This window comes from Diceros bicornis, chromosome 9 (assembly GCF_020826845.1).
Source record: "Diceros bicornis minor isolate mBicDic1 chromosome 9, mDicBic1.mat.cur, whole genome shotgun sequence".
NCBI classification, from domain to species: domain Eukaryota; kingdom Metazoa; phylum Chordata; class Mammalia; order Perissodactyla; family Rhinocerotidae; genus Diceros; species Diceros bicornis.
Window position 1 is genome coordinate 24,881,928 of NC_080748.1, and position 72,089 is coordinate 24,954,016.

The 72,089-nt window shown below is 41.0% G+C and overlaps 1 protein-coding gene across 2 annotated transcripts; it reads right to left on the bottom strand.

Moving 5' to 3' along the window:
• Positions 1-23,220: 23,220 nt before the first annotated feature.
• Positions 23,221-55,616, bottom strand: MRPS31 (mitochondrial ribosomal protein S31). 2 transcript variants are annotated; one of them, XR_009221173.1, is made up of 8 exons: positions 55,412-55,616; positions 51,655-51,939; positions 43,874-44,032; positions 42,447-42,587; positions 39,702-39,781; positions 34,993-35,136; positions 34,685-34,811; positions 23,497-23,514 (listed from the first exon to the last, which is right to left on the bottom strand). XR_009221173.1 is itself a non-coding variant. In XM_058548090.1 (7 exons), the coding sequence occupies exons 1-7, from the start codon at positions 55,534-55,536 to the stop codon at positions 23,285-23,287; spliced, it is 1,164 nt and encodes a 387-aa protein (XP_058404073.1). In that variant the 5' UTR covers positions 55,537-55,600; the 3' UTR covers positions 23,221-23,284. The 2 variants fall into 2 exon arrangements, 1 of the variants encoding a protein (XP_058404073.1); XM_058548090.1 differs by lacking the exon at positions 34,685-34,811 and having other exon boundaries at positions 23,221-23,514; positions 55,412-55,600.
• Between the last annotated feature and the right edge of the window lie 16,473 nt (positions 55,617-72,089).

A 72,089-nucleotide genomic window follows, 5' to 3' on the forward strand; every position in this document is an offset into this window, starting at 1 on the left:
TTTCTCTTTTTTTTTTTTTTTTGTGAGGAGATCAGCCCTGTGCTAACATCTGCCAATCCTCCTCTTTTTTTTGCTGAGGAAGACGGCCCTGGGCTAACATCTGTGCCCATCTTCCTCCACTTTATATGGGACGCCGCCACAGCATGGCTTGCCAAGCAGTGCGTCGGTGCCTGCCCGGGATCCGAACCAGCGAACCCCGGGCCGCCGCAGCGGAGCGCGCGCACTTAACCGCTTGCGCCACTGGGCCAGCCCCTTGGCTCTTTTAATTATACACATATAAGCAAAGCAAATTCATCCTCATTGTTCTTTGGGAAGACAGACGTCTGATGCTTCAAAAGGAGATGCAAAGTCTTCTGCTCTTACCTTCTTGTAGGACTAAGCTCCAGGAAGTTATGTTTCCATTCAGGGAGCCCCTCCTCCCCAAATCCAGATTTAGCCTGCTCTATGCTTACAGGTTGGAGGATGATCTTGCAGACTCCAGTGTGCTGAGCAGGTGTTTGCGAGAATGGTGAGGACTGAGAGAGAGATCTGGGGGTTTGACCCTTTTTCCACCTGTGCTAGATGAGAGACTGGGAAAGGGGGCTGAGCTGTCAGTGTCCCCCAAGTGGGGGAATCAAGAAAACTGACCTGAAATGAGAGAGCTCTTTCAGGACAAGAAAGTAGGCAGAGGTTTTTATATATTGTGATAGTTTAAGTAAACCATATCATTCTGTTATAGTTTCATCCAACATTTATTGAATTTCAGCTCTGCCAGATAGCATGCTAGCTATTGAAAATGAACAAGACATTTCGGGAACTTTGGGAACTTTGCTGAAAAAAAAAGCAAGCTCTTAGCTCTACTCTTCATGCCATTGATTTGGTAGCTATGGCCAAGAAGCATCCCAAACATTGCTTATTGGAAACCACTACCATAGGTGATGCATGGGAACCCCAAAGAATTTAAGAGAAAAAAAAAAAAGGATGATGAGAAAGAGGTACCATGACTCAGTTTCTGTCTTAAAAAAATGTATCCTGGGGGCTGGCCTGGTGGTTAAGTCCAGCATGCTCTGCTTCAACGGCGTGGGTTCAGTTCCCAGGCACAGACCTACACCACTTGTCAGCAGCCATGCTGTAGTGGCAACCCACATACAAAATAGAGGAAGATTGGCACCGATGTTAGCTCAGGGCGAATCTTCCTCAAGCACAAAGGGGAAGACTGGCGACAGATGTTAGCTCAGGGTGAATCCTCCTCAGAAAAAAAAGGTATCCTGGACGTGTCCGTCAGGTAGACACGGTGCTTTCCACACCCAACTTCCCCTAGGGTGAAACTGACCTGCCCCAGCCCCCTGCTGAAGCTGCCCTGCCCTGGTTGGGGCAAGATTGACTTTGAATGGACAAGAGGGATCAGATGATCTGATCCAAGGGCAGCTCTTCCACAGACAGGCCCATGAGGTGGCCTAAAAGGATGGTCCTGGCCAACAGGCACTATGGTCATCACTAAGCCAGCCAGACTGGCTCCTTCCAAGTTTAAGTGTACAAGGTTGAGACAAAGTTGGCTAGTTGGAGGGGAGAGGAGGCCTGGCACTTTTTCTTCTCTTGGCACTCCAGAATGGCTGACTTTGTGTTGCTTAAGCTTTGAATCTAATGGGTCTTCTATAAATGTTAAATTTAGAAAGTATGGTGTGCTTAAAGACAAAACTCTGCTCCTCATAAGCTTTTGACCAACAGGAAATTCAGATTTAATAAACAGAGTAGAACTCTTGCCTGGAGAATTAAGATGATAAAATGTATAGAAAACACTTAGCGTTGTGCCTGAATGTTAGTTGTAGTTCTTTATTGAGTGTCTGCCATGTACCAGGCTCAATGCTCTGCTCACTCCCTTTATCTCATTTACTACTCACAGCAAACTTGTGCAACAAGTATGATCATACCCATTTTACAGATGAGGGAACTGAAACCCAACATTGAGTGTCTTGCCTAAAGCCTCTCGGATAGGATGTGGGGAAGTTAGGGCTGTGAATTGAATATATCCGGTGACTTTTCTGTCACACCTCACTTCTAATTTAAACTGTTCCATCCACAGCTTTCAAAGGGGCAGCCTAGCATGCTAATAAACCTTTCCTCCACCCACGCCCCACTATAGCTAATTAGACCCGGAGAGGGCACTTAACCCACAGGGACCAATCCACAGTGTGACCAGGGGCTCATGATGTGGATGAAGATAAAGACTCTGCCCAAACTGAGACAAGACGGGTCAATCAGATTTTGTCCTTCTCAAGAACGTAAAGGAAGAGACAAGGATATTATTGTGAGCCATTGGTGGACCTTGGAGCTTAGAGGTTGTGAGGAACAATTGAGAAGCCGTAGTAAATGCAACATGAGCAGAGAGAAGCAATGATGAATGCACTTAGGCTTTCCCAGTCTGGTCTCTTTGAGCCAAGGTGGATTTAATTTCCTGGCTCTGAAGTCCAGAAGAAGAATGTTTGTTGTATCTTTAAACACACACACACTCATATTATCCTCCCTGTATCTATATAGTGCGTAGATACAGAGACAGTCACGCACCGCGTAATGATGCTTTGGTCAACGACAGACCGCATATACGATGGTGGCCCCATAAGATTAGTAACATATAGCCTAGGTGTGTAGTAGGCTGTACCATCTATGTTTGTCTAAGTACACTCTATGATGTTCACACAACCATGAAATCGCCTAACGATGCACTTCTCAGAATGTATCCCCATCGTTTAGTGACACGTGACTATACAGATATCTATCACTGTGTGTAGTAGATGTGAATAGATAGATAAGTAGAAAGATACATATAGATAGATAAATGTAGATAGATAGTGAGAGCAATGTAAGAAGAGAGTAGAACAGACCAGAAACAGCTTTTTAGACAAGTCCAAGACTCTCTGACATTATGCTGCCTTGAAGCAAAGTGCATCCACTTTTACAGCAGGACCTCTACGATGCTGGAATTGTGCACAACTTCCTGTTGTGCACAATTAATTTTCAAATCTTACTCGTTTGAAAAAAGAGGAAACATTCCCTCTCCCTCGCCCCCTTTCTTGAATTGTTAGATGCTGTCGCAGTCCATTTGGGCTGCTGTAACACAATTGCTCTAGACTAGGTGGCTTAAAAGCAACAGAAATTTATTTCTCACGGTTCAGGAGGCTGGAAGTCCAAGATCAGCGGGCCTCTTCCTGGTCGTGGACTGCCACCTTCTGGCTGTGTCCTCACGTGGTGGAGGGCAGAGACGAAGCAAGCTCTCCGGTGACTCTTTTAGGTGCACTAATCCCATTCACAGCGCTCTGCCCTCAAGACCTCACCTAATCCTAATCACTTCCCAGAGGCCCCACCTCCTAATACCATCCCATGAGGGGGAGGAGGGTTTCAACACATGAATCTGGGGGACACCAACAGTCAGTCTGTAACAGATGCTGTATTGTAGACGACACATGGTACAGGACAACAGACTTGCTACTAGTTGGGTGGGAGTTAGAAACCCAGGTACACAGTCATCTAGGAGACCCAAAGGAGCATTGATGAGAGGGTATTTACATTCTAAGTTAAAATAAAGGGAGACGAGGTCAACCTTTCACCCTACACTTGCCCCCGAGCAGCCTCCAATGGGTCTTTTCTCTAATTCCCAGATGATCTGTAAGACACTTATAATACACTTATTTTACTAAGAAGTGAAGCTCAAGACAGGCTTTTTGCATGTCTCTCTGCATTTACACCTCTCCTGTGACCTCAGTATAATCGACACTATTGACTAAGTGAGTAATGAGCGTGAAGCTCATTCCACAACTCAGGTGTGAATAATGTCCCACTTCTTTCTTTTCTTTAGAGGAAACTCTGAGGCTCTGACTTTGATCCTGCATCACACAGGTGAGACAGGAAGGTCCAGCTTTGATTAGGACTCCCTTCCCACATGCTACAACCAGGCTCACCCCGCCAGAGCTGTGCAGAGCACCCGTGAGGTCGCTGTTCCATTCTGCCTACTGCTGAGAGGCCCTGGTGCAAGCCCCTCAGGGCACTTGAAGTCTGCAGGTTCTGCGTCTTGCCTGGGCCTGGAATCCTTGCCCGCCTCCCCACGCCAAAAAGCAGTCCCTTTCCCAGTCTTGGGGGAAGCTTCCTCTTTCTCCCTCTTTTCCTGCCCTTGAAGCACACCCCCCTCCCTCCAACCCACCATCTGCCTCCGGACACCTAGCATGACAGCCTCATCAAGTGGTTTAGACTTAACCTAAGGCCAGAAGAGATGCTGCTGTTAGGAAGCTTCCACTTTCAGTCCTGCAAACTGTCCACTGAGGCTGCGAGTCCCAAAGGGCCCAGTCACCCTCTTGGGACTGAACGGGAGGGCAGTGAGGGGAGAAAAATACACAGAGAACAAAATGTTAAGTAGTATCTCCATAAATGTTCCCACTACAAGTGCTTACTGTGTCCTGGTTACTCTGATAAATGCTTAAAAGAACTTACCTCATTTTCCTCAAAAAAAAGCTACTACCCATCTCATTTTGCAAATGATACAGTCAGCAAGGGATGAAACCAGAATTCCAGCTCAGAAATGTCTCACTCCCAGGATTTACTCCTCTTTTCTCACAACTGCTACTCCAGGACTATGAGTGAGCAAAGAAAGAAAGAAAGAGAGGGCAGTACGTGGTTAGGAAGTCAGCCGCACAACAGGACCGTGAGGCCAACCCCTGATGGCCCAGCCCTAGAGGCCTATGATTAGACCAAGTGGAGCCTTCAAGGATGCTGGAGCAGCCCACACTAATTTCCATCTCCAAGGCAGGTCCCGGGGGCTATTCCGGGCATCAGGCCCTGACAGATCCTCAAATCAGTGAACATCAGTTCCACATTTGGTCCTGGAACCAGATCAGCCTCTTGGTCTCCTTTGCTCAAATCAGGTTAGATTCCCAGGGCTGCTCCGAATAGCTGGACAAGTAGTAGGTTGAGCCACGTAAAATTGTCACCATTCGACCATTTTTTACCTACATAAACAGCAATTCCATATGGTACAACCCGATACTTGCAGACAGAAATATACTATCAGGGTTTCTCAGCAGGGGCAATATTAGCATTTGGGGCAGGACATTTCTTCATCATGCAGGACTGTCCTGTGTATTACAAGATGTTTGGTATTCCTGGCCCCCAGTCACCAAATATCAGTAACACTACCCTCCCCTAAGAGTCATGGTGACAATCAAAAATCAAACACTATCCTCCCAACACATACATTTTTAAATATCCTCTGAGTGGGGCAGTAACATTCCATAATGAGTTTAGATTGAATTTTAAGTAAATGTCCTGAGATTTCCATATATCGCCAGCAGTAAAAATAGAAAGAGAGAGAGATTGATTGATGACAGATGATTAAGTGATTTTCCAAAAGCACAGAACACAATATCAGAACCAGAAATAATGGGCCGGCCCTGTGGCTTAGCGGTTAAGTGCGCACGCTCCGCTGCTGGCGGCCCGGGTTCAGATCCCGGGCGCGCACCGACGCACTGCTTCTCCGGCCATGCTGAGGCCGCGTTCCACATACAGCAACTAGAAGGATGTGCACCTATGACGTACAACTATCTACTGGGGCTTTGGGGGAAAAATAAATAAACAAAAAATTAAAAAAAAAAAAAAAAGAACCAGAAATCATGATTCAGATTGCTTTGCCATTAAACCACCAAAGAATCAGCCCATGTCCCCAAAATTCATATATGGAGTTGGAGGAGTGTCAAGTGTTCAAGCTACACAGTACCTAGCAGGATTGGAAGGATACTGTTGGAGGTCATCCAGAGCACATGACCACCAGTTGACCCTCAGGCTGGACCTGGGCAATTGTCCTTGGAATGTCCATTCTGCCCACTGTTCCGGTACTAGGAGCCACTTCAAGGATGCAGCCTTGAGAGAGTAATGTGTCATTGAGACCATCTGGAATTTATATACGACTGAATCCCATTAAGGCCTCTATATAAACTCTTAAGATCCTGGTGGGTGGGTGCAGAGATCTACTCATCTTGTGGCCACCCAAGACAAGTCTCGTACATAAGTTCCCTTGCTTATTAAACCTGCCACCTACCAATCTGGAGTGGTCTGCCTCTTTCTTCGATCTCTCCTTGTCCTCCGTGTCCAGGGGCCAGTTTCAGATTTTACCAGGGGAACTCCCGAGGTTTCGAACCAACAGATATCCTAATCTGATTGGGTTCAAAAATACTGACCTCTGATTAGCATTGTCTTACAGCTAATTGTTTGTATACCTGTCTTTCACTCCAGACTGATGCTACTATGACTAGGGATCATGACTTATTCACCTTTCCCTCCCACAGTGGATTTGTAAACAGCAGGGAGTCTCCTGAATATAGTAAAGGACACAATCAGTGGAAAGTGATGCAAGATATAAGTAGTTGAATTAACTGGTAGTACTGTCTGCTAAAGCATTGGTCCCTGGCTCCTGGTTGTAGTTCAAAATCACCTTGGGAGAGAGGACTGTTAAAACTTCCAGATTCCCAGGGCCGGCACAGTGGTGCAAGTGGTTAAGCGCTTGCACTCTGCTTCGGTGGCCTGGGGTTCGTAGGTTTGGATCCCGGGTGCGCACTGAGGTACTGCTTGTCAAGCCATGCTGTGGAAGCATCCCATATAAAGTAGAGGAAGATGGGCACGGATGTTAGCCCAGGGCCAATCTTCCTCAGCAAAAAGAGGACGATTGGCAACAGCTGTTAGCTCAGGGCTGATCTTCCTCACACACACATAAAAAAACAAAAACAAACTTCAGATTCACAAGACTCACCTCAGACTGTCTGAAATCAGAATCTCTAGGACTGAATCAGCAGCATTTGTATTTTTACCAAACTCCCCAAGTGGTTCCAATATGCCTGCCTGGGGCAGATTTTGAAGACGTGGGTTTACAGAACCAAAGATGACAGAATTTGTTAAACAAATTTCCCTGTTCCTGCCTTGGAGACTCTAATCAGAAAGTCTGGGGTGGGTCCCAGGAATCTGTGTTTTTAACAAATACCTAGGTGATTCTTATAACCAGTCAGGATTACTAGTCTAAAGGAAGGTCAGCTGAATCTAGTCCCCATACTGAAGGGTAGATGCCCACGTAAGGTTTTGTGGTTGCTTATTATGCAGCATATTACAGCAAGAGCTAACCAATCCTCCCTTTCTCAGAGAGCTGTTGGAGGATGTTCTTCACCAGTAGATGAAGTAAACTAAGAAGGAGGAATCCACGAGATACAAGAAGAGATATAACCAACATAGGAGAGAGGTCTCCTTAGGAAGATGTAGAGAGAGCTCCCAGGATGACAGCTGTTCGCCATGTGCGGAAGGCGGCCAGTCCAGAGCAGGTGCAAAGCTCCCAGGTGAGCCTTCTCCAGGAAGCTGAAATTGATAGCGCCAGATGCATCTCAATATTTTGAGAGGAGAGATTTAGACACTTAGGGAGTTGTCATTTAACCCCTCTGTTGGCAGCACAGTGCCTCTTACCAGTGCCTGGCATTGTCCAGTCCAAAGCTTCTGTTTTACCTTCTCTGGAACAAATCTCCAGTCTTTTGCCAGAGCAAGGTAAGTGATATAGGCACCTAGCTGCTTCTTAAGCAGGTTTTCAACCAATCTTCCTCATCTTACCTGTCCCCTTGTACACTCACTTCCAGAGAAATCTGCTATAATCAACTACTGACAGTGGTGGTGGTGGGGGATTCTGTAGTGTAAAACAGATCGGTCCTGTTTTCTTGGTCAGCTAATCCCTTATCACTCACGCATTATCTATCCACCTCCAAATTTTTCATCTTTTCTCTCATTCTCTTCAATTTTATATGTATGCTTATGCCTTTTTTTTTTTTTTTTAAATCCCTTTACTCTCATTTTAGCGAGGTTTCAGGAAGGAAGGTGGATGGCATGTTTTTAATCTGTTATCTTTAGACAGAAACTCTGGTGTAGATTGAAATTATAACATATTTCAAATCTTTATAATATGCAAAGTTTCAAATAAATACAAAATACAGAGAATGTAATGACCCTCCCCTCGCCCCCGCCCCGCATGTTACCCATCACCCAGCTTCAACAATTACCAACTCCTGGTCAGTCTTGTTTCATCCATATCCTACCTATTTGCCCTTCCTCCTGGATCATCTTGAAGCAAATCCTGGGCATCACATCTTCTCATTCGTAAATCAATAATGGGTCTGAAGTGCTTGTGTCTGAACTACCTCTAGAGAATGAATTTCTGAGTAGAGCACTTCAAATGCTAGCTAATCCCCCCCTAGTGTGGGGGTTCTTAATTAAGGTACTTCAAATGTGAAAAGCCTCTAGGGTGTAGATTAAAGTTAATTTATACCCACATACATCACATGTTAATACTAAAGTATTTTAAAGTATGTCACCATGCAGACAGTCTAACACTGTGAAACTCAAAAGTCTAGGAGAATGAATGAGTTTTATTGTCTGACTAGCAGAAGCTAAGAGAGCACTCAAAGCTGATAGTTTCGTTTTTGCTCCTGGGAGAAGAGGAGAAGAGAGTTATTAGGAAAAAGAGGTAATTTGTGGAGAAAGATGGAGAACTTGAGATAATCTTGGACACACAAGAAACACACAGATGATTGTTAATACATGATTAGGGCTCAGAGAGAGGTCAGGCTGGGTATTCATATTTAATAGTCGTTCTTATGGAAATAAGAACTGAAAGCATGAGCCTAAGGGGTCTGTCCAGCTGAGAAAAGTGGAAAGAGACCAGAATGGCCCAAGTTACAGGATGGGGAGAGGGAAAGGTGACACCGTTTTGACAGAAAGGGAGTTGGGTTGTGACATTTGTAATTTCCATTACAATCATTCATCATAGAGAGTGTAGTATAAATGGTTGTATTTGCTAACACTCTGGGGGCAGGTTCTTAACCACTTGTGCCATGGGCTCAGTTGGCAGTCTGGAGAAAGCTGTGGACTCCTTCTCAGAATAATGTTTTTAAATGCATAAAATAAAATGTATAGGATTGTAAAGGAAGCCAATTATGTTGACATACAGTTATCAAAATATTTTTAAAATGTGATATAATAATAACAGTTATTCTTTTATTGACACGTGAAATAACACGATCTAGTGGCAGGTCTAATAATTACTGTAATTTTGAGGTAGTAATGAGCATAAATTTTATTTTGAGATATCTGCAACAACTCTAATGTGATATGAAAATAGCTGTGACTTCTATGGGTGACAAAGTCATAGTACTGCTAATACTACTGTGTTTTGTTGTGCACCTTCACAAGTAAAGGGAATGCTAATTTTCAGTTAGAGGTGAGTGGAAATAAATTTTATTTATTTATTTTTTCCCCAAAGCCCCAGCAGATAGTTGTATGTCATAGTTGTACATCGTGCACACGTGGGACGTGGCCTCAGCATGGCCGGAGAAGCGGTGCGTCGGTGCACGCCCGGGATCCGAACCAGCGCCGCCAGCAGCGGAGCGCCTGCACTCAACCGCTAAGCCATGGGGCCGGCCCTGTGAGCCGAAATAAAGAAGTAATTTTTTTCCTATCTAAGTTCACAGACACTCCCCCACCCAGAACTCTATCCATAGACACACTTCCTCCAGAGTCAACTGAATTACTTCATTAATTCTACAGCTTTTATTGAACATCGTCTTTGCTGGACATGCAGATACAAGGATAAATAAGCTGCAAGGAGCTTACAGTAAAGATGTGCACACATCTTGGTTTCTAAGTGTTATTCTTCAGAAAGAGAAACCAGGGCTCCTTGGAGAAGTGATTGATTCCAGGGCTGGGGCAGGGACAAGATGAGCCTGGAGCATCTGGCGGTACCAGACAACAAGGAAGTGCTCTAAAAAGATGGAGACGTGTCAGGACACAAGAGCCAACCTGAAAAAGCTCCCAAAGGCTAAAGCTGGCACAACTGGAGCAATAAAATAAATAATGAAAGTATTAGATTAGAGCCCATAGAACAAGATACATATCCGTAAGTCCCTACTGATATAAATAAATAATTGAATAAATAAATGTGGGGGAGAAGGAGCAACTCTTGCTTACAGAAGAATTCTAAGCAATAAATGTAGGAGAAATGAGGAAAACACAAAATCTCCACTAGAATACCACAGTAATAATTGCTCAGGCAGGATCCACTGATGGATGCTACAATCAGTGGGCAAAAGTTGGAGGACAAAAAAGATGTTAGCATAGTCTCAAAGTATTTCTCCAAAATATTTATCATTACAAAGGGAAAACCGCTTTTTCAGTTCTTTACATTTGAGAAACCCGGCAGATACCACCTTCACCAAGTGATCAAGGTACACATCGCCAGGAATAAGTTCCAGTGACACTGTGTACCCCTGATATGAAATAAAGAGAAGAGCACTTCCCCTCTGTGGTGTTCTTTCCCCACACCCGTAGCCTCAGTCTCATCATGAGAAAAACACTGGGCAAACCCCAGACGGAGGGATATTCTACAAAACAGCTGACCAGTAGTCCTCGAAAGAGTACGTGCAAGACGCGGAGAGACTGCGGAGCTGGCGCAGGTTGGAGAAGACTCAGGAGACACAGAAACTCAGTGCAATGTGGGATCTTGAGTTATATCCTGGAACACAAAGAGTACGGGGTTCGGGGGGGGGGGGATGGTGAAACGCAAATAAGGTCTGTAGTTTTTTGTTTTTTTTTTTTAAAGATTTTATTTATTCATTTTTTTCCCCCCAAAGCCCCAGTAGATAGTTGTATGTCATAGCTGCACATCCTTCTAGTTGCAGTACGTGGGACTTGGCCTCGGGTTGGACGGAGAAGTGGTGCCTTGGGGCGTGCCCGGGATCCGAACCCGGGCCGCCAGCAGCGGAGCGCACACACTTAACCGCTAAGCCACAGGGCCGGCCCTGGATTTTTAATTTTTAATATCACAGAAAGTTAAATGAAGATCTCAATCTCATTTAAATCTCTTGATTTTCCACAGTAATGAACAGCAGTGCGCTATTCTCACACAGTGAAAGTCAATCCATCCAAATCAGAATTTCATTTTAGGACATTTCAAACTTCTTTCCCACATAAGCATTTTTCAGCAGCCAGAAGTATGGCACAGCCGACTCCTTTCCTTCCTTTTCTTTTCCTGATCTCTCTTGGTGACGGTATAGGGAACAGAGATAAAGTCAGACATTAGTGGCCTACGTCACCAATCCCTGCATTATTACGAGCTGACCTAGAGTCTAAAAGAACAACTGTCCTCATGTCCATAACGATGCTAGAAAAACGCCTTCTCATCTCAGTTGCTGTTTCTCACTTACCATCTCATTTTAAAATCCTTTTTTTGCTGTGGCCACTGTGAGGTTAGTTCCACTGAGCTTTCTGGCTTTAATTTTTTCCCCTCAGCCAGTCCCAGATAGCTGGAGGGAATTAGCCCCCAGAAACTCTTTGATTGCATTGTTATTCCACTCTTTAAATTCTAATGATTTTTCATCTAAACATTAACTACCGCTCCAAAGTTCCTATGTTTGTGGTCGTCCCAAAGTTCCTATGTAAGTGGTCGTCCCGTCAGTACACCTCAATGAACCGGAATGAAGAATTTCCTATTCCCTTTACTCCGGATTATCCGTATAATTGTCCCTAAAATCTATCCTTGAGGGATACGGGAAAAAATACTTGGTTTTTGGAGTTGCTGATCTAGGGTTTAAATCCCGGCTGCACCACTTATTTGCAACCTTGGAAAATTTGTTAAATTCCCATAAATGGGAATAATACCTATCTTAGAGGATGTTGCAAAAATTCAATGAGATAATATACGTGAAGCACACAACACCAGACCAGTCAGCCGGGAAAGACTCTGTAGGTGGCAGCTATGATGAAGTCAACATGATGATGATGATGGTACTTACTCGTAGACTAGCATGCACGGAGCGATCACCTCTGCTGACCTCAGCCACCAAACCACACCCCTTCCGGCTTTCCTGCACCCTTGGCTAACATGTGCTCTTTCCTGGGATGGTATGTGGTCCTTTGTTTGGCTTGAGAACAGGACATTCATCCTTCAAATGGTTGGAGTAGCTTTGTTACACACATTGTCTGCACTTTATCATATTTAAAAATTTTTTTATTGTAGTAAAATATAATAAGCATAAGATTTACCATTTAATCATTTCAAGTGTCCAGTTCAGTGGCATTAAGAACATTCACAGGGCCGGCCCCGTGGCTTGGCGGTTAAGTGCGCGCCATCCGCTACTGGCGGCCTGGGTTCGGATCCCGGGCATGCACCGATGCACCGCTTCTCTGGCCATGCTGAGGCCCTGTCCCACATACAGCAACTAGAAGGATGTGCAGCTATGACATACAACTATCTACTGGTGCTTTGGGGGAAAAAAAAATTAAAAAAAAAAATTAAAAAAAAAAGAACATTCACATTGTTGTACAACTATCACCACTATCCATCCCAGAACTTTTTCATCTTCCCAAAGAGAAACTCTGTACCCATTAAAGAATAACTCCCAATTCCTTCCTCCCCCCAGCTCCTGGCAACCACCATTCTACTTTCTGTATCTATGAATTTCACTATTCCAGGTACATCATATAAGTGGAATCATACAATATGTGTCCTTTTGTGTGGCTTACTTCACTTAGCATAATATCCTCAAGGTTCATCCATGTTGTAGCATGTGTCAGAATTTCATTCCTTCTCAAGACTGAATAATATTCCATTGTACATATATACCACATTTTGTTTATCCATTCACCCATTGATGGACATTTTGGTTGTTTCCACCTTTTGGCGGGACTTTGTTGTGACTTTATCGTATTTTACATTTTGTACCAATTTATATCTTTATTTTCAGACCTATTAAGTTTCATCATACTAATATATTGAATCTTAGGAAGAGAATTATGAAAGAATTTTTATTTTATTTTTGGCCATTTACTGTTTTTTTTTTTGAAACTACGAAGACTGGGATTTCTAATTCTGGGCTGTGATAAGTAGACAATGTAAGCCATTTACCTTTTTTTTTTTCCTTTTCCAAAAGAGAAAAATAGTATTTTCCTAAAATATGATCATGTCAGCTTGATCTATATTTTAAGTGATAAGGAGAGCAAACAAAAGGATAACATAAGAATTGGATACTTAGCTTAAAAAGCATGGGAGGGGCCAATGAATAGTGTGCCTCTTCCCTCCCCAAGTTCTGAACCATTTAAGAGATAGACAATAGGGCCGGCCCGGTGGCTTAGCGGTTAAGTGCATGCGCTCCGCTGCTGGTGGCCCGGGGTTCAGATCCTGGGCGCGCACCGACGCACCGCTTCTCCGGCCATGCTGAGGCGGCGTCCCACATACAGCAACCAGAGGATGTGCAGCTATGACATACAACTATCTACTGGGGCTTTGGGGGAAAAAATAAATAAATAAAATTAAGAGATAGACAATAAAGAGTGTGGCATATGGAGACCAGAATATTACTTTTACTACTAACAAAGCTGATTTTGGAGAATGCAGTTTACCTCTATGTGCAGGCAGATGGCCCTCCTAGTTCTGCACCCCAGAATTAGGCAGATCTACCTGGCCATTCACAGATAGTGCTGACCCGAGACAGGCCTCCTCCTGCAGGAAGGTAAAAATGTCACCTGGCATGTAGTCTGATTAAATGCTTGTGTTTTATACCCCTAACCCACTTCTCTGCCTTGATCCTCATCACACTGTATAGCAATGGGATCTTGAACTTTCTCTTTCCCATGAACGTGTTTCATTCGTCCATTCTTTCACTCACTCAACCGGTTTCATTGAGCACCTATTTGGGCCTGGATAAAACATAGGACCTAACAGAGGTGACAGAAGCTGATACAACCTCTACCCTTAAGGAGATCAGGATAGGAAACATTGTAGAGGAGACAGAATTCTGTGTTAGACAATAAGAAGGGAGGAACTACTTAACAAACAAAGAGAAGGCTTTTCTGGGGAAGTGACATTTAATTTGACACCTCAAGGCCAGGGAGTTCCCCACCAGTGCATTTATGCTCTGCTGTCTACTAGAGGCGGGGCACATGGCAGAGCTCAGCAAATGCTTAACAAGTTAATGAATGAGTGATAGATGGAAGAACACTTCACATGCTATAAAAGTAGCACACGAGTGTTGGTCATTATCATTTTGTTGATATGGGAAGATCTTCTTTTATTCTGCTTCTTTGGGACACTCAGAGATATTAAGGCAGACCACACAGAAAAACATTCATTACGGGCACCTGCTCATTTGGACAGAGCTGGGCCCTTTCTCCACAGGAGTGAGCTTGAAGCAGAGCCATCAGAGGGTAAACTCTCCTAACCTAACATCTGCCCGTCCCCATTTCCACCTGTGAGAGCAAGAGTCCACTAAATAGTGATGAAAATGGTGATGAAATGACTGTTTATGGATATTGGAGAAGGAGGAAAATACATCATAAAAACTAAGTATTCTGTTTCACCAATGAAAAGTAATGATAACTAGATCTGAAACTGTAAAAGGAGCAAGCTGCCATTCCTGAATAAATGTTGGATAGTGAAAAAAATGACTCATTGTGTGTCCTTCCTGACATTGGGGTCCTGGGAAGGAGTACAGAGAAAGAAAACTGGTACTATTTCCGAAGCACATAGTATATGCCAGTCACTGTAATTCTAACACCTGCAAATCCCAGGAGATGGGACGTATAATCATCTTTTACAAAGGAGAAAACAGAGGCTGAGAGATTAAGCCCTGTTCTCACAATCACAGCTCATATTGCCATGGCAGGGATTTGAACTGAAATTTCTGACTCCAAAGCAAAGAAAACAGAAGAAAAGAGAGAAAAATACAGGAAGAGCACTGTAGAACTGTCAACAGTTCAGGAGCTGGCAGGCAAAAAAAAAAACAGAGCATTTCTTTTTGCTTCCTAGCCCTATTGTTCAATAAATAGTAGAGAAGGTAAAGCTAACTATTTCAGACCAACTGTTGATCTCCATTTTATTTTATTATTATTATTATTTTTTAAATAATTTTATTTATTTATTTTTCCCCCAAAGCCCCAGTAGATAGTTGTATGTCATAGCTGCACATCCTTCTAGTTGCTGTATGTGGGACGCAGCCTCAGCATGGCTGGAGAAGCAGTGCGTTGCTGCACGCCCGGGATCCGAACCCGGGCCCCCAGCAGTGGAGCACGCGCACTTAAACACTAAGCCACTGGGCCGGCCCTTTTATTATTATTATCATTATTTTTGGCGAGGAAGATTGGCTCTGAGCTAACATCTGTGCCAATCTTCCTTTACTTTGTATATGGGACACCACCACAGCATGGCCTGATGAGTGGTGTGTAGGTCTGCACCTGGGACCTGAACCCCGGGAATCCTGCTGAAGTGGAGCACACAAACTTAACCACTACACCACCAGGCCGGCTCCTGATCTCCATTTTAAAAGCAAGACAGAAATGTTACATTTGTCACAATTAAAACTGGTAAAGATAAACCACTATCAGATACACAAAATGCTCCCTCTTAGGGGTACTATGCCAGATACCATGTCTAAGTGTCGTCTAACTTGCAGTACTGCATTCAAAAGGAGCAACCATATTTCAATCTTCATAAAGATGCTACTGAAATCTTGGAAAACATTAGTCCTTCCTTTCTTTTGCAGCTAACAGGATTTTTTTAAGAGCCTCTAAGTCACAAGCATATCCAGCAGCTGTTTGCTTTTCCTCGCATGAGCTACTTCCTCCCTCCACCACCATCAATATTCCAGTTCAAGGAGATATTAAGAGGCACACTAAATCATTCTGTTTTCAGAAATTGCTGAGTCCTTGAATTAATATATTTTAGAAAGCAGGTTTGCTTTGGCCCCTTAAGACTTGGTTACTTAGAATGAAATCTTTCTAATTTAATAGTCAATTTGCATACATGTATAAATGCATGGATTTTAAAAGCAACTTTAGGATTAACAGGGTTTTGCTGTCTTTATTTGCATAATGTAAAGCTGATTACTCAAGAAGTTTTATTTTATTTTTTTCTAGCTTCTTTTTTTTTTTTTTTGTGAGGAAGATCAGCCCTCAACTAACATCCACGCGAATCCTCCTCTTTTTGCCAAGGAAGACAGTCCCTGAGCTAACATCTGTGCCCACCTTCCTCCACTTTATGTGGGATGCTGCCACAGCATGGCCTGACAGCGGTGCATCGCTGCACACCCGGGATCCGAACCCGGGCCCCCAGCAGCAGAGCGCGTGCACTTACCACTACGCAACGGGGTGGCCCCCAAGCAAGTTTTAGAGCAATTTTAAGAATAGCAACAAGGCAAGAATCTAAGGATAATACATTCTTTAGAACCAAGAATCTAAGGATCATACATGAGTAAATGACCAAATAAAAGATGTTTTTAACATTATGGTTTTAACTGTGGTGGTATCATCGTCTTTCAAAACTATGGCTAAGCTCTGCATATCTTCCAGTTAGATACCCACTCCTTAAAATATTATGAAATGTTGTTACATACAAAGGAATGTCTGTAAGATAATTTTCAAAGCATGATAATAAAATGACCACCTGTGAACCTACCATCCAACTTGAGAAACTGAACGTCAGTACTGTTGAAGCTCCACGTGTCCCTCCTCAGCCACGCAGCCTGTCTCCCCCGCCTTCCTGAAATACAGGCCTGTCTTTATGGTTCATATGCTTTTCTCTGTAATCACATTTATTGCTCTAAGCAACCAATTTCAAAATTTGGTTTTTGCACTTTATATAAATGGTAGTATATTGCATGCATTCTTCTGCAAATTATTTTCCACTCAACATTGTTTCTGAAATTCATCTATGTTGATGTGTATAGCTCTATTTTAATCATTTGCACTTCTGTATAGTGTTCTGTTGCATGAATAAACCACAATTTATTTCAGTTCCCCAGCTGACGGGCACTTTCTCCCAATTTTTACCACTTTGAACATTTTTGTACTTGTCTCCCAGCACATATCTGCAAAGGTTTCTTTGGGTATATACTCCAGGAACAGAACTGATTGTTCATAAGGCTACATAATTATGTATATTATACCTAATTATATATGTTTATATTATATATTTATATATAAATATAAAAATATAATTAAATGTTTAATGTATAATTATGTTATATATTATACATGTATTAATATATATGGTAAATATATAATTATCTAATGCCAAAACTGGTTGCCAATTTAATTTCGCTCCCATCAACATCAGCGTATAAGTGATATTGCCTAACTTTTAATTTTTCGCCCTTCTAAAGAGTGTATGAATGTTATCTCAATATGGTTTTTTTTTTTTTTATGAGGAAGATCAGCCCTAAGCTAACATCTGCCAATCCTCCTCTTTTTGCTGAGGAAGTCTGGCTCTGGGCTAACATCCATGCCTATCTTCCTCCACTTTATATGGGACGCCACAGCATGGCCTGACAAGCAGAGCGTTAAGCGCCCGGGGACCCAAACCGGTGAACCCTGGGCCGCCGCAGCGGAGCGCAAGCACTTAACCGCTTGCGCCACTGGGCCGGCCCCTCAATATGGTTTTAATTTCCATTTCCCTCACCTTCTTTCATATATTTATTTATTAGTCATTTATATTCTTTCTTCTATGAAATGTCTATGTCTTTTGCCCATATTTTTTTGGGTTGTTTGTTTTCTTCTAATTGATTTTGAGGAGTTTTTTTTTTCATGTTTTTTACTTTCTTGATTTCACTTGATTTTTTTGTTCTTTGATTTTTTTTTTGCTGAGGAAGATTCATCCTGAGCTAACATCCATTGCCCATCTTCCTCTTTTTGTATGTGAGCCACCGCCACAGCATGGCCACTGATAGACAAGTGGTATGGCTCCACGCCCAGGAACTGAACCCAGGCTGCCAAAGCAGAGCACAACAAACTTAACCATTAGGCCACCGGAGCTGGCCCAAGAGTTGTTTTTTTTTTTTTCTTTTGTGAGGAAGATCAGCCCTGAGCTAATATCCATGCCAACCCTCCTCTTTTTGCTGAGGAAGACTGGCCCTGAGCTAACATCCATGCCCATCTTCCTCCACTTTACGTGGGACACCGCCACAGCGTGGCCTGACAAGCGGTGCGTCGGTGCACATCCAGGATCCGAACCCGGGCCGCCAGCAGCGGAGCACGCGCACTTAACCACTACACCACAGGGTCGGCCCCCAAGAGTTCTTTATGTATTCTATATACAAATCCTTTGGTGACTATAAGTGAAGCACTCATCTTCTCCATGTTTGACACTTGTTTTTTCACTCTTGGTGGTATCTTTTTTGATTAAAAGTTCTAAATTTTAATACAGCCAAATTTATTAATCTTTTCCTTAGAAACCGTGCTTTGGATATCTTAAATCCTTGCCTACATCAGAGCCATAAAGATACGCCCTTATATTTTTGTTTTAAACGTTTTAAACTTTATCTTTCTCGTTTAAGTTTTAAATCCAATTGAACTGGACTTTTTTGTATAACGTGAAAAAGTAGAGAATCCACTTTCTTCCTTCTTATGGATAACCAACTGTCCCAATACCATTTATTGAATATCCACTCTTTTCCCATTGATCTGCATGCCAGCTTTGTCATGGGTCATTTCCTTATACTAATGGGTGTCTTTCTGTGTTCTCTATTCTGTTCCATCAGTCAATTGAACTCTGTGTGCAATATCCTGCTGTCTGATTGTTATAGCTTTATAGTGTCTTGATAGCCTACAAGTTAAGACAACTTCCTTACCTCACCTTGTGTTCTTTTTCAAGAGTATTTTGGCTCTTCTTGGTTCTTTGCTTTCCTCTATAATTTTATCATAAATTTGTGAAGTTCCATGAAGAATCCTGTTGGGATTTTGAATGAAATTGCATTACAGCTACAGATAAACTTGGAAGGAATTAATATCTTTATGATATTGAGTCTTCTTACCCATGAATTTATCTGTCTACTTAAATATTTTTTATTGTTTCACTAAAGTTTTAAAACGATTTCTTCATAAAGATCTTACATATTTTTAAGATTTTATTCATTTACATTTTTTGATGCTACTATAAATGGTATCTTATAAATTACATTTTATGTTTGTTGCTAGTATGTAGAAATACAGCTGCAAACTTGCTAAATTCTCCTATTAATTCTTGTTACAGATTCTTTTATTTTCTACATAATCATAGACTCTCTAATAATGATGGTTTTGTTTCTTCCTTTCTGTGTTAGTTATCTATTTGTGCATAACAAGTTACCTTAAACTTAGTGGCTTAAAACAACATACATTTACTATCTCCCAGTTTCTGTGGGTCCCCTGCTCAGGATCTCACAAGGCTGCGATCCAGGTGTCAGCCAGGCTGTGGTCCTTTTTAGAGCTTAGGGTCCTCTTCCAAGATCACATGGTCACTGGTAGAATTCAGTTATTTGAGGCCATAGAACTGAGGTCCCCATGTTGTTGCTGGCTGTCAGCTGGGGGTTGCTCTCAGCTCCTAGTGGCCCTAGTTCCTTGCCATGTGGCCCATTCACGGGCCTTCACACAACATGGCCCTCTACTTCCTCAAAGCCAGTAGAATACTCACCCAGTCGGCTAACTAACGAGGTGTCTTATATAATGTAATGTAATCACAAGAGTGACTAATTCCATCACTTTTGCCTCGGAATGTAACCCAATCAAGGGAGTGACTACAGCATCATCTTTGCTACATTCTATTTGCTGGAAGCAAGTCTCAGGTTCTGCCCACACTCAAAGAGAGGATGTAATTCAATGGAGATTACTTTAGGGTGAATTTCCAATCCTAATAGCTTTTATGGTCCCTTTTTCTTGCAACACTGCACAGGCTAGGCCCCCAGGATAATGGTGAAAATAAATTGTCGTCTGGTCTTATCATATTAAAGGAAATGGTTTAATGATTCACTATCAAGTAAGATGTTTGCTGTAGGTTTTCTATAAATGCCATTTATCAGGTTAAGGAAGTTCTCCAGGTTTTCTAGTATTTTTTTTTTAATTATAAATGACTGTTGAATTTTATCAAACCTTTTTTCCTGCATCCTTTGAGGTGATATATTTTTTTTCTCCATTGTTAAACCACTCTTACATTCCTGTAATAAACTCAACTTGATTGTGATATCTTTTCTTTCCTAGTCATTGCTGGATTTAGTTTGCTATTTTGTTTTGGGTTTTTCAAATGTGTCTTCATGATTGATTAACCTTTGTTATTTTTTTAATTTTTTTTTTTTTTTGGTGAGGAAGATGAGCCCTGAGCTAACATCCATGCCAATCCTCCTCTTTTTGCTGAGGAAGACTGGCCCTGGGCTAACATCCCTGCCCGTCTTCCTCTACTTCATATGGGATGCCGCCACAGCAGGGCCTGACAAGCTGTGCCTCGGTGCACACCCAGGATCTGAACCCCAGGCCGCCAGCAGTGGAGCGCGAGCACTTAACCCCTATGCCACTGGGCCGGCCCCAATCTTTGTTATTCTAATCCCTTGAAATTGAGTTGGAGTTTGTTCTTGTTCTATGCTTTGGAATAATTTGTATGAGATTAGAATTATTTGCTTTCTGAATGTTTAGAACTCTCCTGACAAATGGTCTGAGCTTGCTGCTTTCTCTCTGGGAAAATTTTTAAAACAGGGATCCAATTTCTTTAACAGTTATTATTGTTTTTCTTTTTCTCTTTCAATGATTTTAACAGTATTGTTTTGAAGAATTTGCTCATTTCATAAGTATTCAAATTTCTTGGCATGAAGTTATTCATAACAGCCTCTTGAAAAAACAACTTTAATCTCTGCAGCATTTATAATTATCTCCATTTTTATTATTAAGTTTTTCTACACTTTTTAAAAAAAAATAAATCTTGACGGAGATTACAGTTTATTAGACATTTAAAGAACCAGTGTTTGACTTTGTGGATCTTCTCTACTGTATCATTTCTATTAATTTCATTAATTTCAGCTTTTATCTTAGTTCTTTATTTCCTGAGGCTTATTCTCATTCTTTTCTAATATCTTAAGGTAGTAAGCTTACCTCATCAAATTTCAGCCTTTTTTCTTTTTTAACATGTTATTTTTCTCTAATTACTACTTTAGCTGCATCCCACAAGTTTTGATTCATAGTGTCCACTTTTGAATATTTTTCCTTTGACCCATGAGTAATAAGTGTGTCTTAATTTCTGAACATATGGGGTCTTTCTAATTAGCTTTCAGTTACTAGTATCTAACTTCATCGCAGCGTGATCAGGGAACACGTTCTGTGCTCTGCTGAAATTTGTTCAGATTTTTGCTTTATGGCCAAGTTTGTGATCAATTTTTATAAATGTGTGTGCTTGAAAAGAATGTATTTAAAGCTATTTAGGTGCAATGATCTAAAAATGTCTAATAGTTCAAATTGTTAAGCTTCTGATTTATCTGCTCATCAACTATTATGTTAAAATATCTCACCATAATGGTAGATTTGCTATTTCATTGTATTTCTGTCAATTTTTGCCTTGTATATTTTGAGTCCATGTTATTAGGTTCATACCAGTTTAGAATTGTTATATATTCTTGATAGATTTCTCTCTCATAATGCCTTTCAGACTTTTTTATTTTCTGATATGAATATAGCTACACTAGATTTCTTTTGATTAACGTTTATCTGATATATTTTTTCCCTTTTACTTTCAACCTTTTGGTATTCTTGTTTTAGTTGTGCCTCTGATAAACAGCATATCACTTGACATTTTTAAAAATCCATTCTAACATACCCTATTATTGTCATATATTTTACTTAATCCCATAAGACATTATTATCATTATTTAGAATTAACTTACATATTTACCACTTTCTTTGCTATTTCTTCTTGTACTTTAGACCTTAAATTTGGGATTTCTCTTTTGCCTGAAGTACATCTTTAGAAGTTTCTTAATGACCTGCTAGTAGCCAACTGCTTTTGTTTATCTGACAAATGTATTTAGCCCTGATTTTTGAAAGATATTTTGTTTTCTGTCCTCCTCTCCCACTAGTACAGCACGAGAAAAAATTACCAAAATGAAGGCAAGAATACAAAGGGTACACAAAAGAGGTATTAGAAATAAATCCAGTAATCCAGTCATATCAGTAACTATGATGAATATAAATGAACTAAATACCCACATTAAAATAGAAAATTTTAAGTGTTCCAATGTACCTGAAAAGAATGTATCCTGCTGTTGTTGGGCAGTGTCTATATAAGACTGAGAGATCATTATTTAACTGTGAACTGATTGTCTTTCATCCAAAGATAGCCTTTGACCCATTTCTTCTTGTCTCTCCTTTGGAAATCTGATTGCACAAATGTTACTTTCCTACATTAATCTTTACCTCTCTTTCATATTTCTTTTCTCTTTGTTTCTCTCTGCTGCATGTGGATAATTTCTTTAGATCTATTTTCCAGTGTCTAGTCTGTTGTTAAACTCCTTCACTAAATTTTTTTTTTTTTCAAATCTATTTGGTCACTTTTTTTGTCTCCTGCTCTATATTTTATTCTAAGTCACACATATTTTATATTCTGAATAAGGTAAGCCCAATATCTAAAAGCTTTATGAGCCTGATTCTGTTGTGTTGTTTCTGCTGGTGTGTATCCATGGTGCTTTGTTTCCTTATGTGTTTTGTAATTTGAAGTCTGGGTTTATGGTGCATTCCTTCACATATAATTTTTGTTTGCTTGTGCCAGAGTCCTGAAACACTACTAGCCTGGGGACACTGTAAACTAAGTTCTTGTTTTGAGTTTTTTTAAGAATCTTCAATCTTTTGAGTTGTATGAATTTGAATCACACTGCTAAGCACCCTAATAGAAAATAAATAGTTCTAACTTTGTCATGAAGACCTCAAGTACTAGCAGGGATTAGAATAAACTCTCCTTGAACAAGGTTACTTCTCTGTGTTGACCCAAACTTAGGCCAGGGTAGTTAATTCGGTGTGAAATACATAAAAAAATATAAATATGTGTATATGCAATACAGAAAAATATATGTATATGTAAATATATATAGTCTATGCATATAAATCTGTCTATAAATCATCTCAACTGTTATAGCCCTCTGATGTCATCAGCTACATGGCTAAGAACTGTATTTCAAAGAAGTATGGTTACTGAATGAAGAGAAAAAGGTTATAGGAAGTTGTCTTATTACTAATTCTAGATATTCTTTTTGTTAAGAATTACTAGTTGAATGTATGAATGCTGATAATTTTTTTCGAGGTAAGAATATTTTTCAGTTACCATTATATACTTTTAAACAATTTAACATTTATACCATTCAAATCAGATGTAATAACACAATATAGGAAAACTTCTAGTAAAATTATCTTATTTACTTATAATATCAATCTCCAACAGCTTGAAATAAAAATTTCCATGGTCTTAATTGAACTGTATGTTACTGTCTTTTAGAATGTCCCGTTTTTCATTAAAATAATTTTTAAACCACTCTATGTGTTCGATCTTCTGTTTAACACTCAGATATGGGTTTTTGGAAAGACCACAGGTCACCAGCTCCATGAAGTGGCGAATTGGTCCTTGTTTTGGAAAATCCTCCAGGTATTTATCCAGAAATATATGTTCATAAAATTCTGAACCATCATCATCAAAACCTAGGAAACGAGACAAAATATATTACATTATAATTTTGAATCTAAAAGCTATATCATAAAATTAACATGAATGAGGTAATATAGTATTACAGGTAAAGGTATGAACTTTGGAGTTAGACGTAGGTTTGCCCACCAATTTAACAACTGTGTGACTAGGCAAATTAATTAATTTCTCTGAGCATTAGTTTCCTCAGGCATAAAATGTGGATTAAAACAGCACCTTCTTCATGGAGTTTTTGTAAAGATTAAACAGACACAAAGCTCTTCTACAACGCTTAGCATACTGTAAATGTTTAAAGTGTAGCAGCAATTACTGCTAATGAATATTTTAATATCTAAAGCAACCACTAAGAAAACTACAAACTACACTAAAAAATACATAAATAAAACAAGATGGAATCCTAAAATATGTTCAAGCAGCCCATAAGAAGCCAAGAAAAGACAGAGGAATAAGAAACAAAGAAAATGAACAGAAAACAAACAATGAAATGGTTTCTTTTGTCACAAAATGTTTGTACAAAACAAACTTCAATACATTTAAAATAACTGAAATAATATATAGTATGTTTTCCAATCATAATGAATCAAAGTAGAAATTGGCAACAGAAAGATAACAGGAAAATGTTCGAACAGACTTAAGTCCTAACAAATCAATAATTACTTGACATGTAAATGGTCTAAATACACCAATCAAAAGATAGAGATTGGCAGAGTGGATGTAAAAATACGATCCAAGTATATGCTATCTACAAGAAACTCACTTCAAACACAACATAGGTAGGTTGAAGTAAAAGGACGCAGAAAGATATATCTTGCTAACATTAATTTAAAAAAAAAAAGCATGAGTGGCTATATGAGTATCAGACTTCAGAGCAAAGAAAATTACTAGGGAGAAAAAAGAACATTACATAATAAAAAGATCAATCCACCAAGAAGACTTAGTTATCTGAATTACGTATGCACCAAACAGACTTTCTAAACACCTGAAAGAAAAACTGATAGAAATAAAGGAGAACTAGCAAAATCCACAAATATAGTTGGAGATTTCAATATACCACTGTCAGCAATTGAGAGAACTGCCAGGTAAAAAATTAGCAAAGATATAGAAGAACTGCACAACATCAACCAAAAGGATCAAACTGATGTCTACAGAATACCCAACTATTGCAAAATACAAAATTCTTTTCAAGCATCCACGGAACATTCACCTAGCTAAACCCTATCCTGGGTCACAAATAAGCTTTAACACATTTAAAACAATTGAAATAATACACAGGACATTTTCTGATCATAATAGAATCAAACTAGAAATCGATAACAGAAAGACAAAAATCTTCAAACAGTTGGAAATTAATACACTTATAAATAATTCATGGGTCACAGAGGAAATTTCAAAGGAAATTTAAAACAAACAAATAGAATTGAATGAGAATGAAAGCACAACAAATCAAAATGTGAGACACAGCTATAACCTAATCCCTAATCTAAGCTCCCACCTCAAGAACCTAGTAAAAGAAGAGCAAAATAATCCCAAAGCAAGCAAAAGGAAGGAAGTAATAAAGATAACATCAGAAATCAGTAACAGTGAAAATAGAGAAAATCAATGAAACTGATATCTGGTTCTTCAAAAAAATATCAGTAAAATTGATAAATCTCTAGCACATCTGATAAAGAAAAAAGAACAGAAGACACACACCACCAATATTAGGAATAAAATTTACCATTATAAATCCTGAAATCATTAGAGGGATAAAAGAATACTACGAACAACTTTACACTCACAAACTCAACAACTTGAAAAAAATGAACAACTTAAAATCCATTAAACTACCAAAACTCAACGAAAATAAAATAGATAACCTGAACAGTCTTATAACTATTAAAGAAAAGGAATGTAAAATTTAAAAGCTCTCAAAAGAGAAATCCCTAAACCCAGATCACTTCACTGGAGAATTTGATCACACATTTAAAGAATTAACACCAATTTTACACAATTTCTTCCAGAAATTAGAAGAAGGGATACTTCCTAATTCATTTTCTTAGGCCAGTATTACTTTGTTATTCAAACCAGACAAAGATACAACAGCAACAACAACAACAACAAAAAAAAAAAAAGGAGAGAGAGAGAACTACGAACTAATATCTCTCATGAACTTGGAGGCAAAATTTCAACGAAATTAGCAAACCAATCTAACAATGTATAAAAAGACTTAGACACCAAGATCAAGTGGGATTTACTCCAGGTATGCAAGGCTGGTTCAACAGTTGAAAATCAGTGTAATCCACCATATCAACAGGTTAAAGAAGAAAAATCATATGACCCAACACTCATTTTGATAAAAACTCTCAGCAAATTAGGAAAAGAGAGAAACTACTTCAACTTGATAAAGAGCATCTACACAAAATCTACAACTAATATCATACTTAATGGTGACAGACTGAAAGCTTCTCCCCCAGGTTCATGAACAAGGCAAGGAGGTCAGCTCTTGCTCCTCTTACTCAACACAGCACTGCAAGTTCTAGCCCCTGCAATGAGGGAGGGAGGGAGGAAGACAAGGCATACAGATGGGAAAGGAAGAAATAAAACGCTCTCTATTTGTAGACAACATGATTGTCTACAAAGAAAATCCCAAGGAATCCACAAAAAACCTCCCAGAACTAGTAAGTGAGTTCAGTCAGGTTACAGGATGCAAGATCAACACATAAAAATCAATCACATTTCTAATTAAATTTAAATTGGAAGACAACATATTAAAGAAGTCAATTCTCTCCAAATTGGTCTATAGGTTTAATGCACTTCCTATCAAAATCCCAGCAAAGTTTTGCCACAGGCAAGGTTATTCTAAAATTTATATGGAAAGGCACAAGTCCTAGAACAGCTAAAACAATCTTCAAAGAGAAGAGTGAAGTGGGAAGAATAATGCCAAGACTTACTATATAGCTAGAGTAATCAAAAGAGTATGGTACTGGCTGAGGGACACATAGACCGATGGGACAAAATCAAGAACCCAGAAACAGACCCTGTTATGGACTGAACTATGTACACAGTTGATATAGACAATTGACAGGTTGAAGTCCTGATCCCCAATGTGGCCTTATTTAGAAATAGGGCCTTCAAGGAGGTAATTAAGGTTAAATGAGATCATAAGAGTAGAGCCCAGATCCAATAGGACTGGTGTCCTTATAAGAAAGGCTGAAGAGACACCAAGAGTGCACACAGACAGAGAAAAGACCACAGACAGAGAAAAGACCATGTGAAGACACAATGAGAAGGGGGCCATCTGCAAGCCAAGGAGAGAGGCCTCAGGAGAAAGCAACCCTGCCAACACCTTGATCTTGGACTTCCAGCTTCCAGAACGATAAGAAAATTAATTTCTGTTGTTTAAGCCACCCCATCTGTGGTATTTCGTTATGGTAGCCCTAGAAGACAAATATGCCCAATTTTAAAAAACTTATTTATTTATTTGTTTTTATTGAAGTATAGTTGACATATAATATTGTATTAGTTTCAGGTGTACAACATAGTGATTTGACAAATATGCCCAACTTTTTCAAAGGTGTAAAGACAATGCAATGGAGAAAGGATAGCCTTTTCAACAACTGGTGACAGAGCAACTGAATATCTACTGATAGAAAAAAAAAATGAACCCAAACCTCATACCTCATACTAATTGACACACAGTGGATCACTGACTTAAATGTAAAACTATAAATCTTATAGAAAAAAAACATAGGGGAAAATCTTCTGGTGCTAGGGCTGGCAAAGAACTTGATACCAATAGCATGATCCATAAAAGGAAAAATTGGACCCCACCAAAATTAAAAACTTTTGGTCTGTGAAAGACTCTGTTAGAAGGATGAAAAGACAGGGGGCCGGCCCAGTGGCATAGTGGTTAAATTCGCACACTCCACTTTGGCGGCCCGGGGTTCACAGGTTCAGATCTCGGGTGCAGATCTACGCACCACTTGTCAAGCCATGCTGTGGCAGGCGTCCCACATAAAGTAGAGGAAGATGGGCACGGATGTTGGCCTAGGGCCAATCTTCCTTAGCAAAAAGAGGAGGATTGGGGCCAGCCTGGTGGCGCAAGCGGTTAGGTGCGTGCGCTCCACTGTGGCGGCCCAGGATTCACCGGTTCGGATCCCAGGCCTGCACCGACGCACCGCTTGTCAGGCCATGCTGTGGCAGGCGTCCCATATAAAGTAGAAGAAGATGGGCATGGATGTTAGCCCAGGGCCAGTCTTTCTCAGCAAAAACAGGAGGAATGGCAGATGTTAGCTCAGGGCCGATCTTCCTCACACACACACACAAAAAAAAGAGGATTGGCAGCGGATGTTAGCTCAGGGCTAATCTTCCTCATAAAAAAAAAAGGATGAAAAAAACTACGGACTCGGAGAAAATATTTGCAAACCGTATATTCAACAAAGGACTAGTATCTGGAATACATAAAAAAACTCTCAAAACTCAACAGTGAGAAAAACAATCTAATTAGAAAATGGACAAAGATGCAAAAAACAAGAAGAAACATTTCACTGAAGATATACAAGAAGATGGCAAATATACACATGAGAAAGATGTTCAACCTCATCAGCCATTAGAAAAATGCAGATTAAAATCACATCAATACACACCTCTCAGAATGTGAACACATCTAAAAGAAAAAATAATGACAACATCAAATGCTGTTGAGAATGAAGAGAAATTAGATCATTCAGACATTGCTGATGGGAATATAAAACAGCATAGTCACTCCAGAAAACAGCTTGGAAGTTTCCTTAAAAACTAAACATGCAACTACCATACAGCCCAATTGCACACTTGGGTATCTCTCCCAGGGAAATGGAAATTTATATTCATACAGAAACCTGTACATGAATATTTATAGCACCTTTATTCGTAATAGCCAAAAACTGGTAACAACCCAGATATCTCTTATCAGGTGAATGGTTAAACAAACCATATGGTACATTCAAACCATGGAATACTATTCAGTAATAAAACAAAACAACAAAAAACCCTATGGATAAATCTCCAGCGAGTTAATCATGCTGAGTAAAAAAAACCTAATCCCCAAAGGTTACATATTGTATGACTCCATTTGTATATATATTTCTTGAAATAACAAAGTTATAGGAATGGAGAATGGATTTAGTGATTGCCAGGGATCAGGGACTAAGAAGGGAAGGCAGCAGGAAGCAAGCAGACGTGGTTATAAAAGGCCTGTAGGAGAGATCTCAAGGTGAAGGAGCTGTTCTGAATCTCGACTGTGGTCGTGGTCACAGGAATCCACATGTGATAGAAGTGCACAGAACTAAACACACACACACACACAAAGGAGTACATGTAAAACTGGTAACACCTGAACATGGTTGAAGGACTGTATCAATGCCAATCGCCTGGCTGTGATGTTGTATTGTGATTACGCAGGACGCGACAACTGGGGGAAAATGGGTAGAGTATACAGGATGTTTACTATTTCTTACAACTGCATGTGAATCCACAATTATCTCAAAATACAAGGTTTAAAGAATGCTTTCTAATCACTTAGAATTATTTTTTACTTATTGAAACAGTTCTTTTTACTTATTGGGCCATTTAAAGATCTACACATTACTTTTATAAAAACTAAAATATACAGAAAATAAATCAAGGCGTTAGATTGCCAAACGGCCATATATCACTCCTATGCTTGTCTACATGCCCCTCTGCGAAATGGCTTGACCATTCTTCCCATACAGCCTGTTTCTCCAACCCCTGAATTTGGGGTTGGCCAGGTGACCTGCTTTGGTCAATGGGATATTATCAAACACAATGCAACAAAGGCTTGAAAAGCACTGCACCTGTATCCTTGCTCTTCCTTGCTATTAGGAACTCTTCCACAGCCACGTGAACAAGCCCAGGCTAGTCTGTGTGAGGGGGGGTGACACATAAACCAGTTATCTCAATCTCCCCTGACAAGAGCCTGCACCAACAACGAGACATGTGAGAGAAGGCACTCTAGAACAACCCACCCCCAGCGAACCTGCCAAAACCAACCAGAAAACCCATAAACTCATGAGCAGGTACAACTCAGCTGTTGTTTTACTAAGTTTTGAGGTAGCTTGTTATGCAGCAAAAACTGATACAATTGGTTAAGGTATTCCTAAGGCTTCTTCACATTCAGAATCCAATTCTCTTCAACTGGCTTTTCAACACTGAGTTGTCAGTGGTCATGCTTTTCTACACACTATTAAGAACGTTCATGATGCAGCATTTCTTAAGAGTGCTCCACTATGGCCTCTTCCCACACCCCTTCTGCAAGTGTGGATGCACATACACACAGGCAATGACAACAACCTCTTCACTGATGCCAGACTAGCATGGTAAGATGCGTCATGATTTCAGAGATATTAAAATGCTGAAGAACAAAAGTATGTCATATTCAATGAAATACAGTAAAAGAGATGGGTAGGAAGTAAAAAAAATGGAAGTTGTTCTCTAACCCACAACCCCCAACAACTTCTACCACATCTTCCAAGGACAATCACTGCTAACATTTTGGTGTATACCCTTCTAATCCTTTTTCTATATACATATGTATTTTTTTTAAGAAGACAAATTATTGGTTAAAAAAATTTTTTAAATCTCATTTAGAATTCTATATGGCTCTCAACAGTTTATACCACCACACAAGTCTGTTATTCCTTTACTTTTTTTTAAAGGCAATATGCACCTGGGAGTGGGAATGGGGGAAATACAACCTAGAGAGGTAAAAAGTGAAAAATTAAAGCCTCACTTTGCTAGAGGTCTTTTCCATACAGCCAAACACTGTTAACAGTTTCATGTGACAATTATTCTATAAAAAATTCAATATGGCTAATGTTGTAAAATGAAAAACAGGTCAGGGCAGGTTTAAACTTCCAATATATTTGAAAGAGAGTATGTTAGGGCTTAAAAATAAGGTCTGTAGCATTGGGAACAAAATCAAGGTGATAACTGCTCTCAAAAATCCAATGGTGGGCCGGCGCCGTGGCTTAGCGGTTAAGTGCGCGCACTCTGCTGCTGGCGGCCCAGGTTCGGATCCCGGGGGTGCACCGACGCACCCCTTCTCCGGCCATGCTGAGGCCGCGTCCCACATACAGCAACTAGAAGGATGTGCAACTACGACATACAACTATCTACTGGGGCTTTGGGGGAAAATAAATAAATAAAATCTTAAAAAAAAAAAAAAATCCAATGGTGACTTCTGGATTGAGATTTTGCTGTTGTTTGTTAGTTATTAGTATCCTCCTTAGATATACTAAGATATAACACTTAAAGAAAATTTTCCAAGAGAAAGCTTTGAAAAAAATAGCCATGTTAACACAAGCTCAACAATTAATTTATTAAATCATTCATAGACATTGGTCTGAAGGCCAACCATCTCTGACATATATGAAATCCTCATGGGGTAGATGGGCACAGTAATTATGACTATGCTGTATCAGGGGATTGGAGCATCTAATAAAGGGCGTAGGTAATCTTATTTCTTATCACCCTTGCTCTAGATGAGAGATTAACACTCTTTGCAATTTAGAATGCTCCAGGAGGACACAATGAATAGATGCTTCCTGAATGAGTCAATGAATGAATGAGAGCCAAGTGGTACTGGCAAGTATAAAATGAAGGGAGAGAGAGAGCTAAAGGGGGGTTACTCTATACAAAGTAAGTTCCAGGTAGATTCAACAGGAAAAGGCTAACAGATCTGACTATGTACAAATTAAAATCGCTGTTGGTTAAAGACATTCTAAACAGTTACCAGATAAGCGGCAACGACTTCTAGTTAAAAAGTAGCAGACTTAATCCGTGCCTTTTAAATCTTCACTCCAAAGAAAGTAAAAGGAATAACAAGTATAAAAGTACAAAGACAAAGAGAAAAACAGACAGGAGTAGATCAGCAAAACTTTAGAAGGGGGAAAGTGGACATGTGAGCAGTAACTCATTTAGCAGAGTGGAAGATGCTAAAACCAAATACCTTTAGAAGGGGAAGACAAGAAGAAGCAAACAGACTTCAAAGGCTTCAGGAATTAGAGGCACCACGTACCAGTGAAATTAGGAGTGGGGATGAGGGACAAAAAACAGGATTAATTAAAACTGGTTTAGGGAATAGTTAGATCTCCCATGTCCCATCTTCCCCATGCACCTCTAGATGACGACACTATCCATTCCCAAAGAAGATGGGCAGTTTATTTCTGGGAGAAATTAAAATGGGGAAGAGGAATAAGTCACTGAGTTGATAAGAGGGAATTAAGTAAAAGTCTGCACGCTGACTGATGAGACACGCCCCCGTCCCCGTCCCGTCCCCTGCACGGTTCTCAGAGCACAGTCAATGCCTACAGCCTCAAGTCAGCAGTTGGAAGACTTCTTACTGGAGAGACTCAATGCAAAGCACTATTAACTATGGAGTTGTGATGGTCTCCAAATTGGCTCCTTCCCAACCCCTCTGAAATGAAGCCCACTAGCTGACAAGTCTCAGCATGTACACAAATCCAATAAACAGCTTTTTATGGTCTTGAACTCTAAAGTATGAACAAACATCCAAAGAACAGCAGACATTTTAGGAAAACCTCTAATATAAGTGAAAAACACCTTAGCAAAAACTGACACCCATCTAACAAAATCCATTTTCCATTTTTATCAAAGTAGAAGAATTAAAAACCCTTATGTGGCTGTTCAGCAACATTACATTTTCCAGCCCCCTTTGGGTGAGGCGTGGCCATACAATTACATTTTCACCAATGGAATATGAACAGAAGTGATGTGTGACATTTTCAAGCCAGAGCCTTTAAGATAGTAGAATTGCTTACACTATACCCTCTTTTCCCCTTCTTGTAAGCCTGAGCACAACGCTCCTGTGATTCACCTTTAATGATGCACATGAGGAAGATAGAATGTGCACTTCCCTTGCCTACGGCAGGGAAGATACAACGGAAGAAACCTGGATCCTTGGACAACTGTGTGCAGCACAGCTGCTTACTGATCTGGAACTTGAACTATTATATCAAATAAATTTCTATCCTGTTGAACAATTGCATTTGTGGGGTCTCAATGAAACAGCAGCTAGTGTTAACCTAATACAAACTCCAAAACAAAAAGAAACTTTGAGGACGCTAAAAGAATGTTGGTAGCAGAAGAAAATCAATCCAATACCAGGAATAACAACAATTTTTAAAAAGGTGGGGGAGGTTAGAAGTTAAAAATATGATATTAGAAACAAAAACCCAAGAGAAAGGTTGTAAGATAAAGTTGAGGAATGTTCCCAGAGCTTAGAACAAAAAGAGATAGAGAAGAGATTAGGAGACCTAAATTATCAAATAAATAATAAAAGAAAATTTCTCCAGAATGGAAGAATAAAGTTCCCAGATTAAAGGCCCCAATGGTGCCTAGAACAATGATTTTAAACAAATAAAATCCCTTGCCAAAGATCATCATTCTGAAACTTATGAATATTATAGTCATACTAATATAAACAATGAATACAGATGGAGCAAAAATTATGCTATATCTATATCGAGAGGATGAGGGGAAGACACACACACTAGATAACATCTAAAATGGATAATAGAATTAGGCATATAATTTAGAAATATAAAAAATAAAATACAGCTGAAAGATTGAAAGAGGTTGGCTCTGAGAAAACCTGATTAGGTAACAAAAAGAACTGCTTTATATTAAACTATAAGCTTACTATGACTTTAAAAACTCAAATTAATTTGTAAAGAAAGAGATAGACTAGGAGACAATATTTCCAACTATGTAAGAGTCGAAGTATTAAAGTCTGTAATATATATCAAGTTCCTACAAACTGATAAAACAACCTAACAGATAAAGTCAAAGGATATGAAGATGTAAGTCACAGAATACAAAATAGCCAATAACCATACAAAAAGATGCACAATCTGGTTAGCAATCCAGGAAATGCAAATAAAAATACCAATGATACCACTTTTGCCCTGAATATTTGAAAGATTAATAAATATGCAGCATTAGGTGAGGTGTGGAGAGACAGATTTTCATATAGTTGGTTGAGAGTCAACTGGCTATCTTTTTAGAAGAGAATGTGTCAATACTTACTGCAATGTAAAATATACCTATTGTTTGACCCTTCTAGGAATTAAAAGTACTCAAATATGTACAGAAGGACAAATATAGGGCTGGCCCTGTGGCTTGGCAGTTAAGTGCGCGCGCTCCACTGCTGGCCGCCCGGGGTTCGGATCCCGGGGGCGCATCGGCGCACCACTTGTCCGGCCATGCTGAGGCCACGTCCCACATACAGCAACTAGAAGGATGTGCAGCTATGACATACAACTATCTACTGGGGCTTTGGGGGAAAAAAGGAGGAGGATTGGCAATAGATGTTAGCTCAGAGCCGGTCTTCCTCAGCAAAAAGAGGAGGATTAGCATGGATGTTAGCTCAGGGCTGATCTTCCTCACAAAAAAAAAAAAAAAAAAAAGAAATACATGTTATATAGTAGATGAAACACAGCATACTACATTACTGTATATACCATAAAAATACACAAAATATTAAGAATTTGTTAAAGGATTTGTAAGTCTCTAAAGTTCTCCTATATGAAGTAATACTTTATGAAGATATAAGACTAAATATTTCTGATATTAAAACTTCCATTCATTAATCAAATGAAAAGTTATCAAAAATTAAAATATTACAGTGACAGCATACTACTACAAAGGTTAAAATAGGGACTACATTTTCCTAAGACTTATTGAGGTGCTTCCAATTTCTAGCTAATCTTACCATAAAAGTAAATGAATCTCTTCTAATTCAAAATACATCTATAAAATTCAATGAAAATGTTTAGCTGATGACAGCATGAGTGCCATAAAAAATTAAGAGCATAGTAATACTGTTTTCCTTTCCTTGACTGAGGAAGAGGTAACATTTCCAGAAAAATCTCCAGGAAAGTAGATAATATTTTATTACCAGCTGAAAGCATCTAGGTATGCAGCGAAAGAATTTCAAAGCCTCCTAAAATTTGTGCTTTGAATGGCTTTGAGTACAAGAAACTTAAACCTCATTAATGCAATGGTTTTATGAATAAAAGATACCGGCATAAGACTTTAAGAGTTGTAATGTTCTCTAAAATTGAAGTATAATCTCATACCCAGTAGTTAATGAATTAGAAGATTTACCAGGTAATCTCTTGCTTAGCAACTAGAAAACTGTCATCATTTGCAGTTCTCAACACTTTTATATCATAGAAATTCATGATGTATTTCTGTCATATAATTTTACTTCTTCAGTTTCCTCATCAAACGTCTAGAATTAAGCGAAATTGTAACGTTCTTTCTAAAAACACTGTCAGATTTCTTTTAGGACACCACAAAGATGTCTATACAAAGTTTCAAAATTCATGTAAATATCTAGATTCTATAACTGAACATCTGCCCGATTGACTCTCAATCACAGAATTTTACAAATGTCTGAACTTAAGACTTACCTGCTTCATTGTTAATTGGGAACTCCCACAGTTTCCCCTCTTTTGTCCACTGGATCATCTGTTCAAAACCATTCTGAAAGGGCTGTTCATTTACTGCGGCTAACTGCTTAGCAAATTCCACATCCCACAGTGAAGGTGCCGTCTCTGTATAATAAAAACATTCCAAATTAGCACAAGTCAATGTAAATATCTTTATTTCTAAAAATGTTACAATCAACTCTGCACTGGTAATACATTTTCAGACTTTGAAGCTCATAATTAAACAGTATATAATGAAAGGTCACTCTCTGAGAGCTAAAATTGAAACAAAAATGATACATTAAGACTACAACTACAAAAATGGCAAGCCTTAACTTTTGTTTTACTACAATGCTATGTAATCAACCCCTAAAGTCTCACTGCCCCCTCTACTGGAAAGGAAAAAAGAAATGTGTATTTTGTTTAAGGATGTTCTAATGAATGTGAATATTTTTTGGTTTTTTTGTTTTTTGTGAGGAAGATCAGCCCTGAGCTAACATCTGATGCTAATCCTCCTCCTTTTTTGCTGAGGAAGATTGGCCCTGAGCTAATATCTGTGCCCATCTTCCTCTACTTTATATGGGACGCCACGACAGCATGGCTTGACAAGTGGTGCGTAGGTCTGCGTCCAGGATCCGAACCTGTGAACCCCGGGATGCCAAAGCAGAGCACGCGCACTAAACTGCTTGCACCACCAGGCCGGCCCCTGAACGTGAATATTTTTTATTCAACATGTGACTTTAAAATCCAGGTTGTTTATTTTTAGTCTGTTAAGATAAGTCACTAATGTACTACTAATAAAGACCAAAGAAGTTAAATTAACATAATTTAATAACAATGATAATGACACTACAACTAATGGATATTGAGCTCTTTCTCTGTGCTTTTTTTCTTTTCTCTTTTTTTTTTTGGCTGAGGAAGACTGGCCCTGGGCTAACATCTGTGCCCATCTTCTACTTTATACAGGACGCCGCCATAGCATGGCCTGACAAGCGGTCAGAACCCGGGCCGCCAGCAGTGGGGCTTGTGCACTTAACCACCGCGCCAAGGGGCCGGCCCCTGTGCTAACTGCTTTTTATGCATTAGTTCATTTTTTTTTTTTTTGGTGAGGAAGATCAGCCCTGAGCTAACATCCATGCCAATTCTCCTCTTTTTGCTGAGGAAGACTGGCTCTGAGCTAATATCTATTGCCAATCCTCCTCCTTTATTACCCCAAAGCCCCAGTAGATAGTTGCATATCCTTCTAGTTGCTGTATGTGGGATACTGCCTCAGCCTTGCCAGAAAAGCAGTGCGTTGGTGCATGCTCGGGATCCGAACCCGGGCCGCCAGTAGCGGAGCACGCACGCTTAACCGTTAAGCCACGGGGCCAGCCCCTGCATTAGTTCATTTAATCCTCACAACAACTCTACAAGTAAGGTAATATAATGTTAGCTTATGACCACCATCATATCACATGTTTCAATCATTGATTTGCTTTGGAAATTTAAGACATCTTTTAAGAATGAGTCGTATTCCCACTAGTCATTGCTGGTGGGAACGCAAAATGGTACAACCACTTCAGAAAGCAGTTGGGCAGTTTCTGAAAAAGTTAAGGATATACTTATCATACAACAATTTTACTCCTAGATATTTACCTAGAAGAAAACACACATCCATACAAAGACCTGTACACCAAAGTTCATGTGTGACCATGGCTCACCACACACTGACTGCGGGATATTGAGTGTGTTGGCCTAGAACATCTGACACAGAGAAAAGATCACTGCAGTTAGGCTTAATTAGCCACATTTGCAGAGTAAGCATACCAGTAAAATAACTTATCATGGTCATTTTTTTTTCTTATTCAGTGAACACTGATCAACTTAGGTCTTTTCCATGATCATCATCACCATCACCACTGTTAACAGCTGCAACTATTGAATGTCCAGTGTTCCAGGCACTGTGCCTGACACTTTAACTACAATACCTCATTTAATCTTTGAGATGTAGGTATTAGCCCCATTTTACAGCTGGGGAAAGGGAGACTCAGAGAGGTTAGTACAGCAGAATCTGAGTTTGAATAACCAGATCTACCCAACACCAAAACTCTTTTCCATTAAGGTACACTGCCTCTCAGCTCTAAATTACTCCAGGATAAGCAGTAGGGTCTATGACTATATCCTGTGCAGCAGTGCTAAGAACTTAGTGGGGAGCAAAATGTGGGAATCATGGGACAGAAGAACTCATTCATTCAATCAATCAATAATTATTGAATGCCAACTATATGCCAGGTATTATTTTAGGTGGGAGGGAAACCGCAGTGAATAAATGCTAAAATTAGGTTTGCACATTGTTCTTACCCTTGTATTTAAATGGGAACAAAAGACATTCTTTTTTTTTTTGAGGAAGATTGGCCCTGATGGTTCTCAGGGCAGGCTACCCCAGGAGGCACCACTCTGGTATGCGGATTATTTCGAGCTGAAGACAATAAGGACTCAGAGACTCAGGAAGAATATTTGAGTTTCCTCTCCCAAACTGCCTAAAGAATTTAAAACAAAAGATCTGTTTCAGGAAGGAGTTATTATCATGATGGCTGTAAAGATAATGTAGGATAGAGGTTACAATAGGAAAGGCATCAAGCCCCTTTTATCAAACTCTGTCTCTCCCTGACCACATTATTGATAGATGACCCTGAAAAGAATTGTCTTCCTGCGCTCTGAAGTCCCAGACCACTACCCACCCCCAACACACTCCTCACCTTTAGCTGCAATACTTAAGCAAGCAGCTTAGCCAGAGGGATGAGTTGCTCATTTCTGAGTTTCTCCCATGTATACATGTTATTAAACTTGGTATTATTTTCTCCTGCTAACCTGTCTTGTTGATTATTTGGCCAGCAATAAGAACCTTAAGGAAAAGGGTAGAGGGAGATTCTCCCTCTCCCCCAACAGCACTGAGCTAACATCTGTTGCCAATCTTCCTCTTTTTTTCTTTTTTCTCCCCAAAGCCCCAGTACATAGTTGTGAATCATAGTTGTAGAATTACGGCTCTCCCATATGGGACGCCGCCTCAGCAGAGCCGTGAGTTGGTCTGCGCCCAGGATCCGAACTGGCAAAGCCCAGGCCACTGAAGCGGAATGCACGAACTTAACTGCTACGCCACCGGGCTGGCCCCAAAAGACATCCTTTAGACTCATGCAAGTATAGCTTACTAAAACGGTACCTTCATTAGAGTAAATTTCCATAAAGTTGTGCATTATTTTCCTTATTAGAGTATAGTAATTTTATATTGTTTTATAAAATACATATAATTCAGTACTTTCTTGCCAGCTAATTTCAGTTTTAGGAATAAGATTTCTGATTTAAAAAAGCAAGCTAGTTCCTTCAAGAACCAAGTGCCTCTTCTGGCTGTTCATTAGATGGACAACAGCAGTTGCCCTGACAACAAATTCCCTTTTTGAGGCAAGCTTAACAGCTGCCACTTCAACAGGGGAGAGGCAATCCATTCTCCATGCCTGTATTTTCTATTCCCTTTTCATCAGACAGGACAGAATGCAGTTTTCATAATACAAGAAGGCAAGTTGTTCTCTTAAGCTTCACCTTCAGTTTATTTATTTTTTTTTTGAGGAAGATCAGCCCTGAGCTAACATCCATGCCAATCCTCCTCTTTCTGCTGAGGAAGACCGGCCCTGAGCTAACATCTATTGCCAATCCTCCTCCTTTTTTTCCCTTTTTCTCCCCAAGGCCCCAGTAGATAGTTGTATGTCATAGTTGCACATCCTTCTAGTTGCTGTATGTGGGATGCCGCCTTAGCATGGCTGGACAAGCAGTGCGTCTGTGTGCGCCCGGGATCCGAACTCGGGCTGCCAGTAGCGGAGCGTGCACACTTAACCGCTAAGCCACGGGGCCGGCCCCTGATAGAAAGATTAAATGAGCCACTGGAGGATTGCCCAGGAACTTAAATATCAAATTATTCCTACCAAAGTCCAAAAAGCTAACTTACAATCTTTAGAAATAGAAGTCACTTGTAACCTGGAGACCATCTGCATTGAGTTTCTTCATTTATTTTAAATAATTAGTAAACCAAGGTTAACATCAGGCAAGAGGACACTCACATTTCTCTGCTAGTTAGATTTAAACTGGCGAATTTGAAGCACTCGACTTCTTAGCCAAGGAAGAAAGGGGGAAGAATAGATAAAAAAGACTAACCATGGGTTAAGAAAAAAACACTACAAGTCTGCTAAATACATTCTCTGAATGAATGCTCTTCCTCCCATCTCCTAAACAGTCAGTGAATCACTTCAGTACGTTACTTCTATATATGCTATCCCCTTTTCTAGAGAGTAAGCTGCCTTAGGACAGAAACCACAGTTTATCTTTATATAACAGCACAGAGGTAGTAGGTGATGATTAACGTTCTAACCCTAGTGGCCAATTTGTAGCTCTGGATTCACGCAGCTGGCAGTACTTACCTCCCATTGTCTCACAGAATGCAACATTTCAAGGGAGAAATCTGACTAAGAACAGCAATGTCAACAACTATGTTCATAAGCAAGATCCAGGCCAGTGGCAGGACGGAATATTCAAGTACCTGACTATTATGCGGACAGAATATTCAAGTACCTGACTATCATGCAATCAAAACATTAAGGATGTTTTTGAAAGATGGAATGTTTCTACACCCGAGAAATAGTGTTTTTCTTCTCTTAACGTACCTGCTTCAGGTGCCCCTTCTGTAACTGCCTTAAGATCAAAGATATTAAGTCTCTTTCCCTTGAATATATTTTTCCTAAGACTGAAAAAGAAAAAATAATTTATTTTAATGAATATTTTTATATACAATCAACAAAAAAATTGTTTATGAGAAGAAACTTTTATATAAAATATTCAACGTAGAAATTAAAAATAATTCCTGAGACCCACACCAGACATTTTAACTAAATTGCCACGTCTTTAGGGCTGATAACTAAAAACAGGAACAAAAGCTCTTGAATTTTTGCATCATAATACAACTAAGCAGTTTAATTTCCAAAATACCTAACTGAAAAGACTAGCTTAATTTGCCATAATTTTTACTTGATTCATTTCATGTTAAGGTTTGGAAAACTCAATGTTGTGGAAAGCTATCAAAATATACTAAATTAGAAGTTGTTCCAGTCAACATTTGTCTGCCCGTAAAGGGCAGAAAACACTGAATGTTTAACTACAAATTATAATTATAAAAGACTGCACAGATAAATCAAAACAGTCCCACTTATAAAGCAATTGTTCTGTAATTTTAAAATAATGATTAACTTTCTTTACATAACTATTTTTTTTTTTTATTTTTCCCCTAAAGCCCCAGGCGATAGTTGTAAGTCATAGTTGCACATTCTTCTAGTTGCTGTATGTGGGACACGGCCTCAGCATGGCCAGAGAAGCAGTGCGTCTGTGCGCGCCCGGGATCCGAACCCGGGCAGCCTGCATCGGAGCGCACGCACTTAACCGCTAAGCCACGGGGCAGACCCTACATAACTATTTTTAATTAACTATTGAAATTAATGTCAGAGAGTTAACAGGTAACTTTTCCTTGTATAATTTTAATCAATTGCTTTATGTATCAACTCACGTTCCTATTGAACAAATTTACTGGCAGATTAAAAACCAGTTTATAAACTGGAGGGTTAGTTTTTTAAATAATTTTGAATTCGTTTCTGGATCAAATTACTTTTTTCTACTAAATTAAAGTGACTGAACAAATGCAAATACCATATTAAAATTAAAGTGATCTCAAATCACTTAAGTTGAGTGATAAGTGATACATTATCCTCTAGCAGGTCCCCAAGTGTTTGTAAACGAAGGCATTCATGCCCCAGAACCATCCTCAGTGCCTTGCATTCTTCTCCCCACCCAGGATTCCCTCACCTTCATGCAGGTAAACAGGATGATGGATTCAAGTAACTCACAGTAAGGAGGGAATGATCCAGTAAAGTACAGAATTTTAAGAGGAATGTACTAAAGAGGAAGGGAAGACAATAGACATTTGCTGTGCATCTACTATATATAGTTTACACATGTTTCTTTCCTATTCCTCAAGAAAGCCATTTAAGCTAGGCTTCACCTTCAGCACTTTATAGGTGGGGAAACTGACTGATGGGTCTGTGAACGTTGCCCCTGGCACAGAATTAGTCAGTGGCACAGCGCCAGGAGCCTGAGGCAGGCCAGGGTGACGCCCAAGCCAGTGCTCCGTGACTCACACCTCTCCGTCTCTGACTGAGGGAATCGGTCCAGGGCATGTTTTTGGTGACCAGTCCAGGCCTGGACTGTCTTAGGCTGTCGCAGGTCAGAGCAGGATGAACAACTTGGTATCTCACTATTGCTTCCCCTTATTCTAGAGCCCTTCAGTCAGCTTTTTAACACAGTCATTACATGCACATAAACCCCTTTCCTACTTTTTTAGCTTCTCCTTTGCTACCTTCTAATTTTTAATGACAGTTAATATCATTAAAAATCAAATTATGATACAGCATTCTGATGTAGTTGCATGGAATCATTTCAAAGAGGACTGAAGTTAAATATTCTCAAGAAATCATAAGTAAAACTCCAAGTACACATTCAACGTTATTCAGTAAAACGTCATAAGAGCACTTTAAATTAGTAATTCAAATAATCTTCCAAAGCCATTCTAACCTCTTGAACTTCCATGGTTAACTACTGACCATCTTTTCCAATCCTCCTGTACAAATTAGTAATTTAATACCCAGAAGGAGCTAACTCCAGTTGCTAAGATTATACTTAAAACAAAATCCATGGAATACACAACACAATGAAAATACAACAATTGTGAGCACATCCTGCAAGATGGGTTAGTTTTTCTCAGACCATGCTAAATATCGGGTTCCCCCTCCCCAATTATCACTTCACAGGCTTGAAGGAGAGAAAGAACAGAAATTTTATGTAAATACAGACAACTTTCAATTATAAAACAACTACATAACGCACGGCTTAGCATCTTTAAGAACTGCCAAATTCAAATTGCCACAAATAATCTACTACTTTACGGTACTATAATGGATTTCTTTGTTTTTTTGATGGTGGGTTATTTCTCTATCGTCTAAGAAAGACGATTATATAAAGAGATATAAAGGGTATATGAATATACATTGTAAGGCACATGATCAGAATGAAAAATAATGCTTCTCACAAAATGTTCATTTGTTCAGAATTCAGTCAGCTCTGCTTACTGTAAACGAGGAGACCTTTATTCATTGTGGGTAAATGTGAGGCAGGGCCCATTTTGATTTATGGTATAGAAAAGTGTAGGACTGCTAAACCCAGAACATCCTTCCCTCTCTAGGAAGTGGTACACAGAGAGCAAGAAGACAGATATGAATGCATCCATAATGCTCAGATATCCATCAGCAATGAAGTAAACCTACAGTTAAACACACAAAACCAAACAGACTGCAAGGCTTCAATACCTTTTTCTAAGACCAATGGTCTTCTCCTGGCCAACATAACCGTCAGATCCTTCATCAAACTGAATCTGATGCACTGGTCTCGTACTAACTCTAGCTGTGGCAGATCTGGCGACTTTCATATCTGATATTATGTTACTGAAACTGAAATAAGAAAAAGGTCAAGCATATTACAAACTTGAGCTACAGAATAGTAATAAACTTTCTTAAACATGAGATTCACATCACTTAATTCGTACTTTACTTCTATGCACTAACACAACATAAAAAATTATGTTTAAATAAAAGATTATATGTCACACAGTAACATTCACATTCCACAGACCCCTAAGATTTATGATTCCTTCTCTTTTAAAGATGTTCTTCAGAGATGTTCATTTAAAACATAAATTCAAAGTGTCACTTATGAAAAATCATCCAATATCCAGAGAAGTTGATATACAGTCAATATCTGTATACTTATCACGTAGGTTAAAAAACTAAAGTTGAAATTTAGCCACATTTTTTTGTTGCCTTGCATTTGTGCAAATACAAATAAAAAGAGTGATCTGACTGACAGCCCCGTCATCTGTATTTTTCTTTTAACTTCCTGAGATAAGTCTGGTACACGTGCTCATTGAGAGCGACTGATTTAGATCATGATCCAAAACAAAGGAGCGCCACCACTGACTACATTTTGGCAGCAGGTGATATAACTTGGCCTAAAGCGATGAGAGATGAGAAGATGAGTGGAAAGATTTCAGCTAAAACATAAGAATAAGGGAGAAAAGAGAAGGAAACAGGCCTGAAGATTATCAGACTGTGCATAAAACCAGCAAATTATTTAACTGAAAAAAATTAATCTCAGAGAAGCTTCTTATTCTGTTATTTATTTATTTATTTTTAATAACACTACTAAATTTATCATTTCTTTTTCAGGGACAAAAAATTGTGTAATTTCTCAAAAGAAAGTTTAACTATTCAATTGGTCTTTTAAGAACTGCAATCTTACTTAAGACATGAGTTTAAAAAAAATCATGGGGCTGGCCTGGTGGCACAGGTGGTTAAGTTCCATGCTCCGCTGCGGCAGCACGGGGTTCGCAGGTTCAGATCCTGGGCGTGCACCGACGCACCGCTTGGCAAGCCATGCTGCGGCAGCGTCCCATATAAAGTGGAGGAAGATGGGCACGGGCCAGTCTTCCTCAGCAAAAAAAAAAAAAAAAAGAAAGAAAGAAAGAAAAAAGAAAAAGAAAAAAGAGGAGGATTGGCAGATGTTAGCACAGGGCTGATCTTCCTTACCAAAAAAACCAAAAATCAAATTGCTAATATTCCATTTATGAGGCATATTTTATATATAAATGAATATATTATGTATATTACTCACCAGTCACATAAAAAACAACCTATTTTGAGATACCAGCCTTACTGGAATAACTATTTGATTCACTAACCTAATTTTAGGTCTTTCTCCATCTTTCTGTGCCCTTGAGTCTTCCTCATGCTGCTGGAGCTGCCTGAGCAGCTCCGACTTGGTTGTCTGCTTGTCAAAAGGGAGAGAATCTGCAACAGCAGATGCAGCGGCTACCAACTCAGGACTCAGGGACTCCCTTCTGAAAAAGCAAAGGAAAAACAAATGAGAAAGAAAAAAGAGGTATTACTTATTATGCCATTAGTTTAGTGGAAAGCAAAATGATTCTTTTCGAAGGAAATTTTTATCCTTTAAAAAAGTATCATGCAATTCAATTTCTGAAAAAATTAAGAATTCTTAAATATTAGCTATCGGTTTTATATAAACTTTGAAATGTTAAAGGTCAAAGTTAACAGAAACTTGCTGAAGCACAATACTAACTCAGAACAATATATTAAGGTGGAGAGGTGAGGGACCAGCCTTAAAAATTATAAATTGGTAGATTTATTCATTAGATGCCCTTTTATTTCAAAAACAATATATATTACAACCAAATATAAACGTGGCTAAACCTGTTCATAGACTCTTTCTTCATAATAGCCTAAAACTGGAAACAACCCAAAGGTCTACAATCAGGAGAACAGATAAACAAATTGTGATATATGCACACAATGGAATAGTACTCAGCCCACACCACGCCACAACATGAATGAACCTGAATGAAAGAAGTTGTTCAAAAAGAGTATATACTGTATGATTCCATTTATATCAAATTCTAGAACAAGCAAAACTAATTTAAGGTGTAAAAAATCAGAACAGTGGGTGCCTCAGGACAGAAGGCTGCTGACAGGGAGGATGAAAATGGGAAACGCTCTGCGTCTTGATAAGCATAGGGTTACATGGGCATACCCATTTGTTAAAATCCTACAGCTAAGATTTGTACACTTCAATGTATGTAAATTTTACCTAAAAAAAAAAAGAACCATAAATCATCATCATCAAGTAGGAGGTAAAAAGTGGGTAAAGGCATAAACAATACAAGAATAGCACAATGTTGATAATTATTGAAGCTGGGTGACAGGTATTCATTATATGATTTTGTTTACTTTGTTTATGTTTTAAATTTTCCATAAGAAAAATCTAAGAAAAAAAACAAAAAACCCCAAAGCCCACTCTTTAGTAAATTAGGGTAAGTTAATAGAAAAACATGCCAGACATAAAAAGAAATTACATTTTTTTAATTCACTGAGAATTGCCATCTCAATGAGTAGGATCCAAATTAGTTTTACTATACCTGCCTTTTTATATTATGATCTGTTGTCTAATATGCAAGTCAAAGTTCCCAAATCCCTGAAGTTGTCAGGTAAAGATTTTAAGGACTTTACTTACTAAGATACAGGACATCTACAATCTGACTGGAATGGAAGAAAAATAGGAGAATGAAAAGAGGAAATATAACAATTAGTTAAAAAGAAATGTGCTACTTTCAAAACTATTACCTGTGAATAAGGCTTAAACCTTATCCCAATTTCTTTCATAACTACTTTTTGTTTCACAAACTACTTGTGAAGTTTACTTTCAAATTTTAATATATATACTTCATCAGAGTATGCAAAGAATAGAGATGAGCATTCATTTTCTAGAACCATGCATTTTATGACAATGGTGCTCTTTATAGTCATAGCTTCTGGCTTCATAATTTGAAATGTTCTAATCAATAAAAATTGTGGAGGAGCCTCTGTCATTGAGATAATGTTTACATACAGGGATCTTTCTATACTGAGTTTAACAACCTGATGAGAACTTGTTAAAATATCTTTTAACAATCTAGTCTACCCTATCATCAGACTATTTCATGAATACATACTTTTTTACTCTATACCCTTCTGTACATTCTGAATTTCTTTAAAATGAACTGCATGACATACACAATTTCAGAAAGGGAATCCTGATGAGGGGAAAAATACTATTGGGTGGACACACAAAATGGTGTAACTTTCAGCAGGCAAATTGGTGACATATATCAAACGCCTAAAAAATATGCAAATCTCTTGACCAAGCAATTTCACTTTGAGGAATATTTGTCTAAAGAAAATAAACAGCTATGTGGAATTTGAGGGATACAGCATACTCCAAACTCAAGGCCTAAGCAGTTCCATCCCCTATGCCTGAAAAGTATCTGCATGTCTTTATCCCTAACTTTATTTCAGGCCTTTGCTCACATATTACATTATCAGAGTTCTTCCCTGCTCACTTTTTAAAAAACAGCACCTCTCCAGCCCCATCGCTCTTATTTTTCATGTTTCGTCATCTCATATTCTGTGTTTGTGTGTGTGTGTGGTGTAAGTACATCCCCTCTCCCACCACCACCCCTCCACCATAATGTAGGGTGTAGAGACTTTGTTTTGTTCAATCTTCTATTTCTATCACTTTGGACAGTGCCTGACATATAATGGCAACCAAAAGTTGCTGAATGAATGAATGATGTTAATCACAGCATCGTTTTACACTAATGAAAAACTAGAAATAATCTAAATTTCAAGTAGGAGATTAATTAACTGAGTAATAACTGAAGCTTTCTTACTGGATAATCAGAGCAGGTAGTTGTTTGGTTAAGAGAAAGTTAAAGTCGGAGCTAGAAATTTTGGTTACTTCTGCACCTACCAGGGGTCTTGTTCAGTTTCATGACACGTTCAGACTCACAAAACTACCAGACACACCTGGCCCATCTACTCAGAAAGACAAAGGACAGAACCATAGCAGGCTGGCAGGGCAGCCTCAATGTCCCTCTCAGCAGGAGTCCTTACAACACTTACGTTGGTGACACTTCACACAGCCATCCAAGAGCCGTCACGGAGGTGCGGGAGCTTCCTGGCTTAGTGCCCCACAGGAACCAATATGTCCTGTCACACAAGGCGGCAGACAGAGTTTCCAGGGTCCCTACAAGTGACATGCAGTACGAGAGTAACTGCACTCAAGGAAGCCTTAAGTATGGTGTCCCCATAAGGTACCTTATAGTTCTCCTAATCCAGATGCAATCAATCAATCAGGGGTCAATTTTAGCGTGATAATGTTGCCGACAATACAGCTGAACCCTCAGTTATCAGGTTACCAGGTGTGGCAGATTATATTTTCAGAAAAGAGAGACAGCAATATTTCTGGTCCCACATGCTCTTCCAAAACCTTGCCACACCCCTACTGAAAGAGGAAATCCATTTCCCCTACTCCTGTAACCAGGGTAGACTTTGTGACTGCCTCGACGAACAGAACGAGATAGAAGTGATGCATTGTGACTTGTGAGGCTGTCATATAAGGTGACACAGCTTTTGCCTGGATCTCTCTTGAGACGTCTGTCCATGGAAGCCAGCTATCAGGCTGCAAAGAACCACAGGCCACATGAAGAGGCCATGGGTAAGTGTTCTAGCCAAGAGCCACAAATAGTCTCAGGCAACAGCCAGCATCAACCACTGAAATGTACAAGAGCAAGCGATCAGAAGATTCCAAATACCAGCCTTGAACCCGCCCCTGCTAACTAAGAGTGGAGGAGACACAGCCATCACTGCCACACTCCGCCCAAACTGCAGACAGATGCTGGCACTGTTAAGCCACTAAGCTGTGGGGTGGTTTGTTACGCAGCAATAGGGAACTGTAACAGATTTTCGTGCCTGGAAGGTGGGTGTTGCTACAACGAAAAAACAAAAGGTATGGGAGAGGTTTGGGTATTGGGCCGTGGGTGGAAACTGGAAAGAAATTGAGGAAGCTTAGTGAAAGCTTAGGGCCTCAAAGAGGCTGTTCCAGTTCCACAGCCCTCAAAGAAGCTGTGAGTGAGGGCTTTAGGGAAATGAACGATACTGCAAGCTGGAGAAAAGTGGACCTTTGTTTAGCAACACTGTTGCTTATAGTGATGTGGAAAATGGGAAACAGACTCAATGAATTGGATGATCTACTAAGGAGACTTCCCGACTTTGTGTTAAAGGTGCCTCCTGGCTTCTTCGTTGTGATGGTAAAATGTGGCAAGTGAGAGATAAGAAAGAACTGTTCCATATAAAGGAGCCAGGACTGGCTGGGATCAAAAACAGAATTGTTTCTCATTCTTAGCCCCTCCAGACAGCAAACAATGCTCAAATTTAGAAATGGCTTCTGACTGGAGATTAAATCCAGGGCAGTGTCAGGAAAACACTGTGTAAAGATGGGCACGACTGTAAAACCATTTGTTAAGATCTTGGATGGTGCCTCAGAGAGCCTTTCAAATAGACAACAGGATTTCTAAGAAACTTAAGGGTGTGGGACCACAGCCTCTCTCAGGAGCTCAGTGTAGACCAGGACCTTGGTTCCCAAACTGTGCCCTAGGGCAGGCTGGAGCACACAGGGAAACACAGCCATATCTGTCATTGACCGTGTAAACTACTAACTCAAGAGAGTTCACAGTTTTAGCATTAGACTACTGCACTCCTTTCTATGACATCATATCTTTGTGAAGATGGTTTTCCTGCAGTCGCTGTGATAAAAAGCAAGTACCCTGGGCCGGCCCCGTGGCTTAGCGGTTAAGTGCGTGCGCTCCGCTGCTGGCGGCCTGGGTTCAGATCCCGGGTGTACACCGACGCACCGCTGCTCCGGCCATGCTGAGGCCGCGTCCCACATACAGCAACTAGAAGGATGTGCAGCTATGACATACAACTGTCTACTGGGGCTTTGGGGGGGAAAAAAAAAATAATAATAAAAAAAAAAGCAAGTACCCTTCAAAAATCAATGTGGAACAGGTAATGAGAGGTGTGCAAGGCATCCAACCTGAGTCCAAGGGCAGGTCATAAAAACAATACAAACTCCTCCTGGCTCACTTTCTCTTGGGACACTCGCCCTTGGAACCCAGCCACCACGCAGTGAGGAAGCCCAGGCCACATATAGGTGTTTCTGCTAACAGTCCCAGCAAATGTTTCAGCTAACAGCCAGCATCAACTGCCAGACCTAGGAGTGAGCAAACCTTCAGATGATTCCAGCCCCTGGACTCCCAAGTCTTCCAACTGAGGCCCCAGACATCACGGGGCAGAGATCAGCCTTCTCCACCAGGCTCTGTTCAAACTGCTGACCCACAGAGCCCATGAGCACAAAAAACGGTGGTTTTCTCCCTCCCTGCAGCCCTCTTCTCTCTCCTCCTGTCTTCTCCCTCACCCTCCCCTGTCTCTTGTTACCTCTCCTCCTTTGCCCCCTCCTCTCTCCCCTCTAGCCTAGTCCTCTCCCCTTCCTCCCTGCTCCCTCTCCTCACTCCCCCTTTTCCTTACTACTGTTTAGTATTTTGCCTCCTGCACTCCCCTTTTCCTACACTCTCACGTCCCCTCCCCTTCCCTCACCACTACTTTTGTTAGATTTTCATCCCTCTCCCTTCTCTAAAAAAAAAAAAAAAAAAAGATTAAAAAAATGGTTGTTTTATGCTGCTAAATTTTGGGGCAATTGTTATGCAGCCATGGTAACTATATCGATGGGGGATCAATATATATTACAAATAAAGAAACTAAAAGCAGGCTATGCATGGAGCAACGATGACAGCGCATCATGAATCAAAGATGATGATTAACCCAAATGTGTGCATCTGGAATCCCTTAAAAAATAAGGAGGGAGGGCAAAAATCATTAAAATATACATTTTTAAAACCTCAAAACAAATGCACCTCATTTTCCAATCTTTTTTTTTTTTTTTTGTGAGGAAGATCAGCCCTGAGCTAACATCTGCCAATCCTCCTCTTTTTTTGCTGAGGAGGACTGGTCCTGGGCTAAGATCCATGCCCATATTCCTCCACTTTATATGGGACGCCGCCACAGCATGGCCTGACAAACGGTGCGTCGGTGCGCGCCTGGGGTCCGCAAACCCCGGGCTGCTGCTGCCGCCACAGCAGAGCAAGAGCACTTAACGGCCTTTGCCACCGGGCCGGCCCCCTCATTTACCAATCTTTTGATGTAGGAACAAAGCCTCTTCTTTGAACATAGAACCACTGAGAGAAGTTGTAAGATACATCTTTTATATATACACCACATCCATAGTACATCCTCCAATATTTCCAATTTTGGTTTCTTTAAAGTAGAAACATAGAGCAAGAACTTAAAAATGCTTACAAAGCAATCTGAGTGCCGAATTCTCCTAGATTTTTATGCTTGTCTCATTCATACCTAATTCGAAAGAATTTTCAAAATTACCTTTCCTGAATCTTTGCAAAGCATTCAACTCATTTTAACCATTTCTATAAGTTAATTAAATTGTATAATTATAATAAAAACCACGATGGGTCATAAACAGGTCTGGGAGCTAAAAAAATCTCACTCTTGATAAGTATTTATATATGTATGTGTGTATTATCTAATTCTATATATACTTATATAGAATTTTTTTGTTGTTTTATTTTGTTTCTAAAAAGGAGGAGGAGGTACCTACCATGGGCACATCACTGAATTAGCTTACCTTCGACCACCCAATTATGTTTTCCAGGGGTAGTTGTGATACAATGTGATACAATGTAGAAACTAAGAAGTTCCATAAAAATGTTAAGTCACTCTGGGAAACAGAAATCTACACTATCTGTCTATTCTGCTAAGAGAGGTCAGAGATGGTCATCTTAAAGCCACATACCTTTTTACTTGAATCCATGATGTCATCAATTTAAGACACATCATTTATGTATCACTAAAACAAAACACTGCCACTTAAACTACAACACAATGCTAAAATATCACTGACTGCACTTAGAATCAGTGAAAGACAATACAGTTTTGGCAAGCACAAGTAAACACAGTATTTTGAGGAAACCACATAATCTGAGAGCACTGATAACTACTGGTCAAAGTAAGTCATATAAAATAGCTGTAATCGGGCTGGCCAGGTGGTGCAGCAGTTAAGTTCACTTGTTCTGCTTTGGTGGCCCAGAGTTTGCCGGTTCGGATCCTGGGCACAGACCTACGCACCGCTCATCAAGCCATGCTGAGGTGGCGTCCCACGTAGAGCAACTAGAGGGATGTGCAACTATGACATACAACCACCTACTGGAGCTTTGGGAAGAAAAAGGGAAAAAAAGGAGGAAGACTGGCAACAGATGTTAGCTCAGGGCCAATCTTTCTCAAAAAAAAAAAAAAAAAGTTGTAATCAACATGTTAAAATTCTATCCTAGGTGGAATTTTTTTGTGTGTGTGAGAGGAAGATTAGCCCTGAGCTAACATCTGATGTCAATCCTCCTCTTTTTTGCTGAGAAAGATTGGCCCTGGGCTAACATCCGTGGCTATCTTCCTCTACTTAATATGTGGGATGCCTGCCACAGCATGGCTTGATACACAGCGTGTAGTTCCATGCTCAGGACCTGAACCTGCGAATCCCGGGCCGCTGAAGCAGAGGACATGAACTTAACCGCCATGCCATCACGCTGGCCCCCTAGGTGGAATTTTTAAAATGGAAATTTCCAATAAACAAGTCCTTCAGAGACACAAAGCTACTTTCAAATCAGGATGTAAATCATTTGTTAATTTACACCTTAGAGAGGCAATTAATTGGCAGTTAATAACACTGATGAATATGTAAGACAATGTGTGAAATTCACAGTCCGATCACTACTCTTTTCCTCTCTCTAGACTGTATACAGATGTCCCCTTCTTATTTAAGTACAGAACAATAACAGTATTTCTCAAGTAATTATTAGTTTCTGTGTTTACAAACTGATACTTACACTTCATTAATTCAGTATCTCCCATGTACTCTAATTTTAAAAAGTTTTTCTAAAAGAAAAAGTTTACTGGAGTTTCAAAAATTACTTTCAAAGAAGAACATTCAAATTGCAATTCAGTTTACCTCTCCTTTGGGGCACCTCCTGGAGCTCTCTGAGGCCTGCCAACTGTAGCCTCCAAACTTTTCAGTTGTCTTCTGCTGGGCGGCTTTGCTGTTTGTACATTTACTGTGCTTAATTCAACTTTCATGCCCTTAATAATTTGTAACAAGTCTTTTTTCATATTCTCCTTTACACCGTCTTGGCTCTCCGTCTCCTTGGAAATCTCCTGGGTTGGAATAGACTGCTCATCTTTCTTGCCATAAATCACACTGTTAGTGCCAAAATATCTTTGGATATTATTTTTTGTCCTAGAAAGAAGCATTTAAGAAAAAAGAATGAAAAATACAATGCAAAATAAGAAAGCAAGGTCTCAGAACACTGTTTCTATGTGTTTTTAAAAATTTTCAATTCAAATCCTTCTCTTTTGTTTATTATTGTTAACAACCATAACGACAGCAACTTAACATTTATTGAACATATACTAAGTGCCTAGTCTTGTGCAACATATTTTATGTACATTTTCTCATACCCACATCAACCCCATAAGGTAGGAATTATCTCCATTTTGCAGATAAGGGAAGTGGAAACCAGAAGTGAAGTAACTTACTCAAGGTCCTGTAGCTCCCAGCTCACTAAGGCCTAAGACACACTGGGGAGCCACAAACGGGTTACAGATGTACTGAGATATCCATCACCCGGTCCTCAGGGTGGCTGGGTGAGGCCCGGGGCTGCTGTGTTCCCGTCTGCTGCTCCTTTCATTTACCTCGGGGTTTTGCACAAATATCTTTTCCTCTGTGTTCCACGACATAAAAAAAGGTTGCAAAAGGGGCCGGCCCGGTGGCGCAAGCGGTTGGGTGCGCGCGCTCCGCTGCGGCAGCCCGGGGTTCGCTGGTTCGGATCCCGGGCGCGCACCGACGCACTGCTTGGCAAGCCATGCTGTGGCGGCGTCCCATATAAAGTGGAGGAAGATGGGCACAGATGTTAGCCCAGGGCCGTCTTCCTCAGCAAAAAAAAAAAAAGAGGAGGATTGGCGGATGTTAGCACAGGGCTGATCTCCTCACAAAAAAAAAAAAAAAAAAAAAAGGTTGCAAAACACTGACATGGCTAATAAATTTCCATTTATTATTCTCAAACCCCAAAGTGACTGACTGCCAAGTCCTAGATCTTAACATGATATAACAATACCTCTTTAAAAAGCCATAATTAAACATTACGAAAATAAATTTCTATCAACCAAAAAAGGTTACTTTCTTTTTAAAAATAATTTATACCTGTTATTCTAATCTGATCAACTCTCTCACTGAGCTACTTGCCATTTAAGCAATCACTATTTGTAAGCTAAGCTAAAATGGAACACAAAAAAGAATACTCAGTGGCTAGAGTTGCCACTCTGCTTGCTTCATTACACACATTAGTGAAAAACACCACCACAAATGATTACATCTATTTCAAACTCATGCAAAACATTTTTCAATTCTAAGTAACCCAAATATCTTATTTTGTGGTGTTAAAAACTTTTTGACATTGACGAACTTTAAAAATTAATGAATGTGTTAGTTTTAGTAACAGGGTATAATGTATAAAAAGTCATTCATTAAATACAGTGAATATCTACTCCGCACTGGAGACTATACTAGCTATTGACAATATATTAGTAAAGAAGAATTTCATGGTCCCTATCTTTATGAAGCTAACATGCTAGAGCAATGTTCTCAAACTTGAACATACATAGGAATTACCTAGAGGACTTATTAAAACACAGATTCTTCGGTCCCACTAAGGAATTCTGATCCAGCAGCTTTGGGGAAGGACTCACAGTTTGCATTTCTAACAAGTTCCCCAGTAATGCTGATGCTGCCCATCAGAGGACCACATTTGAGTAGCTATGTTATGTATGTCATTTGATCCTTACAATCCTATAGCACAGGTTTTATTATTCCCGTTTTACAGAAGAAGAAGCTGCTGCTCAAAGAGGTTAAATTAGGGGTTCTCAACCTTCAGAGGTCATAGGAATCACCTAGGAAGCTTACTTAAAACACAGATTCCTGAGACGCTGAATTGGTAAGTTTGGAACAGGGCCCAAGGATCTGCATTTAACCAAGACCTCAGGTGACTCTGATGCAACTGATCTCAAGAACCTGCATCAGACTCTGGGTTAAATACTACGTCAAGTTCTCAAAGCTAGCAAACGGTAATGCCAGGCTAGGGACCCTCTAATGAAAGAGAAAACGGCTATTTCCAAAAATCCTGAAACAAACTATTTGATCTGCTTACAAAAATGTCAGAGGCTAATACATCAGGCACTTAAAAATTAGAATGAAAAACCAAATGCATAACTAGTATCCTGATAATCAGTACACAAGACCCTCATTATAATATTCAATATACAACTTAGGGACAAGCTCTCACTATTATTTCACATGTCAAAGTTAAACTAATATTAAAAGTATTATAACAGAAAGGTGGCAATCAGGGGAACGAATCTCACATATAACCCGTACTTCAATGTTTCCTTCCAAAACTGCTATACTACCAGTGAAGGTAATTTATACTTACACCAGGAAAATCATGTCTGTATAGGAAGTAACTCCCTAACACTAAAATAATAAAACTGGAGCCCTAACCTCCCACCTGAGGTTGTTTCCACTGAGAGCAGCTCATCAGCACTTCAAATGCAACACATCCAAACCCACATTCAAGGGCTCCCCTCTCAGACTTGCTATTCATCCTTCTGTATTGAATGGGCCTCTTACCATAAACAGATATTTTTATATCCTAAAAATTACGACATTTTAAAAGCTTTCTCAAAGCTGCTCCTCAGTTTTCTATTCACATTAATGGTCCCTAATCCTCCAAGGCAGCCAGCTGAAATCCTGGCTCTGTCTACCCCACCCTTATCTCATCATATGTCACATCCTGTCAATTCCACCCGTGCCATTTTTCTCCCCCATCTAGCTACTCCTTCCCGTCTCCAACGCGACTGACCCGCTTCATGACTGTGCTTAACGAAACTGGCCCCAAATCACTCTGCGCGGCATAGAGGCAGCAGAGTAAGTTTTCATAATCAAGAGAGTTCTCAGAGAAGAAACACCAACACCAACTATGCCGCAACTCCTTCTCTTGCCTGGCTAACTCCAACCCTTGGTCCCCCTTCAGATTTTATCAGACTTCTTCTCCGGAAAGGATACTCTGAGCCTCTTCTACAACGGTTAGGTGTCCCCATTTGCTCACCCGGCAATTACTCATTGAATTAATAGAGCATTCTGCGCCCCTACACTACCTCAGCGATTACTCCACCACACTCGAATTGCCTGCTTGGTGGAACTATAGGCCCCTGACGGCAGGACTGTGATACTAGGGGCCCAACACCAGGGCTGGCACACTGTCAGCACTTTCGATAGTGAACTAAGGAATAAACGGAGGCGGGAACGAGACCATCGCAGTCTTGGAAGGCAACGACATAAACAAAACGAAACAACGTCGCTTCTGGAGCCTGGATAGAACGAAGGGGGGAAGTGGCACGAGGGACGAGGCGCGCCGCGTAGACGGAGCGCAGGAGAGCAGGCCCGGCGCGGAACCCGACTGTTCCCCACGCACACTGTGGCCTCGGGCCAGTCACCTTCTCTCTCCGGGATTTCCCTTTCCTCAAATTTAAAGCGAAGATTCCTAAGACCCCGCGGTTATAACACCGGCCCCAGGAAGACGGAGGACGATTACTGACTGTCCAGGGCGACGGGGCTGCCCGAGGACCTGGGGGCCAGCCGCGCTGAAACGCGGTACCTGCGGGTTCCGCGCGAAGCACCGAGCAGCGCGGCCGCAGCTGCCAAGGCCTCCAGGCCTCCGGAGCACGACGGGAGGCGGGAAAACGGGCGAAGACGAAGGACCGCCGAGACCCTCGGAAACATCGCGGAGAGACCAACTCAACTGCGGGCACAACGGAACAGCGCGTCCTCTGCCAAGCCCGTCCCCCGCGCTCTCTTCCGTTCCCCAGCCTGGCGCGGTCCGCTCCCTTCGCCTTCCGGTGGACAACACGGGCCGGTGACTGTGTTCCGGCCTCGCCCGTCGCCGGGGGCTGGGCCGGCCGCCTCCAGGCGACTCCCCCTCCCGGCGATTCTCGTCCCCGAGGCGGCGTCGGCGACTGAGCTCCGCGAGGACGCGGAGGGTGAGGCGGGCCGGGCCGGGAGAGCTGAGAGCGGAGGGAGCGAGCCGCTGTGCGGCACCGGCAGGTGGGGCTCGTGAGGTGAGGCGGAGAGCTGAGCCCGCGGCGCGGCGTTTGGGGAGAGGAGCCGCAGCGGCCGTCGTCTCCTCAGAATGAGCCAAGGCCACCGGAAAGGTTAAAAGGGAAGTTTACTGTAGGACGTGCTGCCCGGCAAATGAGCATTTCTTCCCGGTGTCTATTCTCGATGCGGGGTCAGAGCATGAGACATACATGGTTCATTTTTCAAGAACGGCTGTAGAGATGGAAAGATGCGAGAGACACACGTGGCTTTCTCCGGCTCCTCGTGAAGGCGTGAGCAGCGGCCCAGAGGAGGCGAGGGGTCCCGCACTCGGCGGTGCCTGAGCATAAACCCGGGGAGAGGCCCGCTAAGAGGTCCCGGGGGAAGCTCCAGCTTGGAAGTCCACGCTGGCAGCTGAAGGCTGCCGTCGGCATGTTCCCCGCCCCTTCAGAAAAGAATCAGGAGTGGCGGCGGATTTTCTGTGATGCTGAAAACACAGCTCACATCGAGCAGATCTTGCTAAGATCCGCCAGCCCTGACAGAACGTTTGTGACAGTGCCAGACACAGGACACTCGGGGATGCCTTCCTCTTTCTTTTTCCGTGAAAAAACTTTTTTTTTAAGTCAGGTATAACTTAAATACAGAAAAGTGCACGAATCATGAACATGTTGATGAAAACATGCTTAATGAATTATTACAGAGTTAATTTGCCCATGTGAACCACCACCCAGATCAAGATATAGAATATTACCAGCAGGGCATACTTATTTTGATATCATTTGATATCCAGTGGAAAATCCGTCCTCGAGTATAATAAACAGTCCACTGAAATCACATTTAATGGTTACTTTATTTTTTTCCAATTTCTTATAATATCCCTCAAATGGGTTTCTTTGGGAAAAAAAGAAAATGTTGACAAAGGAGACTGAAACTTCCATCTCAGATTCACAGTTTCTCTGGGGGAAGATCCTGCCCCAATTATCCTGATCCTAGTCAACTTGGAGGCGGTGCAGACCCTGTAAATCGCCTGCCTGCTGCGTGAGGGCCGATAGGCTGGGACCTATGAGCCGCCGGGCTGAGGGTCACAAGTGGGGATTGAAATTCAGCCTTGCTCTACTGTCTGGCCCCTTCAGCTATCACTTTCTAAGAGGCCTTCTTCGACCAGCCTGGTTAAGAGGGTCTTTGACCCTGTCTGGCAGGGACTGCTGTTGTCCACTGATATCGGTTCTCTTCCTCTGGAGTTTTAGCTGAACACGTGGCCACAGCAGTGGAGACTACATTTCCCAGCCTCCCTTGCAGATAGGTGCGCCTGCATCTAGTCAACAGAATGTGAGCACAAGTGATGTGCCCTTAAAAACATGGGCACCCATTCCCCACAAACTTTTTCTCCTTCCTGCTAGTTGGAATACAGACAAGATGATAGGAGCGGAAGCAGCTAGAGAATGGAGAGATGCAAGACTGCAGGGATGAGGCTGACAGAGCCATCCTACCTCTGTCCTTACCACCCCCTCCAGGCAGTTATGAAGGGGGCAAAAACCACTTCCATCTTGTTTAAACGTATTTATGAATTTCTTTGTTACAAGTAGCCTAGATTGCATCTTAACTAAGGTACCCTCTATGTCCTCGCCTTGTTGCACTTTCTACAGAGTATCACTATCCAAAATTATCTCATATATATGTGCTTATGTGCTTGTTACCTTGTTCTGACAGAACATTAGCACCATGCAGGAATGAACTATGTCTTACTCGCTGCTGCAATCCTAGTTCCTGGAACCATGCCTGTCATATCATAGATGCTCAAAAATATTTGGTGAATAAATTAGTTATATCCAAGTACAAAAGAAAAAAACAGGTGTGGGGAGTTTAAATAATTTGCCCAACTTCATACAGCTAGTAAATGGCAGAGCTAGAGTCAAACTCGGAACGATCTAACTCTGATATTCTTGTTTATTCTGGAATACCTGAGGGTTTCTGACTTTAGCCCTGCATAAAAGTCAAGTGGGGTGCCTGCTAATACATTACTAGTGTATTAACGTGTTAATAATACATTACTGAGTAGCTCAGAAACTGACTCAGCAGATCTGAATGAGATTCTAACAAGCACTCCAGGTGATTCCGATGCAAGTGGTCCTCAGACATAACTCTGAGGAACACTGCAATGACCCTATGGCTTATTTAGCTATTCATAACTTTGCATACCCTTAGAATAAAGAAAAAGTGATATAATTTGTGCAGTATTAAAAGTAATAATCTGAGGGCCGGCCCCGTGGCTTAGCGGTTAAGTGCGCGTGCTCTGCTACTGGCGGCCTGGGTTCGGATCCCGGGCGCGCACCGAGGCACCCCTTCTCCGGCCATGCTGAGGCCGCGTCCCACATACAGCAACTAGAAGGATGTGCAACTATGACATACAACTATCTACTGGGGCTTTGGGGAAAAAGAAATAAATAAATAAAATTATATAAAAAAAAGTAATAATCTGAAACAACACATGATTACTTTTGATGAATCTCAAAGGCCTTACCCGAGAGACCACACACTACATGATTCCACTTACCTGGCAATGTGAAGATGACAAAGCTATAGGGACAGAAATCAGCCCAGTGGTTACCAGGGGGTGAGGACGGAAGGAAGTGATTGGGTCTGAAGGAGCACAAGGGGACTTTCGGGGGTTGCTGAAATACTCTACATCTCGACTCTGGCAGAGGTTATGGCCTTTCACGCTTATCAAACTCATAAACCTGTACACCTAAAAGGTGTGCATTTTACTCATATAAATGATATCTCAAAAACCGGACTTTAACAAAAAAGATAATTAATAGAGTAGTTCTAATTGGCCACAAATTAAATCACAAGAGAATTTCAACACATTCTAAGAAAAATAAAAATAAATCTGTCCTTTGAAAAACCATAACTTAGCAATTGTCCAGAGCAATCATTTATGAGAGGAACAAATATGTAGCCTGAACGTAGAAAATGTTTTCCCTCCTCCTTCTGTTCTGGCATTGATTCACCAGTCATGTTCTTCCCAGTGTCCCCTCGAATGCACTTTCTAGAACAATGTGCCTTTGGCAAGAAGCAACCAATCGACTGACATAGGTCCTGATATACAGCAGTAACTTTGTCCCAAGTGTCTCAAGAAATTCTACACTAGTTAACTCGACAAACCTTCCACGAAAATGAATAAACAAAATCATTCTATATTTCAGTTATCAATTGCTGCATAACAGAGCACCCCAACCTTAGTGGCATAAAACGACAATTTATTATCTTGCATGGTTCTGTGGTTGACTGGGCTCAGCTGGGTGGTTCCTGGTTGGGGTCTCGCATGTGGTTGCAGTCAGATAGCAGCCAGTCTGGACTGGATATCCAAGATGGTTTTTTCATTCACTTATCTGATGGCACAGCTGGAATGGCTGGAAGAAACAGGCTGGCTGGGCAATTCTCTCTGTCTCGCTTTCCACATGGCCTCTAAAGGGTAGCAGAATATGCCGCCCCAAAATATGCCACATTGGTATAAGGATCATTTCAAGCTGTAGGCATTTGAGAAGAAGCAAATACAAGAAAAGCTCTCTGCCCTCCCCCTATTTGCCTAAAAGCAGGACATAAATTTGTAAAGGTGTTCCCACTCCTTTCTCTACCAGGAAGGGCAAGAGTTCATCACTGGAGACAACTCTAGACAGCCCAGAGATGGCACTAAATGAATCTATATAACCAACTTTACTAACTAACCCTTATCTGACGTTGTTTCCCCCACATATTTGCCTTCTCACAATTTGCTGCCCTAGAAACTCAAAATCCTTTGCCTTGGTCTTGTCACTTCTCTAAACACATTTGCTCTTTTGTTAAGATGTTATATAAGCCCGAGTTCTAACCACATTTTTGAGTTACTCTTCTCTGAGTGCTCCCATGGGTATGCGCAAGGCATGTGTTAATAACCTTCTCTTTGTTTTTCTCTTGTTAACCTGTCTTTTGTCATTCTAATTTACAGGGTTCCAGCCAATGAACCTAAGACAGGTAGAGGGAAAAGAGATCTTTTTCCCTCCAATCTTTTTCAGCTTGGGCTTCCTCACAGCATGGCATCTTAGAGTATTTGAATTTCTTACATAAAACTTCATATTTTGACTTACATAAAATTTTGCAAAGAACCGTCACATACATTAATTTGATCATCATGATAACAATTGAAGTAGGCAGAGCAAGGATTTTCATCCTCAATTTACTAATGGGAAAAATGTGCCTCAGAGAAGTTGAGAGAGAGGCCCAAAATCATATGGCCAGTAAGTGCCAGCCAACAAGCCTCCTGACGCCTAACCAGGGCTCTTTCCCTGGTTCTCACGTCCTCCTCAATGGTGTGTTTGTGTTCCTTTGGCATCATTCCAGCCTGAGTGTTGAAGTTCAACCGACAACATCAAGATGCTGGTGTCAGAAAAACCATGCTTCTGAGATTAGTGTGGTAAGACAAATTAAGAAAGAGCAAAGGAAACTTTAAGGATCCATTTATTAGAGAGATTTTAATTAGGATGTATTTCAATTTAGATTGTAGGTATTGATTGTACTATCTGAAAAAAAGGGCTTCTACTATTATCTTATTGGAAATGCCCCTGGCCCCAGCACAAACCATCAACAGTGGTAGGATAAAAAGTTGGCATGAACCATTTACACCACCAAGTAACTTTTTAAACCAGTTAGTTGTCTCACCTCCCCTTCCATCTGTTCCTTTTCAGGATCATAAATGAGCAACAAATGGAGTGGTTTCAATTTTACTTCCCCTTCTTGTCCTTGGCTAAAATTGTCTTAGCAGATGCTGAAATGGCTTCAAGTCAGAGATGGGAGAGGAAAAGTTGTCAAGGAGACTGTTAAAGGGAAGTGATTGATGCTTTGACAACAGTGTTGTCCAACAAGAAAATCTAGCACTGGTAAAGCAAACTTATAAGTCCCTGTATCGTAGCGTCCAGTAGGACAGTGATGATTATTCAGATTCTTCAATGAAATGATGCTGTGGCAAGAAAAAAATGTGTTTCAAAGATTACTCCCTCCTTCTGGCTGTCAATCTTGATTTTGATTTTGTGAAATATGAGATAACTCTTTTAGAAAAAATAGCAATAAAATTCCCATTGTGCACTAATGTTAGAGCTGATGTCAAGATAACCCTAAAATGATACATAGACATGTCATAAATGCTCAAAGTATCTTGAAAAAAATATTCTATCTTTTCAGGTCTCAAATATTTATATTGGTGGCATTGTTTAGTGTTGTAGTTCACAATGCCCAGCAAATGTCGAGGTCGACCAAAAAAGAAGGCTATCCTGCTATATGTCAGAAAGTTATTTCATGGTCTCCTCACCTCCTTAATACATGGAGACAGGCGGGGACAGGGCCTGGGACTATAAGCAAAGGAAGCTATTTGAAGGGTGCCACGTGACATAGGCCGCCCACAAAATACCCATAGTTAGAGAAAAATAAACTCTAACATGTGTTTTTAAAACTATTTCGGGGCCGGCCAGGTGGCTTAGCGGTTAAGTGCGTGGACTCCGCTACTGGCAGCCCTGGTTCGGATCCCGGGCACGCACCAACGCGCAGCTTGTCTGGCCATGCTGAGGCCGAGTCCCACATACAGCAACTAGAAGGAGGTGCCACTGTGACATACAACTATCTGCTGGGGCTTTGGGGAAAAAAAAGGGAGAAGGATTGGCAATAGATGTTAGCTCAGAGCCGGTCTTCCTCAGCAAAAAGAGGAGGATTAGCATGGATGTTAGCTCAGGGCTGATCTTCCTCACAAAAAAAAAAAAAAAGAGTATAAGCTAAAAAATAAATAAATAAAATAAAACTATTTGTAATATTTTCCCCAAGAAAGTAAAAGCAAGAAAATGGAGAATACAGCACTAAAACTCCATAGCTCACGTATTATAATAGATGCAGTGGAAAGAGCAGGTTTCTGGGATGGGCAGAGTAGGGGACCAGGCTCCACCCCTTTCTGTGGGATGCTGGGCAACTTTTCTGTTTTTTTTTAAATAATTTTACTTATTTATTTTTCCCCCAAAGCCCCAGTAGATAGTTGTATGTCATAGTTGCACATCCTTCTAGTTGCTGTATGTGGAACGCGGCCTCAGCATGGCCAGAGAAGCGGTGCGTCTATGCGCGCCCAGGATCCGAACCCAGGCCGCCAGCAGCGGAGCATACGCACTTAACCGCTAAGCCATGGGGCCGGACCTGGGCAACTTTTCTTACCCTCTCTGGGCCTCAGGTGTCTTATCCGGAAAAGCGAATAAGGATAGCATCTCCCTTACAGGGGGGCTATGAGGATTAAATGGATTAAGATATGTTTACATGCTTATACTAGCTCTTAGCTCACAGTGAGCACTGTATAAGTGTTTGCTACTCACAGTAAAAATTGAAATGTAGAATGGTAATATCCTTTGAAAGTTTAACAATCAAAGAAGCTGTGTGGAAGACAATTTTGTTTTTTTTAATAAATCTTTTATTTTTAAATAATTTTAGGCATACAGAAAAGTTGCAAAAACAGTACAAATATTTCCCTTATATACTAACCGAGACTATCCAAATGTTAACGTTTTAACACTTTCATTTTTATCATTCTCATTCTCTCTCCTATTATTTTTTTTCATGAAACACTTGAGAGTGGGCCGGCCCTGTGGCTTAGTGGTTAAGTGCTCGAGCTCAGCTACTGGCAGCCCGGTTCGGATTCCAGGCGCTCACTGATGCACCGCTTCTCTGGCCATGCTGAGGCCGCGTCCCACATACAGCAACTAGAAGGATGTGCAACTATGACATACAACTATCTACTGGGGCTTTGGGGGGAAAAAAAAAAAAGGAGGAGGATTGGCAATAGATGTTAGCTCAGAGCTGGTCTTCCTCAGCAAAAAGAGGAGGATTAGCACGGATGTTAGCTCAGGGCTGAACTTCCTCACAAAAAAAAACAAAAAGAAAGAAACACTTGAGAGTAAGTTGCAGACATAATGCCCTTTACCTCTAAATATTTTGGATGTAATTCCTAAAAACAAGGACATTATAAAATGTCACAGTTTTAGGCACAGTACCATTATAAAATTAGGAAATTAACATTGATACCACACTATAAATCAATCTACAGATCTTATTCAAATTTCACCAGCTGTCACAGTGATGTCCTTCAGAGCAAAAGAGGAACTTTTTTTCTTTACCAGACCTAACCAGAGATCACACGTTGCATTTAATTCCATGCCTCTTTATCCTGCTTTGATTCAGTTCAGTTCCTCAGTCCATCTTTTTCCTTCATGACCCTGAATGTTTGAAGAGTTCAGGCCAGTTATTTTGTAGCACACCTTCAATTTTTTTCCCTGATGTTTCCTAATGGTTAGATTGAAGTTATTCATTTTTGGCAGGAAAACCACAGACATGAAGTTGTGTCCTTTGTGCTTCATATCAAGAGGCACAGATGTTTATTTGTCCCATTACTGGTGGTATTAAAAATGAACAGCTGGGTGAAGAGGTACATGGGGCGAGGTCTGGAAGGGTCCCAAGCACAGGAGGCCCTGTCCCCATGGAGCTGAGGTGTGCCACCCTCCCGGCACATAGACGTGTTCGCCAACTCTGAAGCTCCTGCAGAAAACAGTGTTGGTTGAGGATGTTAAATTATCTAGAAGGCTAGTAAATACCATCCTTGACAAGGATGTCTTCTGATTTCAAATGTAGCACTCCTGGAGAACACCAAGGCCATTTTTTCCAGCGATTACTACTTCTGGGCCTAACAGTGAACTTTCATCAATCAACCCTTATCAGATAGTCCCTGGGCAATATATTGTTGTTGTTGTTAAGAACTTTAATATATTTCCTCACGATAGTGCTGAAGAAAATGAAATGAAAGAATTTTAAGAAATAAGGAGAATACTGTTTCCAGCCTCTTCATGGTGCTGCAGGTCTCTGGAGTCTATGATTCGAAGGCAGAAATCCAGGTAAAAATAATACTGATATTGCATTCAATTGTGTTATAAAGCAATAGGTACACTTAGCACTGGATGTTGAGAAGAGTTATTCAAATATTCTGAATTATAGGACATCCTTGGATGAGGACAGCCTGAGAGTTTAGGAAGGGTCATATCCTGAGAGGTAGATAGGCATTCTTGGTTCTCTGCAGCACGAAGGGCAAACAGGAAGGACCAGTGTTGAGAATGAGACCTGTCCTCGGGTGTCACAGGGATGCAGAAGGGAAAGGGTGGGTCCAGCTGCCAGAATGCAGTATTTGAAGCCTATGCTGACAGCTCTCTGGAGTCCAGTGTGATAGTTATATTTATTGCCATATAACACACACACACAGCCCACTCAAAGTATATATACATTGCTCTGATTCCAAAGCACTGTGAATAAACGATCATGTGAAATATCTTAGCTAATGAGTCAGAAGTGGGGTTCAATGAACAGCGGTTCACTAAGCTGAGAGACTATGTTATGCATAGAATTAATAATTATATAGAAATATTGAAAACAGGCTAAATTATACAAAGTTACAAAATAGCAGCAAAGATATTAAAATGGCAGGTTAGCTTAATGGTACAAGCGATTTCACTTTATTTGAATGTACTTCCTTCCCATAATATCTAATCTACCCCAGGTTCATTTCTTACATTATTTAATTACTATGCTAATTCTAAGAAACACCTTACATCTAAGTAAATAATACATCCTGGAAAGATCTAAATGAATAATAGATCACTTTCTTTACACCTAGAAAGATTCAGGAAAGGTTAGAAATAGTCTGCCAATCTGCCATTTGCTGCCAATCAGTTCCTGCTGGTGGACCACAATAGGACAAATAGAGAAGCCACTTCTCCATAGTGGCAGGTGGAACACAAATGACACAGCACAGGTGAGTTTTACAGGTACTGTGGCAACCTGCTATGCATTCATCAAAATGTTTGCGGCTTCTTTTATTCCACTTTCCAGATTTGCTCTGTCTGCCTATATTTCATATCAATCAAATTTAATTTATATTATGAATTGCTTTTCAGTCACTAGCATCACCTCTTTATGTGGCTTCATTTTCCAATAAATGTGTTGCTTTGTTGTCTATTGTATACCAGAATTCATTGATGTCAATATATTTATTTTTAGCTTTATGATTTTATATTTAATTTTAGGGTTGATAGACATTATTGAATATCCAGAATTTATGATTTCATATTTCCATTTCATAGAATCAGTATACTTTATTTTATGTGGAAAATGATCCTTTTCCCTAAAATCAACTCTAAGTTGACTTGCAATTCTTCTATGTAAAAGAGTACATAAAACTGTTTCCAACAAAATTGGGGGTACCTTCTATACCTGCAATGTGGTAATTAATGATATTAACACTAACTGCCCATCATTGAGCACTAAACAATGTATAACTGTTATCTCGTTTAATTTTCTGAATGACATCAGGATTATCCAGCGCAGGGTAATTGTGTGTCACAGCAGATGGATGACACCATGTAACAAGTTGTCCAGGAACAGTCAATATTTGGAAATCCAACTAGCCAGGCTGGCAGTGGCATTCGCACACTGAGGTTTGCTCTTTGTGAAATAAGCCTCCAGAATAAACCCACGTCTCCAGCAGTTTTAGCTCACCATTTCAATCTACTTTGACTCCTCTAGCAAAAGTATTCACTTATTATGAACATCTTTCCAAAGGCAATGGACTGGCTGAAAGGCACAGAAAGGAGAGAATGGGGCTAGGTGTGGGGCCTTGCTTGTCATGAGGTTTCCTGATTTGCGTGGGGACTGTGTGTGTGGCAGAATGTCCGATGTGCTATTTCCCTTCTTTTTTCATAGGTGGAATAAGAGCTGTTTTGTCTCCACACCTTCCACGATGGGAAATTTTTATCTTTCTCCCTGTATGTACATGTATTTCCAGCTAATCTAGTTTAGGAACCAGGGCTAACTATAGTATCAAACATGTCCTAAAAGAGATGAATTACATATATGTGTTTATATAAAATAAATATAGATGTATGGTATTAGTATAAATATGTAACACTTACTACGTGAAAATAAAGTTTAGTCCCCCTTGGAATACTAAGACGAGTAAGACTTCATGCTTGCCTCCAGGGGCTGGTGATCTGGTCGGGGCCACAGATGGGCTAATAAGTGAAATAACAAGATCCTCAAAGCAGTAGGTGCAAAGTGGCGCACTCTGAGGAGCCTCCGAGATCCCAGTAGCCTTTTGACAAGGTGTGCAGTGCCCAAAGCCAAAGGGCAGGGGCTGGGGCAGGGGCATCAACAGACCTGCAGCAGCACATACGGGAGATGGGGAGATGCGGCGGAGTGGGAAGTGGTTTTGTGCCCGTCAAATGAGACTGTCTAGATGCTTGCCTCTTCCCTCTCTATGTAAAATGAGTCATTCTCAGTACATTTGTATGCAAAATTGCTTTGGATTTTAAGTTTATCAGAGACCAGGATCATGTCACTCTAACGCGCATTGCACAGCATATGAGAGGACTATGTTGAAACAGTGCTTAGCAAATGATTTCTGGAGATGACAGAGAGGCTTCCAGGCAGAACCGTCCTCAGGCCGAATTCTGAAGCATCTGCAAGTTCCCTGGTCCCCACACCCCCACCTCCTCGCCTTTTCCTCCTCATTCTCTCCCTCACTGCCTTCTGGCTTCTCAGAGCCTCCCTGCGGTGGGCCTCACCCGGGCCTGACACCCTGGCGAAGCCTCCTCCCCAAATTAGGCTTCTCCTCCCTCTTCTGCCTGTCGAACTCCCTCTCTCTCGCCCGTCCTGGTGGACGGCTGTGTAATCAAACGAACTTACACTAATGTATGAAGGCCAAATTGCTGGCTTATTATACTAGCCATCGCAAGAAAATTTAATTTTTAAAAGGAGAGCTATTAACTTCCAATAAGCAAAGACTGTAGCTTCAGCTGAGATTGTCTCTTTTTGCTTTCCTGGCCCTCTCAAATTATGCCCTCGGGAAACTGCTTCTCCACCTAGGAGTTAACTTACTCTGACCCTTGGACACATTTGTAATGTTCAAGTGCCCTCTGGGGGCAAAAATAACCTCATGTTACATAAAACATTTATCCCGTGTGTGTGGGATGTGTGTGTGTGTGTGTGTGATGTGTGGTGAGTGTGGTGTGTGTGAGTATGTGGTGTGTGAATATGTGGTGTATGTGGTGTGTGTGGTGTGTGTGTGTGGTGTGTGGTGTGTGTATGTGCGCACATGCGCGCCCCCACCAAAAGACTACAAATGATTGGAACCTATGCTGCAGGGTCCCATCCTTCTTCTCTCTCTCATTCTAGACCCCCAGTCCAAGCCATCATTGTCCTGGGCCTTAACTATTTCAATAGTCACCTAACTGGCTCCCTTCCCCTCATTTTCACTCTCCTACGATTTCTTCTCTCCCCAGCCATCAAAGTGATCATTAATAACTTAATTCAAATCTTCTTTTTCACCTGTTTCAAATCCCGAACTGGCACCCCATTGCACTTAAATCTTTTTTCCCAGAGGGTAAGATTTTACTTGGTAGTTACATCAGTCTCACAAATAAACCCAACACGGCCAGAAATGGTGCAATGGCTCAATGGCTCACTCTACCATGCTCTGAAGAAACTCAACACTCTTCCTAGGGCCTGTGGGACCCTTGGAGATCAGCCCTGCTCCTTTGCTAGCCTCGTTTCCTACCCTCTTCTCCTACCCTGCGCTAAACCATCGTGGCTCCCAGCTTTGCCGTGCTTCTTCCCCCTCCTTGCAATTGTATGGTTTGTTCCCTCCTTCGAAACTCTTCCTCATACTTCAAGACTCAGCCATCACCTCCTCCAGATGGCCTTCCTGGCTCCCAGGGCTGGGTTATGTCTCCTTTCCCTGTTGCTCCCCAGCACCCTGAACATGCCTCAACAATTGTCAGTGAACTGTCTTCCCTGAGTGCAGTATAAGCTACTTGGGAGATGAGACTTTGCTTTTCATCTCCAAATTTCCATTGCTTAGCACAAAGCTTGGAACAGAGATGTTCACTAATTGCTTTGAATGAGGGATCTTCGTTTGGGGAGTGGCCACATGCCATGTTTTAGTATTTTATGCACAATGGAGAATGAATCCTATTATAAAGAGAGAGTTAGAATGTGGCATGTGGAAGTCTTCACTGGTGAGATCGCATGGAGCATAAAATTGGCGGGCTGAGAAGCTCAGGTGTTGGGAGGATGGGGGTGGGGTGGTCCTTAGAGCATCACTTGGCAGGACCATATCTTTCCCTCACTCTCACCCCAGAAGACTGATTCTACTCATCTAGTTGGAAGAAGAGATGATGGGATTTTCCCCTCAGGCCGTCTGACTCTAGAGCCGGCACTAATCTCTGGGCTACGTCTCCTCAAATACGCTGGGCCTTCCAAAATCGGAGGCATCCCTTTGTTTGTGTATCCTTTCACTGGTTATGTCTGTCTGTATTTGCCCAGAATAATCAATTTTCTAAAAGCACTTTTTTAATGTTTATAAATGGCTAACTGTCTAGTGATGCATACACCAAAAGATTAAGTAATTTACCCAAGTTTACACAACTACTAATAATAGAGCAACTTGCCTCTAGACCCTGACTCTTAACCACTAAACTGTCTTGTCTTAAAAACAACTCAGCCATTCAATTATTCATTCTACAAATATTTACTGAACACCTCAACATGCCAGCTATTGTTCTAGATCATTGGTGTTCAATAAAACTTTCGGTGATGATGAAATGCTCTATATCTGTCCTGCCCAATATGGTAGCCATTAGCCACAGGTGGCTACTGAGCACTTAAATGTGACTAGTGTAACTGAAGCAATGCATTTTTAATTTTATTTTATTGTTATTAAGTTGAAGTTAAGTAGCCACATGTAGCGAGGGGCTACCAAAACAGACAGTATAATTCTAGATGCTAGGGAAACATCAGTTAAAAACAAAGAGCTTTGCTCCTGTGGAGTTTACATTTTGAGATGAAGGTAGAGGTGAGAAGGGAAGAGAAAGACAGTAAATAAGAGATATAATAAGTAAAATTATATAGCCTGTGATGTGCTACAGAAAATGAAAAAGTATAGCAGAATAAGGAGGGGGTGGGTTGCATTTTTTTTCTTTTTTTGTGAGGAAGATCAGCCCTGGGCTAACATCCATGCCAATCCTCCTCTTTTTTAACTGAGGAAGACTGGCCCTGAGCTAACATCTGTACCCATCTTCCTCCACTTTATATGGGATACCGCCACAGCATGGCCTGACAAGCGGTACGACGGTACATACCCAGGATCCGAGCCCCGGGCCACCAGCAGCGGAGCGCACACACTTAACCGCTACACCACGGGGCCAGTTCCTGGGATACATTTTAAAATAGCGTGGTCAGAGCAATCTTGGAACTTTCGGATCCTTTGTTTATGATAATTCAGTCTGATCCAATTTCAACTCCAATTTCTCTCCTCCTACACTTCTCCTTCAGAGTTCAACTCCTTGAGGGTGGAGCAGGAAGGGGATGGGAAAGGCAGGCTTGCCTTATGAACTGGCCTTGTTCTGGGTCCATCTGAAGCTGGTGGTCTCTCCTGGGTGAGGGCTCCTCAGAGACAGTGGTGTGGGGTTTTCTAGAGGATGGTGTGCAGTTCGCCCCAGCCCCCTCCATGGCAGAGCACTCCCTGGGACAAGGGCAGCCATGCTTCCCTTCCACTGGCATTAGCCCACCCCGACACCCTCTTCAGGTGGGGTGTCACCTCCTTTGGCTCCCTGGGCAGCCCCTGGGCTCCTCCTCTTCCTGTAGCTGATATTCTCCTTCATGTGGAGCCATGGGAACTGCTGAGAGCCCTGCTGCCCTTCACCAGGCCACTGTCCCTTCAAACCAGCTGGCCTCCCCACCTTCAGAAATCTCCCTGTGAGAAATAGGTACCAGTCCTTATGCCCATGAGACCCCTGTACTCCAGCTGTCCCAAGACACACACCAAGCTCTGCCAAGACCCCCTCCCTCATCATGCTCAATTCTGCTTGGCCAGTAACAGCACCACGGAGGGGGCAGGCTTGGCAGCTCAACAAGTCCCCAGCTGGGGAGAGAGCTAAACATATTCCCTTCAATCTTTTGGTGACCCAAATGATTTTATGAAGCAGAAGAGTGGCCTAGACACAAACACTGCACTCTCCCTGGCCCCCCACAGTTTGCCCATGGCTAACGACAAACATCTCCCCCCAACACCTAATCAATTCCTATCCCAGTACAGGCTGTGGTGGCAAAGCCTGGGCAAGGAGGGTCAGGCGGGTGGGTGGGGAAGCAGCAGGTTCTGTCACCTCTTGGTTAAACCTACAAGGAGGTGTTATTAACCCACCTGAGGTGGCTTTCTCTAGAATGCACAATACTTAGCACTTCTTCCCCTAAGCGTTGAGTCTTAGCAGCCGTTTGAGATAGGAGAAACCCTACTCAGCACCCTGTCACAGTTTTTGCTGTTAAATCACAAGTGTGAGTCAATATACACAACCTCCCTGGGGGTACAATACAAAGCCCTCCTCCTTTAGCTGTCTTATTTGGTTCATAGAAGGAGATTCTCCACAAGAGGACAGAGATAATCCCCTACAGACCATGGTGATGAAAATGCATAAGAGAAGAAGAAAGATTTAAGAACTGTGGGGTTGAGACGGTCTAGCATCATGGTTGCCAAGGCAACTGTCCTGCCATCACTTGTGTCATCTGGCCTGATCTGGTTCATAGTGACCAAACTAAGAACTGTTCCTCCAGATTTTACGGTGAAGATATATATTGAGTCCCCGCCCTGATGGCAGCATTTCTTTGGCAGTTCGAGCTGAATTTAATGCATGTTGACTCTGAAAACTTGAAAGGATCTATCTGATTGCTGTCAGATGTGAAGATGAGAAATGAGGAGAGGAAGCGGAAAGAGAAAATTTATTCATAGGATGCTTCTGATACGTTTGCATTTCTAAGATAATAGAATCAATTATAAGTAGATTTTCCAGCTTCTATAATCACAATAGGAAAAAAGGCAAAGAGAAATGGCCTTTACAGTTTTATTTTTATTCTTATAAAATGCTTGTAATTATTACTTTGCCTTATTAATTTGGTAAGTGCAAAAGGTATGCAAGTTTGGTAAAGTTTTTCACTTGTTTTACTATGAGACAGATTATTGTTCATTCTATTTCTCAAACCATATTTTATTACCATTTTCAAAAATGGTTTTGATCTTACATCTAAATGAAAGTGTCACCAAAGACTCTGGATGTGGCTCTAAGAGTTAGTAATTGAATATGTCTCATATTTAAAGCAAATTAGCCTTTAGAAAAGTATCGATTGCAGACAGGCCCACTTGTGGGGAAAGACACACAAGCACACGTACACGCACATGCACACAAGAGAGAACCACATACACCCACAACCTTCATACTGGTAAATTTGACAACAAGGATGCAAGCCAACAGGTTTGTTGCAATGATCCATTCCAACAGATAGTGACTAAAACTCACCATGGGCAAGGGCCCAGGCCAGGTAAGGAGAAAGTCACAACTCCTGCGCTTCGGCAGGGGTCACTGAGCAGATTCAAGGGCAGGGGACTGACAGCCCAGCAGGTGGCTCCTTCCACCTCCCCAGCCTCACCTCCCAGCTCTCCCTGCTTCGTACTCCAGCAGAGCCAAACTGCTACCATTCCCCAAAGTGCTGCCACTGCTTCATACCTCTGTGCCTTTAACGTGCCATTTCCTCTGACTGGAAGGCTCGGCCAATCTGGAGCGGGCGTGTGTCATGTTTTCTGGCTGCTTAGCATTGTTTGAAAACCCTGCCTACATTCAGGGAATTTTCTAACAAGTGAGTCCTGCCTCTCCAAGAGAAACCAGAAATCCCACGTTCCCAGTGTCCTTTGCAGATCAGGGTGCAGGCTCCCTACAGCAGCTGCATCTGCATGAGGTATTGATTTGGAAAAGAGCAACACAAGGCGGCGGACAGGCAAAGAAGTGACTTCTCAGGCAAAGCTGGTGACGAAGGTGCCCAGCTTTGAAAGAGCAGTAGCTACAAGGCTGAGGCCCTGGCACAAAAGGGACAGTGGTACAAACTATAACATCTGACCTGCTCTGCAGTGGCTTTGGGGGCTTGCTTCCAGAAGTTCTTCAGGGCGCCCCATCTCCCCATTTGGCCATAGTGAGAGTCACCTAGTGTCCCTTTAACCCACTGCCTTTGGGCTCCATCAGCCAGTTAGCTTCTGTTGGTTGCAACTAAGAGCCCTGATACATCAACAGACGTTCATCCTCTTAAAAAAGGGC

Excerpts from the sequence above, each read along its gene's own strand:
- MRPS31 (XM_058548090.1), bottom strand. The coding sequence starts at position 55,536 with ATGTTTCCGAGGGTCTCGGCGGTCCTTCGTCTTCGCCCGTTTTCCCGC. Across the intron at positions 44,033-51,654 it reads GGAGGTGCCCCAAAGGAGAG|AAGGGAGTCCCTGAGTCCTG; the intron begins GTAAACTGAATT and ends TTGCTTTTTCAG. Across the intron at positions 42,588-43,873 it reads GGAGAAAGACCTAAAATTAG|TTTCAGTAACATAATATCAG; the intron begins GTTAGTGAATCA and ends TTCTTATTTCAG.